This window comes from Podarcis tiliguerta, assembly GCF_965153285.1.
Source record: "Podarcis tiliguerta genome assembly, chromosome: 12".
In the NCBI taxonomy this organism is placed as follows: Eukaryota; Metazoa; Chordata; class Lepidosauria; order Squamata; family Lacertidae; genus Podarcis; species Podarcis tiliguerta.
In genome coordinates, this window is record NC_139545.1 from 48,844,707 (window position 1) to 48,916,067 (window position 71,361).

Consider the following 71,361-nt stretch of genomic DNA (forward strand, 5'->3'; position numbering starts at 1 on the left):
CCAAAGAATGTTCGCAAACTGGAACACTCACTTCCGGGTTTGCGGCATTTGGGAGCCAAAATGTTTGAGTACCGAGGCATTCAGGATCCAAGGTACGACTGTATTTGAAAAGGAATTAAGCCATGATGGAATAAAAATTAAAACCATGATGGAAATAAAAAGGATAAAAACAGCACAGCACTATTAAAAGCCCTTTCCTTAAAAGCAGCCAGTTGCCCAAAGCCTGCTGGGAATAAAACAGTCTTCACCTGCCAGTGGAAAGACAACAAGGAGAGAACTAGATGAGTTCTCTTTCATTGCATGGAAAATGTTCTCTGTGCATTGCAGAACTCGGCATTATCCTGGGGTTTAAAAGTTTTGTCAGTGCTAGAGCCCAGCAACAGAGCTTTATTATGTGAAATAATAAAGAGGGGGATAACCCCTCGAGCATGTACAGAGTGCCTTCTTGCCACTGAGTAACACCTGCCAGGTTCTGTGCATCCGAGATAAGAGTTTCTGAGGCAGAGCACATGGCTTCCAGGAGAAAACCAAACTGCCATTTTATAAAAATGTAAAATAAGCAAGGTTGGGAATGACATTTTCATCTTCAGCTACTAAAAAGAAGATGCAGAGAGAGAGAGAGCGCTGAAGTGAAGGGTACCTCAGCAAGAAATGATGCTTCTGTCTCAAGAAGATATTGCCAAGAAGGATCCTAAACTTCCACCTCTTAAAAAATAATAAACTGCCATCTTCTGACTTTATTGGATATCTCCTCCTGCCTCAGATTCTTTAGTGCTAGATAATAACTTCTGATAAAACTTCCTGTTTCGCTGAGAAAATTGCATTTGTCTCTGTACTTTATATTTTATTTCTTGTCTATCAAGGCACTTCAAGCTACTCGGTCCCTTTTCACTGACTTTTTATTTCTCTAATGGTTTTGTTACGTATCCAACCTATCTGCCCGGGAACTCTCTTATCTTCTACTTTTTTTTATTTTTCCTCTTCAGTTATGAAAAGGTCATGTTCTCCCTTCATAAAGAACACAATAGCCAAAATAAGTGTGCACGTAATGCCCCCTTTGCATTATTCATGCCTCTTCTGACATGCAGAATCTGGATTTTTCAGGGACCAGGAACTGGGGTCTCAAACGGCAAGTGGCAAAAGGGGGGGAAGCAGCATGGGAAGTAGCGTTCAGAGATCAGTAAGATCGGGGTGTGGTGCAGATAATATAAAGGAGCTGGGCATGTTTAGCCTGGAGAAGAGGAGGTTAAGGGGTGATATGATAGCCATGTTCAAATATATGAAGGGATGTCACATGGAGGAGGGAGAAAGGTTGTTTTCTGCTGCTCCAGAGAAGCGGACACGGAGCAATGGATCCAAACTACAAGAAAGAGGATTCCACCTAAACATTAGGAAGAACTACCTGACAGTAAGAGCTGTTCGGCAGTAGAATTTGCTGCCAAGGAGTGTGGCGGAGTCTCCTTCTTTGGAGGTCTTTAAGCAGAGGCTTGACAACCACATGTCAGGAGTGCTCTGATGGTGTTTCCTGCTTGGCAGGGGGTTGGACTCGATGGCCCTTGTGGTCTCTTCCAACTCTATGATTCTAAAGGAAAGGTTTTTAAGACACTGAGGGCATAACAGCACTACAAACACTGCATGACAGGTTGATTGGCATGGCTTCTCCAAAGGAATCCTGGGTAATTGTTGGTGAACGTGTTAGATAGCTACCGTATTTTTCACTCTATAAGAAGCACCGGACCACAAGACGCACCTAGTTTTTAGAGGGGGGAAATCAAGAAAAAAAATTATTATTTCCCCCCCCCCAGCCCCAAAGAGCAAAGAAGCCAAGACAGCGAGTGCGATCCATCCCGCTAGCTGTCTTGGCTTCTGCCATAGCCACACGCAGCCTCTCCCGGCCAGGAGAGGCTGCGCGAAGCTATGGCAATTCCCCCACCTCCCGCAAAAGCCCACAGGAGCCGCACACCCTTTAAGGAGTGTGCAGCTCCTGTGGGCTTTTATACGAGGAGGGAGAAGGGACTGACTCTTGGGGGCTTTGGGGGGCTTTTCCTGCCTGCCTCCCCCCTGCATTTGCTCCATAAGACACACACACATTTCCCCTTACTTTTTAGGAGGGAAAAGGTGTGTCTTATGGAGCGAAAAATACGGTAGATAGAACTACAGTTTCCAGAGTTCCTGGGGAGAGGCTGGAGGTTTATCATAGAATGGTAGAGTTGGAAGGGACCAGGAGGGTCATCTAGTCTAACCCCCTGCAATGCAGAAATCTTTTGCCCAACATGGGGCTCGAACCCACAACCCTAAGATCGAGAGTCCCATGGTCTACCAAATGAGCTATCCCAATGATAAAGAGAGAAAGTTGCCATTTTCTGCTCTGTTTTCTAAACCTTCACCCAACACTGTCTGGACGTCCCCCGTCGTTTTTGTGGAGAACGATGACGTGATCTAGAAACTTTCTTTTTGTCTTTTAAACAAATACTTTCTCACAAGGTTACCATTTGTTTTTCTGAGCTGTTATTCTGCCAGTTGGAGTTGGAGAAGCATGTGTGAAAAAGAGAAAGGTTTGCTTTTGCTCTTGAGCTTTTGGGGGTTTGTTTTTGTTCTAAAAATAGTTCTTCATTCAGGTTCTTAGTTCACAAGGAAAAAATAAAAACTTCACACAATAGAACTGCGGGGCAAAACACAGGCATAAGTAAAGTTGGGATTAGTATGCACATAAGTGGTGATTATGATTTCCATTGTCCTTGAGCATTTGTTTTAGTGTTCTGTATTCTTTTTAGAGTTGCAAAACAGATGCCACTCTGAAACCCATTCATAGAAGCCAGGCCTCTGCAGGCGACAGTCCTCAGACCTCTTTTCAATGTCAGGGCTTATCCCAAGGAAACATGAAATTCTGATCCAGGACAGAGCGTCTCTGAGCAACGGCACGAACTATGCATGATCAAGCATATTTACATCCTATTGATCTTAATGGAATGAATGCTAAGAGTGCTGGACTTTGGCTGGGTCATTTAATACTTCGTTTATCTTAGGGTTTTTAGGATCTTAATTTTTCCCTTCATTGAAACAACCAGGGTACACAAGGTTATTCAAAATTATTTGTGCCGAAACATTTACTACTTTATTTGAAAAAGACAAAGATTGTTGTATTACTTATTATTTCAATTTCAAACAATTCGGCAATGTCAACTTTTGTGCTTTTCGTTTTTTCTACAAGACACCTGTTTTTGAAATGTGAAGTTAGCAGGGGTTTTGGAGGCGGAGGCTGCATACATGCAGTCTTGACATAGAAAATAACATCCATCATGAAAACAGACACAACTTATTAAAATGCACAGTGCTGCCTGCTAGAGATGCAATGCCTTTAAAACAAATATTGTACAGTCCTGAAGGCTTCAGAGATGTACTGCATGATTATTCATTCCTTGGCTTAAAGTTAATTGGGTGAAAGAGAAAATGTTACATTGTTGAATGAGCCTCTAATGCCAGAAAGGGGGTTCCGATGGGCACAGCGGCTTGGCTTTATTTTCTTGTTGTTCATTTTCAGCCTGCCAGATGGAATGTTCCTCAGCCTTTTATGGCTTCTATATCCATTTTATTAGCCATATGTTTTGATTGATCTTGTTATTCCTGACAAGAAATCAATTGAAGAGGGGGAGGGGAGGAATACTATGCCGGAATAGATCTCTTCCTTGATGGAACAGAACAGACTTACAAAAACAAAAGAAAAAACAGTACAGTACAACAGGCAATGCTTTCTAGGTCTTACCAAGACACATCTAGTGATGCAGGCCGCATTCACCCCAAACATTTAAAGCACTATGATACCACTTTAAATGCTCACAGCTTCCCCCAATTCTTTATGGGAGCTGTAGTGCTTTAAGAGTGCTGAGAGCTGATATGGAACCCCTATTTGATTGGCTGGCTAAACCAGGTGAGGGTAGCCGATGGGTCTCAAACCCTCAGTGAGTTACGGACTTCCCCTGCATGTGAAAACAGGCTCTGGAGGATTGAATGGATGAGACCAAGGACTCAGCCAGATTGGTAAAGAAAATGCATTGTATATGCATTATAACAGTGTAACACCAGATGGCACTGTGGAGTTCCATTTTTGCCAACCCGATTTGTCATACAAAGTTTACAGCACGTTTTCCTGGGGGGGGGGGAATTGATGTGCCTCATAGGCACCCACAAAGCAGGGCACCCACAAAGTCAATGAGAAAAGCCAGCAGGTGTCAGTGCTGCCTCAGAGAGAAGCAGTTTGGCTCCACAGCCAGCCAATGAGGCACCAGGGGAAGGGCGAACGCAGAGGCAGAGTCTTTCTGTAGAAAAGGGTGTCTCGCTAGCTGTGGAGAGGAGAAGGAAGAGGAGCCACCTGTAAGGAGCAGCATGAGTATTTGCAAGGGCCAGACCCTGAACGCAGTGAGGAGTTGCAGAACCAGGCCCTTGCTGTGTTTGTCTTGGGGGGGTCAGGTGTGGCCTGGCAGATGTGGCCAGATCAGGAAATGTGCCACACCTGGAGACAAGCCCAATATGAGGATATAAGGCCAGCATTTCGCCCTGGTTCTGTGCCACAGCAATGTGGTTTATTCCCTGCTGTTGCCAGTTCCTGCTCCTTCCTTCCGTTCTTTCATTCTAGCCTCATTGAGTTTCCTAGGGTAGAATGTGCATATAATGTGACTATATCCATGACAATTGCATACAAAAAAATGCATGGCATTTGGGGGAAGTGCTTTGCAAAAATGTGCAAATGAGACAAAATTCGCACTAAAGTGCTTATGAACTTTCAGGAGGACTTTTCTGAAAAATTGCAGGTTCTTGTGGAAATGTGGAGAACTGAATTTACAATCTGAAAAATGAGGAACTGAGGGAAATCACCATGGACAGTTTCACACAGTCCCTACTAGTAAGCCACCTAGAGATGAATCCTGAAAGACAATATGTAAATTGTTGTTCAGGAAAAGAGTGTTGTCGGGATAATCTTATCTGACCCTACTTTGACTGCCTTGAGCAAAGTGGAAAAGAAATCTGATGCACAACGAAAGCTGAGAATTAGAATTCAGGTCCACTGGTGGAAGTCCAGAGCATCCAATCACTTTCAAGACGTAGTAGCCTATGATGGATTCATTGAGCAACATACTTGGTTCAGCAAGCAGTAATCTGAGTTACGGCCATGAATTTGGGCCAACAGACAATCAATGTTCCTTTCTCCATGTATTTATTTGTAAGGGAATGATTTATGTACTTGGGGGGAGAGTGGATTCAATCCCTTTGTACTCAGTATCCCTTGCAGTGTGTCAGAATTGCCTTCTGCTTAATATATAGCTCCTCTCAATTTCAGGACTTACTGACATCCCGTAAAATGACACTTCATTAAGAATCAACCAGGAATAATCCATCCAGAACTATTTTTTTATCGATAAAATTTGAGAGGAGAAATATCAGGGTCACTTATCACTTTCCACATAGGGAAGGGACAATGAAATCTTTATTGGAAAAATCTAGCTGGCAGGAATGTGTTCAATCTTGTCAGGGATAGCACAGCCACCGAAATATATTGCCTGAGCTTTACAGCGGTTACTCTAACCAAACATGCCATGTCAGCAAACTTACAAAGCTTAAAATGACTTTCGTGTCAAAGTATCGCCGGGGTTTTCATTTCTCCATATTTTTGCCAGCCAAAAAATAAAATAAATTTCAATGAAGCACTTTGTATATGGACTTTGAAAAGTCGCCCTGATGTATCGCAGACCTTGTCATGCAACTTAGGCCAAGATCAAGATTTATGAATCACCAAGACCTAAAGATTTTACACACAGAGAGAGAGAGACACACACACACACACACAATGTAAAGAATTCGTCTTTCAAAATTCATATCACATTAGCCACTCAGAACCAGACTATGAGCCAAGCAGGACCCATTCATTCTCATTCTCCCTCTCTCTCTCTCTCTCAAAAATACATACTCCTCCATGTATAAGTGTGGATCTGCTCAGAGTATAACTGTATCTATTCCATTTATACTTTGGGCACATCTACACAATACATTTAAAGCACATTCACCGCACATTTAAAGCATATGACTTCCCTCAAAGAATCCCAGGAGATGTATTTTCCCCCAAAGTGCTACAATTCCTAGCACCCTTAACAAATACAGTTCCTAGGATTCTTCGGGGGAAGTTGTTGTTGTTGTTTAGTCATTTAGTCGTGTCCGACTCTTTGTGACCCCATGGACCAGAGCACGCCAGGCACTCCTGTCTTCCACTGCCTCCCGTAGTTTGGTCAAACTCATGGTGGTAGCTTCGAGAACACTGTCCAACCATCTCATCCTCTGCCGTCCCCTTCTCCTTGTGCCCTCCATCTTTCCCAACATCAGGGTCTTTTCCAGGGAGTCTTCTCTTCTCATGAGGTGGCCAAAGTATTGGAGCCTCAGCTTCACGATCTGTCCTTCCAGTGAGCACTCAGGGCTGATTTCCTTCAGAATGGATCGGTTTGATCTTCTTGGGGGAAGTAATGTGCTTTAAATGTATGGTGTAGATCCACCTTTTTTTACCTTTTTAGAATACCACTGAAAATGTTATATGTAGAGTAGGTAGAGGGTAGCCTCCCTTCGAAGCACTCTGGATTAAAGTTATATGCCCAACAAATGCTCTGCAGCATATGTGCATCACACGCCCATGAACACAATACATTGATTTGTCCATCAAGCCCAGAACTGTATACTCCTGACTGGCACAGCTCTCCAACATCTCAGGAAGAGGTATTTTCTGCTATCTGGTCTTCTTTTAACTGGAGATGCCCAAAATTAAACCTAGGACAACATCTGCTCCATGACTGAGCTCCACTCCCATTTCTTATACAGTCATTCCATTTTCTCCAGAGATCCTTGGGATCTATAGTTCTACTCTGGAGTTGGAGTTGCCTTGTGGAAAACATCTTGGCACTCTCACCAAACTACAAATCCTAAAGTTACAAAAATGCATCTCTTGGGGGGGAAATGTGCAGAACAACAATGAATAGATTAGGGATAACAGAAATGTGTTACACAAAGAGAAATTCACATCAAAATGCAAAATTTCCATAAGTAAATAAATCACAAATTACTAAAGAAATGTGGAGAACTGAATTTAAAATTGGAAAACTTTAAAAACTGAGAGAATAAAAAATGACAGATTTTTAAAACACTGTGGAAAAACCTCCAGACAGCCGCACCGCATATTCCACAACAATCTCCCATAAACATGCATGTGATTTTGCTGCAGTTTTGGAAGCCGGCAATGCTACAGATGCTATTTGAGTCTTCTCTCGCCTCCCCCCCCCCTTTTTTTAACAGTGCTAGACTCAATATGTCTTTTGCACAATGAAAGAGCTCCCTCTAAAGTGCTTTCTGTTAAATAAAGATCCATCGAACACCAACCCAGAAATAACGCTTCGCAGGGCCATTGAGCCTCAAAGTTTAATTTGAAACTCTGCTCGTTAAGGGCGCAGCTCAGAGCCTATTTTCCAGACAAAGCCCCACTGTTCGTTATTAAAGCATTGCCACCGGTATCTCCTGCCAGGACCTTTTGCAGGAGCTGTTAGTCCTGGCAGAATAAACTAAAATATGACTGGAGGCCCACACAAATTTTAAATGAATTTTCATTTGTAATAACTCTTTTGTCTATCTCCTATCCTATTCACTTCTCACCCAAATATTCTTCTCATTCATGCACCCCATTCACACAAACACACACACAAACACCTCTATATCTGCCTGTCTCTCTCTCACACACAAACACACATGAATAAGGCAACAATCACTAGGACAGTGCTGTCTCCTTCCTTATCACAACTGAATTCATCCAAACCCCCAGCTCTAAAGTGCTGACAATCTAACTTTTCAGCCATTGAAATCCTTTTAAGCATTCTGTAACACCTCAGCTGAGGAAGGTATCTTTTCAAAGAATTGTAGAATCAGAAAACTGCAGAGTTGGAAAAGTCTCCTGTGGGTCATCTAGTTCCACCCCCTGCAATGCAGGAATCTCAATTAAAGTGTTAACGGAGAAATCTGAGGGCTCCCTTGGACAAAAAACAAGGACACCAGCCAGGAATACCAGAGCAAAACAGCAGCCAGTAGGCTTGGTCTTTACAGAAGACTGTCACGACAGGACTCCCACCTGCCACAAGGTGAAACAAGATGAAAGTCCCGAACAAAAGAGAAGCCAAACTTTTATTAGTTGCTAATCCCCATGTTACACCCCCCAAAACTACATCACTAATATATCATGGTTACATCATGAAGGGGGAGGTTTGGTGGCAGTAATCTGAGCATCCTGGACCCTGCCCCATGGTTCCCCTTGCCCTTCACGAAACACCCATCAAGTGTAACAAAAGAGATACAGTGGTGGTAATAATAACAACAACAACAACAACAACAACAACAACTATTATTATTATTATTATTATTATTATTATTATTTATACCCCACACATCTGGCTGAGTTTCCCCAGCCACTCTGGGCGGCTCCCAATCAAGTGTTAAAAACAGTACAGCGCTAAATATTAAAAACTTCCCTGAGCCTTAAGATGTCTTCTGAATGTCAGGTAGTTGTTTATCTCTTTGACATCTGATGGGAGGGCGTTCCACAGGGCGGGCGCCACTACCGAGAAGGCCCTCTGCCTGGTTCCCTGTAGCCTCACTTCTCACAATGAGGGAACCGCCAGAAGTCCCTCAGCGCTGGATCTCAGTGTCAGGGCTGAACGATGGGGGTGGAGACGCTCCTTCAGGTATACAGGACCGAAGCCGTTTAGGGCTTTAAAGGTCAGCATCAACACTTTGAATCATGCTCGGAAACATACTGGGAGCCAATGGAGATCTCTCAGAACCGGTGTTATATGGTCCTGGCAGCCACTCCCAGTCACCAGTCTACCTGCCACATTCTGGATTAATTGCAGTTTCCGGGTCACCTTCAAAGGTAGCCCCACGTAGAGCGCGTTGCAGTAGTCCAAGCGGGAGATAACTAGAGCATGCACCACTCTGGCGAGACAGTCCGCGGGCAGGTAGGGTCTTAGCCTGCGTACCAGGTGGAGCTGGTAGACAGCTGCCCTGGACACAGAGTTAACCTGCGCCTCCATGGGCAGCTGTGAGTCCAAAATGACTCCCAGGCTGCACATCTGGTCCTTCAGGGGCACAGTTACCCCATTCAGGACCAGAGAATCCCCCACACACACGCGCTCCCTGCCCCAAAAACAGTACTTCTGTCTTGTCAGGATTCAACCTCAATCTGTTAGCCGCCATCCATCCTCCAACTGCCTCCTGGCACTCGGGTTAAGAACTTAATTTGTTCTGGAGGTCCGTTCTTAACCTGAAACTGTTCTTAACCTGAGACACCACTTTAGCTAATGGGGCCTCCTGCTGCTGCCGCGCTGCCGGAGCACAATTTCTGTTCTCATCCTGCAGCAAAGTTCTTAACCTGAGATCCTATTTCTGGGTTAGCGGTGTCTGTAACCTGAAGCGTATGTAACCTGAAGCGTATGTAACCCGAGGTAACACTGTATTTACATTTCCCTGTTTCCCAGCCAAGTTAATCACACCCTTTTGTCTTAATCTGGGTTTGTTATTTCTGGAATGACTACCTGTCTGGCACTCAGGTATCAGGATGCCAGGAATTATCACTCAGGCAGAGGGGCTGCTGAGTAGCTGAGCTCACATGTCTATATGAATTTCTGAAGTTTTCCCAGTGAGCCAGTGCGTAGATACATTTATCAGTGAATTGTTACATTTGGTATTGTGCAGCAGAGGCCCTTTGAGTAGATAGGAAGAAACTGTGATGAAGTGTTTTATGGGGACAAATCACAAAAGTCACAAAAGTGATTGTGCTGATTTTGGTAGTGGGCTGCATGTGCATGATATCTGCTGGAGGAGCACACCCCCCCCCAACCTATAGATAAATTCCTGCAACGAAAGCATCTATAACAGCTGGCCACCCAACCTCTGCTTAAAACTTCCAGCGAAGTTGGGGTCCCAGCTCTACAAGTCTATATGATTCTATGAAAGCAGCTGGGAAGTTCACCCACAAGACATCAATTCACACTGGGCTTTGAATTTTTATACGCCTCTTCTCTAAAAGCCAAGCCCCACAGAAAAGCTCGCTGGTGCCGAAAGAGAGGCTTGAAAGATCTGTTGCATCACAGTGCAGTTGGATTTTGGAGATTAATTGCAAAGACGTTTCATTCATCTACATTTTAATTAATGTGCATTGTTATCGGGATCTAAGGCTTGCTGAGGAATCATATGCACAGCGCAAAAAGCATTTTGGAAGACCATAATGGCCTAGCATCCCCTTCGTGCTTGGGAAGATAAAAGCTTCACTTTCATATAGGCTTCCTAATAGTCTCATCAACTGCAACTAACCGATTTTCTATTAAGGCCAAAAGGCAGCCATTAATACAGAAAATCATCTTCTATCACTTTTACCCTCTATAAGAAGTAATGTATAGATGCAATAAGAAAGTTAATTGGTTTCCTGTGGCTTGGGATGTACACAAACGCAGGAGAAGAAAGACCCCCATTTCTATTTCTAATTAAAATTTATGAATAGGGCCATTGTGGAAATGGATTTCTGGCTTCCTGGGGCCGTGCCTGCTCATTCTGCACAAACACGCATGTGCCCGCTGCCATCACTCTTCTTTTATCACATGAAACTGTGGGTTTGCGTGTTATTTCACACATCTACCCAACAGAGAATGAGGGACGTGGAGGGAGCTTTTTTTGGAAGAAAGTTCTCAGGGACATGTTGTCCTGCACAACACACCCAGCCAAGGAAGGCAAAGGGCCGATAGTTAATTCTTCATTGACAAAAGCACACATATATAGCAGTTCCTCAGGTGCACAGGGTATACACACTCACACTTTTCTAGCATCTACATGCATTCAACCTGAGACGCCTCCTGCATGGAAGTCGTCACTGCACTTCCCTCTTCAGACCCCTCCTGGATCTTGGAGGCAGCAGGTCAGGGGGCAGTGTGGATTCAACTGACTTGCCCCTCACCTGAAAAACCTTTTCCTCTGCTTTCTACGCATCCTGCGTCCCCTCCTCTATCTCTGACTGCTCAGACCCTTCCCCTCACCCTGGCTAGTGCCTCGCGGGGGGGCACCAAACCCCATTAAATCACTGGCCTCCTTCTCTCCTGGGTCGGCCTCCATCAATCACTCGTCAGAGCCCTGCCAGGTCCGTGACACATGGGCTTAACAAATGGTAACCTCCCTTGGCCCAAAGGCTCCAGGTCTTTGGTGCAGGAGAGAGTTCAGAAAGTTTCTTTGTCCTCCTCCTATCGTCCTGTCAGTGGCTTGTTTGCTCTTAAGACCTGAGCCAATCGTTGAAAATCAAAACTGTAAGGCAAGAAAAAGCTCTGCGTGGATAAGGGATGGAGAAACGTGCAAGGAAATTTCTGAGGGCTGCACAGCCAGAGGGCAAAACAGCAGGCCAACAGATGTGAGGCTTACCATTGTGGATTCAGCTGCATTCCAGTCACACAGAAGTCGGACATTTCTAAACACCTTTCCCTCTTCATTTGAGAGAGCAGAAGGCATTGTCCCAGGTCCCAGGGATATGTCCTAGCCAAGCAAAAGCACTGAAGGAAGCTTTGAAGCAGGGCTGGCAAGAAGTGTGACCTACGTTTGAGGACCACATTTGGCCGGCAATCTTGATGTTCCGTGCGCCTGCTGAAGATGCAACCCTGACAGCCCATTCACACATGCAAAGCCATTACCAGATGCTGCAGTCATCAAGTGAAGACTGCATGTGTGAACCAGTGAAAACCCACACCATACATTTAAAACACCTCCAACGCACTTTTAAAGCACCTTGCTTCCACAAAGAATCCTAGGGACTATAGTTTTCCCCTCACAGAGCTACAGTTCCCAGACCCGTTAATAAACTACAGTGCCTAGGATTCTTTGAGGGAAGTCGCAGACTTTAAATATGCATTGAACATTCTTTAAGTGTTTGCTGTGGGTCTGCCCTCATCAGTCTCAATAATCTCCCATATAAGCAATTTGTTTTTGCTTGTCTGCCTAATGAAAGCTTTCCCCACCTCAAGGCTAATAGCAGCAGCAGGCAGATTTTAATTGGGATCACAGTGCAGGAAAGGATTTAACCACCCGTCCCCACAGGCCACAGTCCCACTCCTGCAGCTCTTATTTAGAAACGGCAGGGGGAAGGGGGTGGATTTGACATGGTACAGGCAATTCTATCTATAACGTTACACCTTGTTGTTGTTGTTTAGTCATTCACTCGTGTCCGACTCTTCGTGACCCCATGGACCAGAGCACACCAGGCACTCCTGTCTTCCACTGCCTCCCACAGTTTGGTCAAACTCATTTTGGTAGCTTTGAGGACACTGTCCAACCATCTCGTCCTCTGCCGTCCCCTTCTCCTTGTGCCCTCCATCTTTCCCAACATCAGGGTCTTTTCCAGGGAGTCTTCTCTTCTCATGAAGTGGCAAAAGTACTGGAGCCTCAGCTTCAGGATCTGTCCTTCCAGTGAGCACTCAGGGCTGATTTCCTTCAGAATGGATAGGTTTGATCTTCTTGCAGTTCATGGAACTCTCAAGAGTCTCCTCCAGCACCATAATTCAAAAGCATCAATTCTTCACCTAGGCCACATTTAAAGCACTACAATACCACTTCCCTCAAGAATTCTGTGAGCTGTAGTTTGTTACTGATGCAGAGAGCTATTAGGAAACTATTTGCCTCCCTGAGCTACAGTTCCCTGGGGAGAGGGACTTATTGTTGAACCACTCTAAGAACTGTAGCTCTGTGAGGGGAACAGGCAGCTAGCAGCGCCCTGAACAAACTACAGTTCCCAGAATTCTTTGAGGGAAGCCAGGGGTATTTAAAGTGGCATCATAGTACTTAAAATGTATGGGGTGAACAGGGTCATAGTGTGGGCCTCCTTGACGGGGGTCATGCTGAGACTGCTGGCTAAGAAGACACCCAACTTTCCAAAGCTGCTCAGCAAGGTTCACTGGGCAATTATTAGCATGAACAAGTCAGCTTCATCTTAAGTGACACTTTGCTAACCAAGAGGCGATTTTGTTTGAAATTAAAATAAACATGGGGATTTGGGGAGGAGAAATGTAGAGCACCGTGTTGCGTCTCCAAAGGTGTACATAAAACAATTTCACGCAAGGACAGCCAAGCACAGCAGAAATGGGCACAGCTAAGGGAAACTGGATTACTAAGATGTACTAAAGGGACAGCTACAGCCTTTCCTTCTAGCCTTGGTGGCAGCTCCTTCACACACATTTGCCCTAGTTTCCCGTTCCTGCAACAGGCTTCTCAGATCTAATGCCAGTATAAAGTTTAATCAATTAGGATTTGTTATGCATCAGTTATCAAAAACTGTACAAGCTTATTGTGGGAGATTAGCAGCCAAACCGAACAAGTGCATATTCTTGCTAGTTATCATGAGAAGGGGCCAATACCACAGAGCTGTATTGCTGAGAGGCAAATACTCAGACCATAGAAATGCCATTGGTAGAGTGGGCTCTGTATGATGTCATTTCCCTTCCTCTCCTGGAGAGGAAGAAGCATATCGTGTGTTCCACTCTTTCCCTTCCTGTGTCCAGGGTTGGATACAGACCTGCCTCCGCTTGCTCCAGCTTGAAGCTGGTTATACTGTAAATGTGTGTTGCCTGCATGGTTTTCGCTGCTGCCATTGCTATGAATCAGTGCAAGATAATAAGTAAATTATATTTTTAAGCTTACTTCCCAAGCTGTTGCCAAGCAGAGTATGAAAGGGAGAGCCAGCTTACCACAGTGCTGAACTTGCTCAAAACAAGTCTAACTCCTATGCTTTAAATTTTGCTGCCAAGGATGGGATTTTGAAACTTTGTTCTACCCACACATGTGGGCGTCAGGAGGGATAAATTGCAATTAATATATCCTCTCGTACCCATTAAATCCATCACACACTTATTACACACATACAAAATCTAAGGATATTGTTTTTTTAAAACTGCCATTAAAAGTTTTCACCTGTTTTATCATATCACTGCCTGTTTGTAGCTACTGTAAAATATCTCATAGCAGACCTGTGTCTGGAGCTTAAGTTGACATTCATTCATTCATTCATTCATTCATTCGGTGAATGAATAGGTACCATATGTACTCTGAAATCTGGACAGGGATGTAGGATCTACCTTTATTTTTAACAGAACTCTTTAACTGCTCCACACCAGTCAACTAACAGAAACCCAGCAGCGCTACACATCCTTACGCAGCTGTTCATAATGGAAGTTCCCTGCACCGCTGAGACAGTAATGGCACTGCTGGCTCCATTATAACATCTTTTAGCAGGGAAATTCAGCGGAGGTGAGGCAGCCCCTCTCTTCCCCCTGGAGCTCCCTGTCCATGCATTGTTAGAACAGATAGTGCTGGACTGATGTGGATAGCAAGACACATACAAAAACCCTCCAAACCTCTCCTCTTATACCTCGAACGAGAAGGCACAGCTCAGTCATGGGACATATGTGCTTGAGGCATACGATCCCAAGTTAAAAAGAGAAACCGCCTGTAAAGGGCCTTTTTTAAGAAGTGTATTGGGTTAACAAAATTCATTTCTCTGGAGAGTTAGCTGCTATTCAAAGCAGACCATTGTATTCTGTCAGACAGGCCAATGGTCTGAGAAGGCAGCTTCCTCTATGTTCAGTTTGACTGGCAAAAGACCAGTCAAAATATTGTAATTAGCATAATGACTAGTATCAATGTTGATGCATTCTTAAGAAGCCTTTAAAAGATCAAAGCAGGGAATATTTTAAAGCTTTAGTGGGTCATACTTTTATAATGTATTATGATTTGAATCTGACTCTGCTGTGATGAGAGGCAGTTTGGCACTGTGGGCAGCCAGGGTCAACTTAATGTCCTTCTGATTAAAAGCCGTCTTTCTTGGGAAGAAAGCACAGGGCACCTCCTGATCGCCACTGAAACGCAAACTGCTTAGCGGTGAACTGCGTGTTCAACGCGAACCATTTGCAAGCCCCACACAATTAATCGCAGCTCATCAGGGCACGGGCAGAATAATTACAGTATAGGCAGCACCAAACCCATTTAAGAACTTATTCCACGGGGCTGTAATTATAGCCTGTCCCTAATCCTTTAATTGCCACCAGCATTTGATGTGTTGCGGGCGAGACCACAGGATAAATGGGGGTGGAAGGGTTTCAGCATAGTCCAAGGCACCAAGCAGAGCAAGTAGTTGCCTGGTAAAAAGAACGTATGACAGCCAAACTAGACAAAATGTGTATTTGCCTATAACATGGGTGCTGGTGGTCTCTTTTTATAAAATGCAAACAGCAACCACTGAGGATGGCAGTCAATAATTATCAGGGGTTAACCCTTTCCTCCCTGGTACAGTCCTGATTAAAATTGCTCCTCTGTAGCTGCCATTTGCAAGGGGAGGGAAATCCCTGCCTCCCATTGCTATCAATAGGAGTTTGCATGGCAAGATTATCTTTCTCCAATCCCCACTAACATGCTGCAGCCCTTTGTGCAATAGCCCAAATGGTCCCCAATGCTCAATAGGAGTTTTTGGGTGGCAGGCATGGGAAGCTCCAGTGGTGGGACATGCTTTGTGCAAGCGCAAAGCTGGCACTGGAAATGGACGCGTTCCCCCTCTTGTAATATTGTTATTTCTGCAGGTATGGCTAGCGTGGTACTGCTTGTAAGATGCATTGGAATGGGGCTTCCATAGCCAGAGGCACCATAACTCTGTATAAGAGAAGCTGGGGGCATACCATGGAGAAGGGCTTTTGCTTTCATACCCTATTTGTGGGGGTATGAAGAGGCATTTTGTCTGACTGTAGCTGGAAACAGAATACAGTGGTACCTCTGGTTAAGAACTTAATTCATTCTGGAGGTCCGTTGTATTTTAATATTTTGTTGGAAGGCGCCCAGAGTGGCTGGGAAAACCCAGCCAGATGGGCAGGGTATAAATAATAAATTATTATTTATTATAACCCGAAACTGTTCTTTACCTGAGGTACCACTTTAGCCACCGTGCAATTTCTGTTCTCATCCTGTAGCAAAGTTCTTAACCCGAGGTACTATTTCTGGGTTAGTTGAGTCTGTAACCTGAAGCATCTGTAACCCGAGGTACCACTGTACTGGGCTACTGGGCTTTGTCTGGCACAACAGGGGAGCACATATATATTCAAAAGCAAAAGATGACAACTGGAGCACAAACAGTATGTGTACAGTATTTCAGTGCCTATCTTTATTATCCTTCTGAGGCAGAAAAGGGAGGATATTCCCAATGGATACTTAAAGCCCAGCACACCTTCATACATTTTGCCGTATGATTGTCCAGGTATCTTTAGGTGATTTCCCATAAATGCTGACTGAAATAGAGACTGCAGGGCAACTTCTATGTCCTCTTCAGATTCTTGCCAATTCCCCATCCGGTCACAATAGACTCCACAAGCAATTTCCACGGAAATACACCTTTTATGGAGGGGGAAATAAACTGTGATATATATATATTACTGCAATTGAGTTACACTCTTGGGACTCAGCTATACAGCCACAAATAAAATGTTTTAAGTGTGTTTTAAGTGCAATATACAATGTGACACTAAATGGCGATGGGGAGCCTTATGGAAAATTCAATGTATTTTTTAAAAAAAATTGAAAAAGCATTTTCAGAATGGTTTTTATGTGCGTGTAGATTCCACCTTGCTTTAAGTACTGAAGAGCAGAACTGCAAGTTTGCACAAAAGTGAAATCTAGAAAAAAAATCAGAGTAAAGTACTGATTTTTGGATTTTGAAGCTCTGCTAGATGATACTACTTTCTAGCTTGGTAATAATGCTGCATTGTTAATACAACTGAAAAACAGTGCTGGTCTTTGTGTCATACACCAAGTATCCTTTTAAAATGACTCTTCCTTGCCTGTTATCTCCACATCCTGTATTTTTCATTTGGTTCTTTTTTCACAGTTGGGCTTTCTTAGGTATTCTACTGGAGATTATTTTAGGCTATCCTCTAAAATAATAGCTCTACGCAGGGCTGCCCTTGAAGCTGTCCCAGAAACTCCAGCAGGTGCAGAATGCTGCAGCGAGGCTCCTCACGGGGTCTCTGCCATGGAAGCATATTCACCCAGTGCTTTTCAAGCTGCACTGGCTCCCGGTGGAGTACAGGGTCAGATTTAAGGTGCTGGTTTTGACCTTTAAAGCCCTTCACGGCCTAGGACCCTCGTACCTACGGGACTGCCTCTCCCGGTATGCCCCACGGAGAGCCTCAAGGTCCATAAATAGCAACACCCTAGTGGTCCCGGGCCCTAAGGAAGTTAGATTGGCTTCAGCCAGAGCCAGGGCTTTTTGAACTCTGGCTCCGGCTTGGTGGAACGCTCTGCCTCATGAGACCAGGGCCCTGCAAGATCTGATTTCTTTCCGCAGGGCCTGTAAGACAGAGTTGTTCCACCTGGCCTTTGGCTTGGAGCCAATTTGATTCCCTCCCCCTCTTTCTTTTTTCTTTTCCTTTCTCCTCCTGCAACGAGGCTACATTTTAATATTTTAATGTTTCAATATTTTAATGTTGTATTTTAATTTTGTTTTTAAGTTGTATTCATTCAACTTATTTTTATTATTGCTTGTTAGCCGCCCTGAGCCCGGCCTTGGCTGGGGAGGGTGGGGTATAAATAAAAATTATTATTATTAAAATGTTTGCAGTTTTCCTCAGTTTTGTGTCACCAGCTAATTTGCTAAGTGTTATAACCCCTCCCCTTAGCAAGCTCACTAATGAAGATACCGATACTTAAGAACTCCACCCTGACCAGACTATTGCTGATTACTTCTTTCCAGTTTGGTGTCAAGCTTTTACTACCTATTGAAAATATATTTTCAACCAAATGTACATGTAGATTGTTGTTTTTATGTAGTCTACCTTTCCCAAACTGTGCTACAAGAGTATCAAAGAGTTTTTTTTTATTATTAAGTATTTTCTTGTTTTACAGAAGTGTAATGCCTCGTTGTTTTGTTTTGTTTTGTTTTTTCCCCGTGTAACATTTTTACAAATCCATTTCATTTGTTGAGGCATTAGGGGGAGAAGAAGAAAAAAAAGAAAGAAAGAAAAAAGAAGGGGGGGTGAAGAGAGGGAAGATGGATGGGGGTGGGGTCGGGTGGCGGTGTTTCTATTATGTTTAATGTATGTAGAGTTTGGTGTCAGCGTTGCTTGTGTTGTTCACTTGTGTTCCTTTGGTGGTGAGAGAGGTTGAGGTTGGCCTAGGGTGTGATTGTTTGTTTGTGATTGGCTGTGGTGATCTTTGTTTTCGTGTGTGAGTGGGGTGGGTGGGTGTTTTGGATCAGGTTAGCCATATTGATTTGTATGCTGTTGGTGGATTATTGTCATTGTCCTTTTGGGCTGTGTATGTGATAAAGGGGGAGGCGTCTTCTTCTGTTTGTCCCCGTGTCAGTTTCAGTTTATTGGTTAATTTTTCTAGTAGGGCTGTTTCCCATACTATTTGGTACCATTGGTCCATGCTTACTCCTGACAGGTCTCTCCAGTGTCTGGCTATGATGCTTCTGGCTGCTGAGAGTAGGTGGGTTATGAGTTCTTTGTGGTGCAAATGGGCATTGTTGTCTTGGAAGATGTTTAGTAGGGCCAATTCTGGGGTGATGTCTATTACTTGCTTAGTCATTTTAGATATTTCTTATCAAAGAGTTTTTTGAAGTTTTTGACTGCTTTGCTTTGCTCCCACAAAACTCCTCTTCCCTTCCCTTGCCCTTCCACAAAGCCCTTAACAAAAATGCATTAAAACAAATTCTGGTCAAGAAGAAAAATCGACATCACTGGTCACAGCCATACCAGACTGTATTACTTCATTTCACAGCAACTCCGACATTATGTAATGCTTTTCAATTAAGCAGAAGATTATACATTCCTGCTTCCATCCCTTTCCCTAGTGGTTTTGAGTAAGCTTTTCACTCTGGCATCTTCAGACCGTCGTTTGGCAGAACTGTGTTTTTTTTCCAGATGAGAGAGAACAGCATGATCATAAAGAATGAATTATTTACAGGAAGATCAGCACTTCAAGTCACGTCAAGGCTTTGCTAATTGTATTTAATTGAAAGTTCCATGGCGAGACATGTGCACAATGTTCTTCAGATTTATAACAAGGAAACCCAAGACATTTACTAGCGAGACAACCCAATGGATAGGCTGGTGGGATGGAAAGCCAACCACCTCTAATTAACAATTTAAAAAAAAAATCCAGCTCAAATTTGTTGACAATAAACTATTCGGTGTTCGGGAGTTTGCATTCTTTTAGGATTGTACATTAGACACAATGGGTTAGATCCTGACCGAGTTGGTTGCACCTAGTGCCTACTGAAATCAATGCAACTTTCTACATTGATTTCCATGGGAACTCAGTACAATGAAGTCAGGATCTCATCAAGAATATATCCGTTGGATGTGTTAACCGAGGGCACCAATTCACCTGAGATTTGATGGGCAAATGCAGGTAATCTCTTCTAACATAGGACAGGATTTCAAAGCTCCAACCACTTGGACTTCATAACTTTTCCTGAATTCTTATGGCTGTCACTGAATGTCTTCAGCCCATGTTTTATGAAGAAAACCTTTGTTACGGGAATTATACAAGTATTATTTCCCTGCTTCTTGCATATGACCAGAGAAAGACCCAAGGAGGAGCTCTAGAAGTTTACCACCTTTTGCATAATTCCCACATTTGTGCATAAATTTACAATAAAAGGCAGTGGGGAGAGCAGGCTTATTTACAGTCATTTGCACTCAGTGGTTCCTTCTGCCCACACAACCCAATTTTCCCTGATCCCTGTACCTACTGCAGACCTTTTTGCCATATCCAGAACTATTCTAGAGGGTCCCCTAACCCTCAGCATCAACTTTTTGGGGGTGGCGATTAAGTGGGTAGGAGGGACCAGCAAAAATAGGGGGGGGGGCTCCTTGCAAGAGTGAAATATGCTTTCTGCTACTAATTACAACCCACTATGTCAAAGTGCCAACCTGAGGTTCTGTATTTACTTCAATATAGCAGCGCCAACCAACTAAATCTTCTACATTCTTCTACTGCTACTGTTGGTACACGATATATTATGAGTGGGACTGATCTATTTACAGTCATAAAGCTTATATCTGCGACCCCCGGGCGTGCTCTTTCCCAAACGTATAGGGACAAACTAGCCCATTCTTGAGCAAATGGGGAATTTCCCAGAAACGGAACCTTCAACAAGAAGCAATTTAACCACGAGAACAGTTATCTGTGTGACCATGTTCACAGCTTTTATTTGATCAGTAGCCAACTACTACTCACTAGTCCCCAAATTAAAAAAAAAGAAAACACGAATTAAATAAATAGCAGTAATAAATCTCATACATTACTTTCGGAGGCTTAAAAATCCATCTCACTCACATAAAAAGCAGTACCATTTTCAAAAACACACTTACATACTCAGAGAGAGCCCTACTGGGTTGGCTTCTTGCTTCACCAAGGCACTCTATGCCTCAACCAGAAAGTGGCAGCATTCCCACAATCCTCATGCATCGCTAGTTCTTTGTGCTCACTCAGAAAACCCACCCAATAATTGTTGTAAAATACAAAATTCTCCGAAATAAAACATTTGTATTGCAAGGTTACAGTACTTTTAATTTTTCTACAAACTAAGGCCCCATTTTACAATCTCATCGGTTCAGGGAAGACCATGAAGTCTCAAGAGGACCCACGGAAATTGAAGGGGTAATTTTCAAGCATTTAATCTCCTCCTTATATATTGGGCTGCAGGGCTGAGATCAATGCAGGAAACTTTTGAGCACTCTTCCCTGTTCCAGAAGTTTTAAAGCAATTTTGGCTTCTTCTTTTTTCTTGGCCTCTGTTTATCCCTGCAATTCCTGTTTCCACCATCTCCAAACAGGAGCTGCCCCTTAGGTCTAGAAGCTAATGCTGAGGAGAGTCTCAAATCGTCAGCATACGTGTGACTTTTGTTCAAAATGTTCTGGGTTGTCCATTTCATTGCAATGCATGATTCCACTGCACACGGTAGGACTGAAGTCTTCCTCCCCAAGGCAAGCGAACATTGACACTTGTGTTCTAATATTTACACAAAGTGCTTTCTTCTCCTCGCCAGCAAAAGGATCTCCATTAGACACAAGAGCAGGCACCACCACACGACGCGAATTAAGACATAACTCCAAAGACAGGATTGTGGCGGCAAATACCAGGACCGTATTCCTCATAATCTTTCTTGGTGTGACATACTTCAAAGAACTCTGACTGAGAAAACAAACAGAGAAAACGAGGTGCATATGAAGAAGCAAACAAACCAAGATTAATAACAAAGCATACAACAAAGCAAGTACGAAACAAGTGTGGTAAGTGCAAAAGAAGGTTAATCAATGTACAGTGGAACCTCGGTTTTGGAGCGTCTCGGAAGCCGGATGGTTCGGAACCCGAACGCCGAAAACTCAGAAGTGAATGCTTCCATTTCCAAACATGCCTTGGAAGTCGGACGGCTTCTGAGGCACGTTTCTCCATTTTCTCCATTTAAATTGCTGACCGCCCATTGTATCTCGGTTGTCGAACGTTTCGGAAGTCGAACCTCTTCCGGAACGGATTACGTTCAACAACCAAGGTTCCACTGTACTCTTATTCCCCTCTTGGATATTGGATTGGAAACAGTGATAGTAGCAGAGAGATTGGACTGCGGAAACAACAGTGGCCAATTGTCTTGCTTTCAGGCATACATATACACAAACACTCCAAAATGCATTGCTACCCTCAACAGTAATTATTATTACTTAATAATACAATACAATTCAGGAGAGGTCAAAGCATACCTTCCTACAATTCACCACAAATTATGCCATAATGAGTAAATATGAATGTAAAATTTCAGATCTAGCCTGCAAAATTAAACAAAACAGAAAATAAAAAGTGGTGCCCTCCAAACGTTTTTGGAGTAAAACTCCCACAACCCTTGACTATTGGTCATGCTAGCTAGAGCTGATGGGACTTGAAGTCAAACAACATTTGGAGGAAACCATGTTGGCTACCCCTGAAACAGAAGACAGTAGAGCTCCATATGATAATGCAAAATAAAACAATACCCAGCAATGGAAAGAACACCAAACGAAAGTTAATCTTCTAATAATTCTCCTTTATCTAAGGAGAATTATGCCACCGTGCATGGGATTGGAGGAGATGGCCTCCAATTATTTTCCAGTAATGTTATTCTATGACAAAGTGTTTTCATAAGAGACATACTGTTGATGCAAGCATTGATCCTCCAAACCAGACTGCATAGCGCTGCATATGGTGACTTATCACTTGAACTTCAACAGGTTTGGGCTGTAAAAGCAAACACAACCAGCAGTTCAGTATATCATCAAAACACAGCATGACCTTGATTAACTGAACCTGGTCAGAGCAGCAACTGTACCTTGATCCCAGATAGTTGCTATGAGAGAAGGGAAGGAGAATTCTGAATGTCCAGCTATGCAGAGACAAACAGATGTACTGAGGCTGGTACAGATTACTTATCCAGCATTCATGCAGCTTGCCCTGTCTGGGGCCCACACCTGTTGCAAGTCCCCAGTGCTTCAAACAGCTTCTACCTCCTCTCCTGCATAGTTGGCACATGCCAGATCCAAGCACCTCAAAACACATTCTCAGCTCCCCACCCACGCACCCCACCTTCTTGCAAAAGGATGCTATAATCACAGCATTGTCATCTACAGTCCAGAGGGAAATGGACAAGGAAATGCAGAAGTATATCCCTGCTTCTATCATTTCTACACTGTGGTTCCATTTTGCAGGTCTAAATTTTCATATCAGCACCTCCAACTGCTGAAGAGACCTAGTTCAGTTATGAACCAGCAACACCTTGCAGTTGTGGCAAAATGGAAACTCTAGAGAACAGATATTGGAGGAATGAGCTAAAATGCTTGGGGGGGGGCAAAGAAGCAAAGCTATATCTGGCACTGCTGAATATATATGATGGTCAGAAACAAGATCCTCCATATATAAAAAAAATTATGTTTCTCCTGGTGATGGCGAATAATTGGTGGTATAAGAGAGGAAGTATAATGGAATGGCGTAGTTATATGAGGCATGTTGATTTCTTAGAGAAATTAACAAAGTGCAAACACTAAGGAGGATGACTTTACAGGTAATTGGTATGGCTTTTTGCAGCAGGCTTGAAATTCTTCGAATATAGCACTTGTTTTGGTCACCCATGGCACACTGTGGAGAGACCCGTGAGGATGAGTGGACTATTAGTTATTGGATATGGGGACTATTTTTGTATTTCTTTGTATTATTGTATTTATCATGTTATTGTTCTGTTTTTGTTGTTCAAACAATAAAAATGTTTCCAGAAAAGAAAAGAAAAGAAAAGAAAAGAAAAGAAAAGAAAAGAAAAGAAAATTCTAGAGGCCTTCTGAATGTTGCGATTCCTTTGGATTGGGAAAAATCCAGAAACAGTCAGAAGCAGTGCTCATCACATCACCTCCTCAAGTGCTAGAGCCAGTTAAAGCCATCTCCCCTTTGCTGCAGCATCTCAGGTCTGGGCTTTGGCTTCACTAGATGCTTTTAGTACTCTAGTAAAAATGTCATCTGATTTAAAGGCCTCATTAACAGAGCTACATGTGCACTTGCTTTGCTCGTTCAGGCATTTAATAGACAGTAAAACCCGTTTACCTTTATCCGACCACCACTGAGCTCTTCGCTGGTTTTCAGTCGAGCATCTACGACCCTCTTCAAGTCTCTCTGCAGCCGGCGCCCAAAATCCCTGAACATCGTGGATCCTCCTGAAAGAACCACATTCTATAGGGCAAAGAAATGGAACAGTTTTTGCCCTTTAGGCTATATGACCCAGGAGCAGCGCTGAGCACATGGCAATTCTGAGATAAAGCGCCATGTGCACTGCCACTGGAGGAAGAACAGGACACAAATATGCTAAAGCCACGTTACATTTGGTCATTCGGAAAACTGATCATGCCAGTGACCATAAGCTACTGTGTAGCCATAAGCAGACAACCAGCTTACCAAGCTAGCAACTATAAAATGCTGCAAGTTTACAATGCGCTCAAGGCTGTTTTGGGGTTATGTAAATCTGCCCTTAGCCTTAACAACACAGAGAGACTTTGAAAATAAACACGAAGAAAGGGATTGCAATCCTGAAAGACCTAAGACAGACCTGCCCTGCCTGAATAGGCACAGAAAAACATGCAGGGTCAACTAAAAGCAGCAACATTAATGCAACAGCATAGGTGGCTTTTAAAGGTATATAGCAGGACTGAAGGGGTGGTTCAAACTGGCCCATCTAGTCCAGCATCCTGTGCTCACGTTGACCAACCCACCAGCAGGACAGAAGCACAAGAGCAATCTCCCCTCCTGAAGTTTCCAGCAACTGGTATACAAAAGAAATTCCACCTCCAAGGTCCCTGGAGGCAGAGCATAGCCTCTATCACGGCTTGTAGTCATTGACAGAATTACCCTCAAGTAATTGGTATAATCCTTTTTTAAAAGCCATCCAAGTCGGTGGCCATTACTGCCTCTTGTTGGCTTATCTCATACATGGGGTGATTTGGGCTCAGGAACGGCCTCGGTCCTGTATACCTGAAGGAGCGTCTCCACCCCCATCTTTCAGCCTGGACACTGAGGTCCAGCTCTGAGGGCCTTCTGGCAGTTCCCTCGCTGCAAGAACTGAGGTTACAGGGAACCAGGCAGAGGGCCTTCTCAGTAGTGGCGCCTGCCCTGTGGAACGCCCTCCCAGCAGATGTCAAGGCAATAAACAACTATTTTACTTTTAAAAGACAACTGAAGGCAGCCCTGCTTAGGGAAGTTTTTAATGTTTTATGCTGTATTGTTTTTAATATTCGGTTGGAAGCCGCCCAGAGTGGCTAACCTAGCCAGATGGGCGGGGTATAAATAATAAATTATTATTATTACGAAGGAAATTAACCTCTTCCTCCATGCCCAGTTCTTCCAAAACTTTGTTTATGTATCTTGAAGTCTTGTATCTCCTGCATGCTTTCCTTATTCTTAAAATACATATGACTGGGGGAGAGAGGAAGGCACTTGGGTCTCCCGTAGCAACAACCTGTATCTTCTTGGACAGACTCTGACTTTTGAGTGCCATGAGTCTTAGTGGCATTTTTTTTTAAGTGCTCTAAAAAGTACAGAATGTATAAGTATTGTGACCTAATGATGAGAGTCTGTCTGCACCTGAATCTTCATTATTCCTCACTCTCCCCCTTGTGCTGACCCACTTTCATATAAGCAAAAGAAGTTGAGCTACCCTGCTATCATTTCAGCACCTTGCATGCTGCAATCTATATTCTGCAGTTTTCACTGTGCTGCACAAGAACATTCAAGTAAGTATAGTCCTACCATGAACCAAGGGCAGCTTCTGAAAATAAACTCCAGTTGTAATGAAAAGAAATACCATATTTAATTATTAGGCAGTGCAGCCAGGTATGTCATGTTGATCAGACAGTGCCACCTATCTATCACGGTCAGTTTTTAAGCTAACATCTTTGAACAGCCTTAATGGTTTGAAGGCATTTCTTTAATCAGCCTTCACAGCTTAGGACCTTTGTTTTTATCCAGCAGACAGTAGGGCTTTGTGATAAATCGCTGTATCATTGAATACCGGTACTGAAATAACAACATGGTAAGTGTTTCAATAAGGCAATATACCAGTGACTAGTAAATCACTTAAACTACTTTTAAAAATAGCTGAAAATATATTAAATATATTATATGGAAGTTTATTTAAAGTTTTTATTAAATCTACTACTTCCTTGCATTTTAAGGCCTTCCATCGCCGCAGGGAGCCTCGTCAAGGTCCTCGGCTGCTGCGGGGAAGCGCGGCACACCCTCCACTGCTGCGGGGAGGTATGGCGGGACACTCTGTTGCCGCTGGGAGACTCAGCAAGGCCCTCTGCTGCCACAGATATATATCACAATATTGATATTGTGATATTTAAAGGTAAAGGGACTCCTGACCATTAGGTCCAGTCGTGCCCGACTCTGGGGTTCATCTCGCTTTATTGGCTGAGGGAGCTGGCGTACAGCTTCCGGGTCATGTGGCCAGCATGACTAAGCCGCTTCTGGAGAACCAGAGCAGCGCACGGAAACACCGTTTACCTTCCCATTGGAATGGTACCTATTTATCTACTTGCACTTTGATGCGCTTTCGAACAGCTAGGTTGGCAGGAGCAGGGACCAAGCAACGGGAGCTCACCCTGTCGTGGGGATGCGAACCGCGACCTTCTGATCAGCAAGTCCTAGGCTCTGTGGTTTAACCCACAGTGCCACCCACGTCCCCATTGTGATATTTAGCTGGTGGTATATCGTAATGTTGAAAACCAGGTATCGCCCAGCCCTAGCAGACTGCCTTTTGTCCAGGAAGACAATAGAGCTATTTAAGTCCCTTCCTGAGAAAGTTAGTTCAGGCACAGGGATCTGTTGTATGTCTTCCACTGTGAAGACAGATTGGAAGAATTCAGCTTCTCTGAAATCTTCTTTTCCTCCTTTTGATTCCCTTTCCAAATTCCAAATTTCCAAATTGATTTCCATCACATTTGGACTTTAGAAAAGGAAAACTTCCCAAAACAGAGGAACTTGGTGAAAAAGTGAAGTTGGCAAAAAGAATAGGAATAAGATCAAATCTCTCCAGAATGGTGTTGGGTGAGTGAGTGTCAAAACAACAACAATAGAAGCTCAGCTAGCATGCATACTGCAGCTCAAGAAAGTTACCACTGAGAGCAAGAGGATGCCAGCATGGCTAATGGGCAGAGTGAAGAAAGCTAGTTGAGGAAAAAAGGCTTCCATCTTCCGAACAAAAAGGAACATAAAACTCTGGCAAAAAAAAAGGAAGCAGACAATACAGCATTTAAATTAGAAGAGCACACCACGAAAAAAATAAGGCCACCACTAACAAAATGTTTTAATACATAATGAGAAGCTTGAATTCTGCTAGGGAGGTGGCTGTACTTTTGGACAAAAAGGGAATCAAAAGGAGGAAAAGGAGATTTCAGAGAAGCTGAATTCTTCCAATCTGTCTTCACAGTGGAAGACATACAACAGATCCCTGTGCCTGAACTAACTTTCTCAGGAAGGGAATCGGAGGAACTGAGGCAAACGGTTATGACAAGAGACAAAGTTCTAGGCCTTACTGACAAATTGAAATTTGAAAAATCACTGCATCCAAATGGCATCCACTTGAGAGCTTTTAAGGAACTCAAAGGTAAAAATTGCTGATCTTCTAACAAAAAGAAACCCAGACACCAACGCTGAGCAGGCCCATCGCACATGTCCCATCTGCTGTATTTCAAGCAGTGCAAAGTTACAGAGCATAGATACACCCATGGTGTGTTTCAAAATTGTATCAGTCACCAACTATAATAGTATTTGATCACTTAAATTTCATTTTTAGAAACAATGGATTTTCATCCATATGTTTCCTTTAATGTTCAACCTCCCTTGTTCTATTACAATCAGCTACAATTCCAAAATAAAATACTATTTAAATTGTGCAATTTTAATTTTATTTTTAAAAGATAAGAAAGTACCCAAAATGAGGGTGATTAGAACCCTGTACGATTGGGGAGAGCTGGAACACTCTGAAATGCAGAACGGAGGTGATCATCTTTGATTACTGCCTCACATGGCCAGCCATGTTGAAAAGAGCACAATTTTGTCAGCTGAGTGTAAGAGAACATTGACTGATGCTCAGAAAGCAGCATAACAGGGGGAAATATGGAGCACTCCGGGGAAGATCTAAGTAATTTAATCCCAGTTGGAAAAGATTTAAGAAAGAGAAACCAACGGAAAGACAGAAATTAATAAAAGCAGACTTCAGCTAGGCTCCCTGCTATGGAGAGTGCAGTGGGACTCCCAAAAACAGTGTTTAGCATTTAAATTACTAACATACCCTAGAAATACAAAAAGGAAGGAGCCAGCAGGGATGGAGCAGCACTCTTTGTTATTACCAGAGTGCTAACAATCAATTTCTTCTCAGAGAATCCACATGACAATAAGGCTCCCATTTTCCTTCAGTTCTTTTCTCTCAGGGTTGCCTCCCAGCTTATTTTCCTTCAATTCTTTAGACACATCTAGGGAAGTAGCCAAATAACACCCAGAAACTGGCATCATTAATGCATGAATAGCCAGACAAGCTAAGGGCTGCATCTTCAACCTACACATAATTAGCTTATACAATCCACAAACATCAATGGGGTTAGGTACAGGAGAGAATTCACAAACAAAAGCTGGCTACCAGATTAGGTGGCTTTCAAAACCTATTACAGAAAAATTCACGGAGGGGAGAGGGATCCATCTACAGTCATTACTGAAGCAGAATCTCCACAGACGGTGTATGTCTGAAGTGTCTGCTATTTACTAAGTTTCTCGAAAGGTATGTTTACATGGCAAATGCCAGATCTTGCCACACTAAGGACATTCTGATGAAAGTCATCAGTCTAGTATTATCATGCTAATGAATAGCTTGAGAACCAGCCTGTGGAAGTCAAACCTATCAAAAGCACTCATTCTCACTTTATGTCTACACAAACCTTCAGGAACTTTTCACCAACGTTCTTACCTATTTTAAGGGAAATAAATGCAGGAAGTGCCTCTCAAAGTTCAAGTTTTCCCCAATTCCCACCCCTGGCTGCATTTGGATGATTATACAGTGGTACCTCGCAAGACGAATGCCTCGCAAGACGAAAAACTCGCAAGACGAAAGAGTTTTTTGTTTTTTGAGTTGCTTTGCAAGACGAATTTCCCTATGGGCTTGCTTCGCAAAACGAAAACGTCTTGCGCCTTTTTCTTAAAACCGTCAATGCATTCCTATGGGAAACCGTCAATGCATTTCCTATGGGAAACCGTGCTTCGCAAGACGAAAAATTCACAAGACGAAAAAACTCGCAGAACGAATTAATTTCGTCTTGCGAGGCACCACTGTATTGCAGCTTAATAAGCCCAAATATGCATTCCCTGCTCTCCTCTTCCTGCAGGGCACATCAACAGAATGAGTTCTCCAAGGAACCATAATTTTCTGTTTTATCCAAACAGAAAACTATGGTTATCACCTTTGGAATAAGTCAGGATCTGCGAGATGATTTCTCCCGCCATGTGATCTTTAGATGATGAGTGGTATACGAACGTAATAAACAATAATAACACAATCAACTTCTAGGGATTGCAGTTGGTTAATATTACTTGTACTGCCAATCTATCACACCAGCAAGACATGACCACTGCTCTTAGATATTAAAGGATTAAGGGCTTCTGTCACTTATAAAACTGCTTTCACTCTTTGTTCATTCGTTTTGGGATTTGTACACATAATACGCTTTACAGAGGCTCCTCTGAATCTATGTCAGAGGTGGCTCAACCTGTTAGGATATTTCCGTTCCACCTTAAAAGGGTGCAGGATGTTTGTGTCACAGCCTGCGTATTTTCCTGTTTCACAGGATGTTTATGTTGTGTCTTTGTTTTCGTTTCTCTCTCTGCCGGAGACACTGAAGCAGGCAGTCATGTTTTTCTTTGTTCTGACCAACGCTAAATAAACTTGTAAATAATGCTCTCCTGAGTGCATCTTTCGCTGTGTGCTTTATCTGCTGATAGAGCATGCACGGCTCTGGAATGTGGCAAGCTATTTCTGGAGCTCGTGTCGCTAATTGCTGATACTGCGTGTCTACGGGAGATCAATGGACGTCCGGAGACGACGTGGAGTCATGATGGACTTTGTCTCCCTGGCAGTATCCCAACACAACCATGGTCCTCCAGATGGTGCTGGATTAGAGTTCCCTCCCATGACTGATGACCACTGGCCATACTGGATGGGGCTGATGGCGTCCAACAATATCTGGGAGACCAAATGAACATGCATTAAGTTACCCCCTCCCCCAAAAAAGACAAGCCCCCCCAAACTGTACCTTATATAAAGGGCGCCGAACATCAATGGGGCAGTTCTGTACAACGTCATCGACGACATTTGAAATGGATTCCATAAAGTCTGGATTGGCAAACTAAAAGAAATGTAAGTAGAAACACAGGTGATGGGGTCATTATATGCACACACAAGCAAGGCTGCGGTGAAAAGGCTAAAGAGACATAGTTTAGAGGACTTTGTTAGCCCATTGCAACGAGAAACGTCTCAGAGTGCTGTGCCACAATGAAGACTGACAAGGTCCTTTTGCAGACAACGGCCTACTTCATCAGATCCACCCAAAAGACAGCTCAAGTTGACATTGGTAATAGCACCTCCTTACTACTTAAACCTCACACGTGCAGCCACAGTAGTAATTAATACCATTTGTCTACCACCAGTTTGTCCCACAGATAATCAGTGGGTGTTAACTTTCTTTCTTTTTTTCATTTTCATTCACTTTGTTTGTATGTCGTTTTCCACACATGAAAAAATCATGCTCAAAGCAGCTTTCAACAAAGAAAGCAGGAATGCATTAAAAAAACCCAACTCAGTACAAAAACAATTTTGTAATAACACAGGGGAGCAACAAGTAACTTCTGTAATACATTGGCATCAGTGCAGCCACCACAAACTTATCTGCAACAGTTATAAGTTAACATAATATGTTAATATCATATCATGGAAGAAGTGCTTCTTCCATGGCTTATACAACACTTAATACCCATTCCTAGTTGTTCTCAGTATAGAGACTGCAGGAGATTAAGGGCTAACTCCCTCGTGTTACCAGTGTTACATGGTAAGTTCCCCTAAACTAGAAAGCAAAGAGAACTGTTAATAACAGCTGTGTGTGTACATTTAATTCTAATGCATCTTACTATGATTCAGCCACAAGGTGGTGCTCTCTCACAAGAAGTGCCATTACATTCCTTCCTAATATGACTAGTAGAATTATTACTTTTAATATTATTGTTGTTGTATAGAGTCTTAGAGGAGGGGCAGTACCTCTGGCGGGGGATACATCATGCTCCTTCTGGGGTAGTCTGTCCACCTGTGGCTCTTAGACGCTGTCAGCATGTGACAGTGGACACACACTGGAAACACCTTTTGACTGGCCGGTTAAACCAGGTAAGGGTAGCTGATGGGCCTCAAACCCTCAGTGAATCAGGGGCCTCCCCTGCATGCAAAGACACACTCCGGTGGATTGAGCAGACAAGACCAATAGTGGGTCTAACAGACAAGAAGGCAGGTTTCTGCACATACTATAGAGGGACGTGAGGGGCAGATGGGGCTCGTCAACCTGGGAAGGGAGTCCATCTAGGAGAAGGAAAGCTCTGATCATAACCTCTTACGCCTTGCAGGGTATCTTCAGGAAAAGAAAAGGATAAGGAGTTGACCCTACACAAATCCGGAGTGGAGTCCCTAAGGTGCTTGGATGGCGCCTTGTACGCCTCCTTCCAGCAACTCCTGCAGTCAAGATGGTGCCAAACGCATTGCTTTCTCTGAGAGGAGGGTCTTGTCATCTGGGCAGCCCAGGACCTCCATACACACTGCCCTGGCGTGTGTCCCAGAGAGCTCACTCCAGTGCCACAGTGGCCTGTCTTCACCCCCTGAGGCACACTCCATTGTCTCTCGAGAAAGATGGATGCCAACAACATGCACTACTACAGCAGACTCTTACCTCTGGATGAAAGAAGATTTCTGGCCCAAGGAACCTTTCATAACCAACATCTATGATAAATTTATTTTTGTTGATTGAATTGATGCCTGTATATTGCTTTATCCACTTGCGTGGATCTGTATCATACTTGGCAAATTCCTTCACTATGTCTGGACAAATATAACAGTACTTTTCCTATGAAGAAATACAAAGATGAAGAAACACAATTATTTTATTGAATTAAAGGGATAGGCCATCTGAGTGCAATAAGGTCTCATTCCCAATTAAGTGTACATCTGTGGCCTTAGGCATGCAATTGAGAAGAGACAAAGCAGCATCCAAATCAGTAGGAATCTGTCTTAAAAATGCTACAATCAACTGCTTGTGAGCAAATGGCCCTCTGTGCTTATAAAGAAGCACTCTCCTCTCTGGCTGATCTGCAGCCGAAGAGAGAGAATATTCCTTGCAAAACAGCTATATGGGAAACACCTGTGGGAGGGTTTGCCATCTGAACCAAAATTCAGGGTCTGAACCCCTTGACACCCATAATAAGCACAAGTAAAAAAAGTAGAACTGCAGCATATCAGACTGCCTGTTTACTCAAAATATGATCTTTCTATGTCGCCAGGAACATCAGCTCCTGCAGGCAATTATGGCCAGAAGCAATTCCCATGCGTAGCCAATGCAGAGACAAACATAGCTCACACGAATTGCTTGCAGGCATGCCTGCAATCATCTCATGTGATTGGATAGCCAAGGGGCTTATGCCACTGAAGTTGGTGCCCTTCCCTATGCCTGGCAAGCGGGACAGATCTAGCTGGCTGGCTTTGCTCTGGTTGTCAATATGCACTATCTATCCCTTTCTGTTATAAGGAAGAAGAGGACCAGAACTCTGAGGACACCTTGTTGAAACAGAACATATAGAACCATTGCCTCAGAGGAAGAAATGATTGCCAAATAAAAAGTTTGGGGCTTTTGAAATTAGTTTAATAAAAGTCTCGACTCTGCACCAGTTTTGAGTTTCACCTCTTCTTGCTTTCACAGTCACCGCTACCCTAGTTTCCCTTTCACAACATATTTTCCCCATCAACCCCCTCCTTTATAGGACACAAAGGGACAAGAGTATGTGCAAGATTACAGGAGATTATCCTTCTTACTTCCTTTCCCCAGGTCCCAAAAACTGTAACTAGCTGTCTATGCATGGCACCGCTGTGCTGCAACAATCACAGAACACAGCCACTAGTAATAAACAACTGAGAAAAGATGGGGCAGGGGGAATAACAAAGTTGTTATATTTCAATGATTCACTGGCAATCTGTTTCTGGACAGGCTGGTTAGTTTCACAAAAGTGTTTACCTTTATGGCTTTAGCTGTCTCCAATGATTGTTCGGGTGGAATTCCCACCTCCCTCTCCCTTAGGAGCTGTTGAATGAAATATGTAATATCTCTACCTGCAATGGGGATGTGTTTGATGCAACTGCCAATTACATAACCTTCTGCCTATAGAAGGAGAAAAAGGAGTTATGAGTAGTAGATCCATAGCAACATGTTCAAACAGTTGCTGCTATCTAGCGTTTATAGCTCAAGAGAAACCATACCTATAGCACAATCCTATACATAAGTCGATTAGACATAAGCCCAATTTAGTTCATTGGGACTGACTCCCAAGTAAGTTGGTATCAAGCAACTACAACCTCTCTTGCAGTTCCTACAACATCTCTTGCAGGTGACTAACTTTTTTCTCCCTCAACTTGGATTGCACTGGGCCCACAGCAAACCAGTCCCTGAGATGCCACCTGCTACAATAAGCCACCATTTGGCACTGCTGTCGCCTAAAGCATAATAGTCAGGCATGCAAAATATGTACTCATGAGAAATGCTTAAGACAACCCATTTGCCAAGTGCATAGTATAAAATGGGGTGGAAATAAGAAGGGCCCTGGTTCAAGCAAAACAGTTGTGTGAACCAGTTCTTACTTTCATGCTCTAAATGGAAGTTTAGCTTCTTCAGGGTCCCAAAAGAATTAAGCTGCAGTGACAGAAGCACAGTTGAAAGCATACCCTAAGGGAGAAGCAGCTATTTTAATCAACCTGGGCAGGGATCCAAAAAGCTACTTTTCATGCACCCAAAGGTTTGCATGGTCCCAGTGGGGATTTTGCCCTTTTCTTTCATCCACGTCACCACCTTGCCATACTGCACTAGAAATTACTGCAAAGCACTCTTCTTCATGAGCCTGCCTTTGAAAAGCGTTCAGAAACTACAGCTGGGGCAAAACGAGATGCCCTTTTTGGGCTTCCACAGATGGAGCCCTCTTTGAAGAGCACATTAGTCAAGCTTTGCATAATGTCCTGCTCATTTCCAGCTGCAATTCAAAATGCCAGTTATTACCTACGAAGCCCTGAACAGTTTGGGACTAGGATAGTTGAAGGATCACATCCTACCACATGAATCTGCCCCACCACTGCGTTCAACATTCAAGGCCCTTCTCAATGCTTGACACCTTCAAAGGCATGTGGGGGACACAGGACAAGGCTTTTTTGGTTGCAATATCCAGACAATGAAACCCCCACCCTAAGGGAGGGTTTTATTTCTCCAAGCATTTGGCATGTGTTGAAAATTTTTCCCCCACCTTTCTGTGTTGGCTTTGGTTTAATGTGCTGTCTGCTGTTTTATTTGTCATCTTTATTGTATCTTAGATTTTATGGTACGTGCTATTTAATTTTAAGTGGAAGCTACACTGAGGACTCTTCCAAAGCAGGATATAAATCTTTTAAATACAATACCACTTGTATTGCATTTTAAACACATACTACTTGTAAATCTGAATGGACTTTCAAAGTGGTTTACAATAAAACAAGAGTTTTTTGTTCAAGAAACAGGAATCAAAATTTCATTTGGGTTCTTTGACTTAATGTATAGATTCTGAGATCCTGGACAATTTAGTTTTTCCTACACAACACCGTTTTTATATGTCCTTATTTTCAAAAGGCAAGCAAGATCTTCACATGCTTCACTTAAAAGCATGGTCTTATTTGAGATCAAATCAGTGTGTGTCTACCACATTCTGATACTAAATGTTAAACGTGTTGATTTAATAAATTCCCTTCCTTATTATTTCAGAAATTCACATAATAATATGCCTGTGCTTTTCAGCTGTGGTAAGAAAAGCACATAATATTGAATATACATGATGCAGAACACATATACTACTTACCACTGGAATGACATGGGTCACACCATCACCACTGTCAACAACAGTTCCAGTTAAAGTACGTTCCCCAACTTGCCGTGAAGTCCAAGATGCAGCTAAAGCCAACACGGCCTGCACAGGGTAAAAGATTACAACCGCAACCATTCAGCAGCCATAAAACCACCACCCAAGTTTCCAGCCAAATTGAGAACTAACAGATTAAAAACTAGAAACCTAAGAGCTGCTAGGAACTTGAGCTATGAAACAGGAAGCCTTCCGTTCAAATCCAGCTTAAGCCAAGAGTTAGCCTGAGGGTCAAACCAGCCGCCATGATAATTGCATGAATGCAATTCACATGTGCTTTTTTGTTATGTAAATAGAGTGAAAGCCTGAACAGCTAAAACTACTATTTGAGGTTCAAGGAAAGCTTGTATTGGCGGCAACAGTGGCTTCATTCAAGATGCAAGTAGCAACTTTCAAGAGGCCAGTTTCTTCCACTGTGGTGGGGTGGGAAGAGAAGTGACGTCATAAAGAGATGATAAAATGATAGAACCATAGAGTTAGAAAGGACCCCATGGATTATCTAGTCCAGGCTTCCTCAACCTTGGCCCTCCAGATGTTTCGAGACTACAATTCCCATCATCCCTGACCACTGGTCCTGCTAGCTAGGGATCATGGGAGTTGTAGGCCAAAACATCTGGAGGGCTAAGGCTGAGGAAGCCTGATCTAGTCCAACTCCCAGCAATGCAGGATATGAACCCATACAGTGATCAAACCCGTGATCTTGGTATTATCAGCACCACACTCTAACCAACTGAGCTAACCAGCAACTTTCCCTCCTTAGCCCCTCTGCCACAGTCCAACATCTGCCCAGGATTCCCCATAGGTGCTATTAACATAACAAACTAACAAAAAAACAAGCATGTGGGGCAGCAGTGGCCCATGCGGCAGTGAAGGTGAGGTACCCCAGATCTCCTGGCTTCCGAACACAGCATGAGGGGAAGGGACAAGGCACAGGGAGCTCAGCATTGTGTGGTGCACCAGAGCTAATCCAGCACTTATATATCTGCCCAGCACCAAGCTCCCTGCACCTTGCATTTCCCTTTCTGGTAAGCACTAGTGCCACGCTGTGTTCAGAAGCCACAAGGACACTGGTGTTGTGGTGGAGCCACAACACAGGCTGCTACTGATGTGGGAAAACATACGGGGATAATAATGCCAGTGTTAAACAGCCTGTTAAAGGGATTGCCAAGACAGCAATATGTTAAGAACTTTAAACATTGGGAAGGAGTTAAGTCTTATCTAAAAGAAATAAAATCTCCATCTGCTATATAAAGCATGCAGAAAGGTTGCCTGCTGGGCCACCTGGGAGAGGAGGGGGGAGAGAGAGAGAGAGAGAGAGAGAGAGAGAGAGAGAGAGAGAGAGAGAGACTTCATATTATGCCACTTCTAAGAAAAGTCTGTCCCAGTACCATTAGATGTAGCTTATTGAAATGAAAAGTTTAGAGCTTAAAGTGTTTTTATCAATCACTTTCCACAAACATAAGTAAAACAAGAACATCTAGATTGAGTTGTAGCAAAATCAGAGGTAAATAGCAGGAACATAGGTAAAGGTAAAGGGGTCCCTGACCATAAGGTCCAGTCGTGACCGACTCTGGAGTTGCGGCGCTCATCTCGCTTTATTGGCCATGGGAGCCGGCATTTGTCCGCAGACAGCTTCCGGGTCATGTGGCCAGCATGACTAAGCCGCTTCTGGTGAACCAGAGCAGCACACGGAAACGCCGTTTACCTTCCCGCCGGAGCAGTACCTATTTATCTACTTGCACTTTGTGCTTTCGAACTGCTAGGTTGGCAGGAGCTGGGACCAAACAACAGGAGCTCACCCCGTCGCGGGGATTCGAACCGCCAACCTTCTGATTGGCAAGCCCTAGGCTCCATGGTTTAACCCACAGCACCACCCGCATCCCTAGCAGGAACATAGCATGCATTAAAATCCACATAAAAAGGTAGTTCATGTACAAAACAGATACAGGAATGCTCTATTGGTCCTGTTCACCTTCAGTTTAACAAATGATCTGTTTGCTCCCTTCTCTCCCTCACTAGCTATCCTTTAGCTGGCACTCTTCCTAGCCACATTAGATGGAGAGGTGAGGCCACAGGATCCACTCCACTGGTTCAGCTGAGAGACCCATCAAACCACATTTGGCTCCTCCTCTCCCCTCAAGTGTTTCCATTTAAGCTGATCATTATAAAAACATCATAATTTTAAGAACTGGTGCTTGAGTTTGCTTGCTCATCTTCCCTCCTCATTCCTTTGATTTTCCATCCTTTAAATTGCAAACCTACAGGCTGCAAATATATCGTTTCTCACTTATTGTTTGTAAGGTGCTTTTTGTAAGAAGCCTTTTTGGCTGAACAATAGATAAAAAAGCACTAAATAAATAAATATGGATTTCATCACATCTAACAAAGGTTTTCACCTCCAAATTAAAGCAACCGTCACACTCTAAAAACCCTTAATTTAGGTAATACGCGCAGAGATGTCCATACTTTATTCTGCGAAGATATTGTTCACTGTTAGAGAGATTCGCTGTTTACCTGAACCGCAATGTAAAGTCCTGGCACGTTAAAAGATTCAAACATGATTTCCGCGAGGTATTCTCTGTTCTCAGGAGTATTCAGTGGTGGCTCAGTCTGTTTTTAAAAGATATTATTAAGTTATAAAAGCATAACTGGAATTGACACTGTGTGTGTGTGTGTGTGTGTGTGTGTGTGTGTGTTTAGCAGCCCTGTTTTTATAAAGATATGTGAATCTAAGACAGCCTTCCCCAACCTGGTGCCTTCTAGATGTTTGTACTGCAATGCTATTCAGCCCCATCAGAGACAATGCAGTCCAAAACATCCACAGGGGAGAAGATGAGGAATACTGACATAAGAGAACATGGGACTAACTATTCCCCAGTTTTTAAAAAAGTTGTAAAACATACATTTAAGAATGGCAAACCTTTGGCCTGTTCCTCTTACCATCAAGAAGTAGTGATCTTCTGGTTCAGCTCGAAGATATTTAAAAATAACCTGCTCCATGAATCTTTCCATAAGATCCCAGTCTTCCACAATACCATGTCGTATAGGCCACTGAAGCAAAGGTAAATGGAAAAATATCACACTACTGAAAAGCATGTCCCTTTTGCATAACATGAGTAGGTTTATATTCTGTTGTCTCGATCCAGCAGACACGCTGTACACAAGGAACTCATCATGAGCAGGGCCCAATTGGCTTCCAAATAAGAAAAACAAGTCATGCCTGACACTGAAATGCTGAAGGGAAGAGTCCCTTTGCATGCCATGTTCTGTGTACACATCATCATTCAATGGCTTTCAGTTGGCAAATAATATGAAACTGTCAAGGCAGTGTGTGCTCTGACCTTGTCAGGCCCTACATACACCAAGTGAGAGTGCTCTCAAAGTCCTTTGCAACACCTTAACTCAGACAGCAGTCATAAAGGCAACAGTACCAGGACAGGAGATGCAGCATGGGAAGGGAAGAACCCTTGCAATGCTTGGCCTCTGCCCGATCAGGAGAAAGCCAACATAAACTTGAAGAAAACATGTAGACACAGTGCCATGGCTTATGGAGTCACATATGCAAGGAGCTTGCAGTCTAGGCTGCAACAGCGGGAGAGAGAAGAGAGAAGTAAAGAGAAAGGCAAGGGTAACAGGGGACAAATACATATGTACACATAACCTTGATTGAAATGAAAAGGAAGTAAGGACTAAGGGTTAAGCTAAAGACTTCACAGGTTTTAAAGAGAGATTTGAAGGAAAGAGGCACCAAGTACTAGGAAGGGCTTCAAGCATATAGGGCAGCAAAAGAGGAAGAGTGGAGGTAATTAAAGGAGCAAGATACTTTTGCGTGGTAAAGGATAATCAAATCAGAACTCTCAAATACCCAATTCTTCTCTGTGCATTGGTCATACCCTCTGTGCATTGGTCATACACTCTGAGGTTGCTACATCTTAACAACACATCCATAAAAGAAGTATTGTGGAATCAGATTGGTTAAAAACATGTGTCCTCACTGAACTGAACTGAGCTACATCTTGCAACAGCCTGCAGAGCTACATCTTGCAAGAGCAAAGATCAGCCTACCCCACAGCTTCTTTCTTCCTTTCTTTTCTTTCTTTCTTTTGTTTGAAGGGTGCTTCATTTTTTACTCCAGCCTTACCTTTGTAGCATAGGTAGGTTTATCTACGGCTTCATCTCCAATGAAAAAGTCTAGATCATCAATTCCTTGGGTAAGCCTCCTCTGTGCTTGGTCACCAACTTTTGCCGATTCTCTTATTGCAATACCTACATTAAAAGAATTACAAGACGCCATCCCATTAACACCACCCTTTTCTAAACTCTAAAATCCTAGCCAAATATGTACAATTTCACAGCCAGGTGGCATCTGCAATTCAGCATATAAATGGACTGGAAGATTATTCAAGTTGTATCCATGGTGTCAGGTAAAGAGGAAGTCCCTTGTCTGCTAAGGCAGATCCCTGGCAGCAACACAATGGAGATAGGCAGGAAACAGGACTTGTCATAGCAACCAGAAACTGGTCTAATGGGGGCTGGACCTGGCAAAGAAGGAAAGCAAGCTTTTCTCTTCAGTTATCCACTAGCCAAGCACAGTAGTGTAGTAAATACCATTTCTCAAAAAAGAGCAAAATGTACTCCACCCAAAGAAAGCTGAGCTAGAGAGCTGAAAAGCAGTCGCCTCTCTTCATCAATTAGCACATATTTTATAATGAAGCGTAAAAATTACTTACATGATGGGATAATGAATTGTGGTTCTGTATTCCCTGCATAACCCAGTTTTGTATACCTAAAACAAGAAAGTGAACCAGTCTTCAAATGCGTATTGTGGAACAACAAAGCTGCTGTTATACAAATGTGCTACACAAAGTACTGTATAATTAGTGACTCACACAACACTTAGTGTTTGGACTAGCCTTGTGTTTTAACAACTCGCTTGGTAGCCAAAGGTGATGAGGTATATTCCCTGAAAGTCTGTAAGTTGGCTGGCAAAGCAAGGATAGGTCCCTTCAACCAGGTAAAAACCAGTAACCATTTCACCAGGCTACAGTTTTAACCCTGTTCTTCAAGAGACAATCTGAGGACCCCATCAAGGACCGCTATGCCTCTCATAAAATGCTAGTAAAATTGAATTGCCATGTCATGAAATAATGCATGTCTAAAAAGTGTGTCACCAACATGAAAAGTTTGGAAAGCTCTGGTCTATGGTGTACTCAGGGCAGCATCAGGGCCAACTTGAGGGCCAGGGAAGGGGAGCTGCTGTTGTCTATAGAAACTCTCTCTCCATGGTCTCTGTCAAGTTGTAGGGGGATCTGCACTGTGTGTTTCTGACACTGGGCAATCAGGACAGATTAGAGATTCTGCTGGTTTACCACCCACCTCGCTGCCCAGCAGTCTCCCAACCTGAGCTGACAGAGCTGGTCTTGGAGGCATCACTGAGGACTCACAGACTGCTGGTTTGGGGGGACTTCAACATCCATGCTGAAGCGACTGGTCCTGGGGTGGCTTAGGACTTCATGGCTCCCATGATAACCATGGGGCTGTCCTGACATGTCTCTTGCTCAATGCAAGGCACACACTAGAGTGACTTGTTTTCTCAACAGGGCAGGAAGAGGGTGATCTGAAAGTGGGGGAATCATGCCAATTCTGGCCCAATTGCACTGGCTGCCAATTCATTTCCAGGCCCAATTGAAAATGCTGGTTTTGACTTATACAGCCTTAAATGCCTCAGGAACACAACCCCTCAAGGACTGCCTCTCCTCATATGAACCGACCCAGACCTTGCCATCATCATCTGAGGCCCTCCTTCACATGCCTCCTCCATGCAAGGTCTGGAAGGTGACATGAGAATGGGTCTTTTCTGCAGTGGCCCCCTGCTTGTAGAATGCCCTCCCAAGGTTGCCAGGCAATCATTCCTCTTCTTCCAGGCCTTTGGTTAATTAAACAATTATGTCGAGCGGGCATTATTTTTTTCTTTTTATATTCTAAACCACCTTGTGATCTTCAGATGAAAGGCAGCATAGAAAATGAATAAATAACAATAATAATATATCTCCACTTTTGAGAAGTTGTCTTAATTTACAGCAGAGTCCTGAGCATGCTTTCCTAGAAATAAGTCCCACCAATTTCAGTGGGAATTGTTCCCCAGGCATGTATGTTTTGGGGCACACCCTTAATCCAAATGCAGCAAGGCCTCAACAGTACAAAGTTATAAGACTCCCAAGGAGACCTTACACTGCTGAAACTAACAGTTAATATGAAATGCAGTTTGACTTCAACATCAAGGCACATGTCATTCCAAACAATCTTAATATAGATCATTCTGACCATGTGAAATCAGGGGCATGTAAACTGATCGCTAGGGAAACTTGTCAGAGAGAGAGATGATTTATACAACTGAAAGAGGAGCAGAACCTGGCAGACAATTCGTTTAGGCAGAAGAAATGCAGTAAAATAAAAAAAATTCAAATCATGACCTGGGAATGAGATACAGGATAAGTGATTATTAATCAAAGGATCAAGCAATTGCTAAAATCATTTTGGGTTCTACTAATTAAACACATGCATGTGCTCTTAGCATACACCCATGCCTGCAATCTAAAGGGTCCGCATCTGGACTGCTTAGTTGGGGTGTCTAGAGGGCACTATCTTATTATATCCAGTGCTAGCTAATATGTATATGAAGCCACTGGGAGTGGCCATTAGGAATTTTTGGGCCAGGAGCCATCCATATGCTGATAACACTCAGCTTTATTTCTCTGTAACATCTTGAGTCGGGAGAGGCCGTGAAGTCCCTGGACAGGTGCCTGGAAGCATTGGCAGGATAGATTTGGGAAAACAAGCTGAGCTTGAATGCTGGTAAAATGGAGCCACTATGGGTGAGTGGTTTCCATGTCTGAGACACTGGTCAACTCTCTACCCTGGGTGGGATTACACTCCCCCTGAAGGGCTAGGTTTACACTCCGGGTGTGCTTCTGGATCAATCTTTATCACTGGAGGCCCAAGAAGCCTCGGTGGCTAGAAACACCTTTTACCAGTGCACCCGATACAACTATAGCTGCTCCTGGACCAGGAAAGCTTGGCTACAGTAGTTCATGCACTGGTTACTGCAAGCCCCAAACTTTGCATGGCAAATCTTTCAAAAGGAGCAATGTTTAAAAAGTAGCTTGTGTTGTGTCCTCTAAAAGCCAAGTGCTCTATGGGCACATCCAAGCCCTGAGGGGGCACTAAAAATAGTACAGATCCAAGCCTTTTTCTCCTAGACTTTTGCAGCCTGGTTAGAGTCGTTTATTGGTCATGTTACTTAAAAAGGAAAGTCTAAAAATAAATGCAATGGCCCGTGAGGGAGGGGCATTGGAAGAGGCATTGCTGTTTAGAAGCATGGTGCTGAATTTCCAGAGGGGCAGTTGTGTTAGCCTGCTATAACACGAAACAGCAGAGAGTCCTGCAGCACCTTTAAGTCTAACAAATTTATCATGGCATAAGTTTCAATGGACTTCAATGCATGAAGTGCTCCCTAGAGTTGCAGGTATAGTGGTTGTAGTAGGTTGTAAACAATAAGGTCAGAAGGAAATTAAATGCAGAAAAACAACAATTAGGTTAACAGTGGCCATCATAAAAACAGTTGTTGTTGATAACACAGGCATCCTGGCATTGGAAATCCAATTTACTGTACACCTAAATTATTTTTTCTCGATTCCATCATTATCATCAAACCTTTATTGGCATCACTTCTTGATTCCATATGGATACTGAAGATACAGTCAAAATTAATCATCTTCACAATGTTTTGTGGGCTTCCTACTCTCCTGGCAACAGATGGAGACTGACACAGACTCCAGCCTTACTTGCTCAACTAGGACTTGCTTATCTGTGACTGTGACATCAATCAAATGTCTTGGCAAGAAAGCACTGGTCAACTGCTATACAATTCCTACCATATGGCACATGTGCACTTCCTAAGAGAGTTCTATCCAGTGTTACTCAAATTCAGAACAGACCAACTAAAATGAATAGATATGTTTAACTTACATCCATTAATTATCAAGGATCTACTCCAAGTAGAAATTTGTTGGCTACAACCCAGGAATCCTGCAATCCAGGAACTCTAGGTGATCAGCCAGCACTTGCCAGAAAACCTGGAAAGTGGCAGGTCTCCAGCATGCCAGCCAGACTTAAGAGGGGTTTGCCTCCTTGGCAAAGCCTGGCCAATCATACACTTGCAAAATGTGAAGTGTGTGTGGAATAAATTGGGCAGGGCTTTCAGGAGGGTGTTGGCAGAATTTGTAGTTGTGGGATTTGGGGATGCATGTGCAAGAGAGGACTTCAAAAAGAAGGGTTGTAACTTGGGTAAATATTACTCCAAACACAGGAAGAACTACATTGTTGCTCATCTGGTGACCATATACCAAAAAAACCACACCTTTTAACAGTTGTACAGAGAGGTGGTAATTTAAGAAGATCCTCATCTGCAGCGCTAGAAAGTGACAAGCTGCACATGTCCAAGTGCTACAAATAAGACCCATACTAAGTCAAAAATTCCCCTACCCAGTGACTACTGGAATTATCACCCCTCCACCTGTTGCTTCCATGGGTCAGTTCCAGACTAAAGTAGCTGCAGTGAGTTCACCTTCACCTTAATATCAATGTAACAACTGCTTCATGATCAATTTAAGTGCCATTTATTTTAATTAGAACCAAGTGTGACTAACAAAGATCCAGCCCTATGGTTTTAACCTTCCCCCACCATTACTTTTCTTTTAAACCAATATGGGTTTAAAAACTTGATTTTTTCCCCTTTTACAAGAAAGCTGCAAGAGTTTTTGTAAATCAAAGATTTATACAACCTGTAGCACACAACTGCAGGTATGCACATGCATTTCAAAAAGTATTCAATGAATAGATAATTGCAGGCTTATAACACTGATAAATTTCAAGGTTATATAGACCAAACCACAATGTGAGAATCAAATACTTTAGCATGTACGACCAAAAGCTTCTGTAGTCACCAATTCTTCTACAGGAGGTTAAGCAAGAAAACAGAGGGTGGGGGACTGTGTGGGGTACAAGGGCTTTACATTCTGGCTTAAGAGATGGGTTTTGAAATGAATTTGTGATTTAACCCTGTCATTTGCATAAGGGAACAGGTGAGGAGAGAGGGAAGGATAACATCATCACACTGTACATATAAAACACTTTCTGCTTCCTACAAGGAACTCCTTCAACAAATTCCAAAACCTGACCAAGTGGTGGGGAGCCTCAACATGCCAGCATATTCTCAACATCTTCTGAATATACAATAAGTCATATCAAAATATATGAAATATGAGGTTGGAGGAAGAGTTTAAGAGGTAGGAAAGCTGGCAAAATAATATAACTGGGAGAAAATCCACAAGGGACCAGAGGAACAAAAGGGATGACAGTAGGGCAGAAACCCAACAGAGGCAATCGTTTTAAATATGCTAAATTGTGGGTATGGCAGGCAGAGAATCCATGGACTGCGTGCTGAGCTAAGGGTGCCTCAAAAGCATGATGAAGGTCAATCCAGGTAATACACCATTAAACGAGAGAACAAAATGAAAGGTGGTTGGTTGCTTTGGAGATAGCCCTGGTTCAGGGGAGGGTGTGCTGTTTGTGTAAAACAAGGATGGCACAAATTAGCGAGGCGGGGGTGGGGAGAAGTATTATGGGTTCATTTTGGACACTTTGAAAGCACTGGCAATGGAGGACAAGAGAGCAGGAAGGGCAGAACAGAGAACAGAGAATCCTTAGGATTTCAGACTCCTGGCACCTCTGTTCATAAGAAGGAAACCTAGACAGAAGCTTGCTTCTTAAAGCTGCGGAGATGAAGGGGCATTTCTAGAGGAGATAAAGCAAAGCAGCTATTATTCTTTTTAAATTTATATACTGCTTATGTGCCGAAATGACTTATTAATAGAGGGCACCGAAGGCATCAAGGATAGAAGGGAGAGCGAAGGGACCCTGGGGTGCAACCCTTCACTAATCTCTTTCGGCTAACTGTTTTCAAGGAATAAATAGGCCATTAAAACTTGACACTATAGCGGCAGGAAGGGGAGAAGAGGTACCAAGAGAAATCTCACATCCTTTGGGGAAGGGAAGATGCCGGAGGAGGTTAGCCTAACAGCAAGCATCCCTGAGTGGGTGGAAGAGAAAGACGAAAAGGCAAAGCTGGTTGTGGCAAGGATGGAATTTGGGCTGGGGGGTTGACAATGAGAACACGTACCCCCACCCTGGGGAGAAGGGGGTCAAATACTAAGCCGTATCAGTATTTGGGGTAGGGTGGGGTGGGAAGATGCTGGCAGGGAGAGGCTGCCATGGGCAACCCCGAGATGGAAAGAGGAGATCGAGAGGAGAGGCAGCGAGTCTTTTTAGGGGTGAAATAAAACATGCTAAGGAAAGGGGGCTATATATGAAAGGGCCTTGCTGGTGGAAGGAGGGGGCTGGCTCCTCTGGGGGAGAAGGCGCCCCAGTTCTCCGAAAGAAGGTGCCCATTCTGGGGCGAAGGAGAGGAGGGTTTGGGGCCGCCGCGCAACGCCTGAGGCCGGCGCCCGCCTTCACTCACCCGGTGCCGCCGTCCACGACGCACGGCGGCAGGTGGCTCCCCATTTTCGGGGAGGCGGAGGGGCCTGGGAAAGCCGCCCACCACCAGCAGCAGCACCAGCAGCCGCCGCCGCCACAGCAACGCTCCGCAGCCGACGAGCCTGACAGCGGCGACCGCAGCAGCAGCAGCAGCACGCTTGCGCCAAGGCCCACGCTTCTCCCGCCGCCACCCCCCACCCCGCTCCTCCGCACCCGCCGCGGCGGTTTTAAGCGAGGCGACGCAAAAGCCACCCGTCGCCGCCGCCTCCCCCGGCGGCCATTTTGGGATGTGGCCCAGGCTAGGCCTTTGCCCTTGGTGTCAGCGGTCGCCTAGCAACAGGCGCGGCTGAGGCTGGAGGGAGAGGAGAGGAGAGGAGAGGGCCGGTGTGCCCGGGGAGAAGCCCAGGGGCGAACAGCGGGGAATGTGCCTCGTGTTGTTGTTATTCTTGTTTATAAATAAAGTGACATTAAAAACGAGAATATATATAGTATGACCCGTAATACTGGCTGTTCCCATCGATCTGGGCAACCAAACCAACTGCCATCTTCCCGCTTTTCTCTCTCCACCAATGCCTTTCTCCTCTTGTGTCATGGCTTTTAGATTGCAAGCCCGAAAGCAGGGCCTACCTTGTAATAAGAAATTCTAAGGTCTCAAATATATAATAAATATTCATAAATGCACATATGTAAATATATAAACCATGTGTCTGAAACAGTACAGGATAGCAATCCTGAGGCCATTTTAACTCTCCCAATGACCTCAAATATTCCTCTGCAGTAAGGGAGGCATTATCTTTTCACTTACAAATCCTGTCTTAAGGGCGTATTTGTGTGTGAATAGGGTGAGCCTGTGACTTGGATTCAGGAACTAAAGAATTAATCATCACAAGAAAATGGCCAGGCTGCCCAGGTAATGCAATCAGCAACTATTATCAGGTATCCTGGCAGACAGGATTTCTGCGGTACATACATCTGCGCCTCCTATGATGTATGTATGATGATTTTGGGGTGGTCTTTGGCTAAGGGGGTTGGGCAATGTCAAAAGTCCTTAAAGGTTCCCATAGTGCTTTTTTTCAAGGGGATGCAGGGGGACACATACCCCTAAACAATTTGTGAATCTAAGTTCGGCCTCATTGAGGGGCAGTATTTCAATATAAGTAGGAAAATAAGAGGTCCCCTATATTTTTTTAAGAAAAAAAAAAGCACCGCGTTCCTGCACACTTTTGTTCAGGGTCTGTCCTTCCTTGGAAGGAGGGGAGGGAACTCTGCTTTGTGATCCTGCCTCCATCCATTTGCCAAGCCCCAATTTTTATATCAATCTTCTTCTTTTTTGTAAGCTGCTCTAAGAGCCTTTTTTGTGGGGGTTGGAGCTGGATATGCTTATTTTAAGAAATAAACAGGAGCAGGGAAGGAGAGTTGGGGTCTGGAGGCTTTGGGGCTTTTTCCTCAGGGTTTGTTCTTGCACAAGGAGAGAAGGATCAAGGGAGCGTGACTGCTCGTTCTTCTTGACCATACTTGACCCTATTACATGAGAGTTACCTTCTGAGGCACCACACGTGCCAGTGATACCATATATACTTGAAGCGCAAGTGGAAAAGACAGCAAACACTCTGTTCCGCCCCCACCCCCACTCCACCCCTCTTTATGATGTTTTTGAGTCATTTCCATGTTTGGCGCAATGCACATGTGCGTGGATGCACACATATTTAATGTGCACAATTGGGGGTTCTTTCCTAAGTAAGGTGGTTCATTTTCTAATGAACCTCCAATTCGAAAACACTTTTAATTCCAAACACACTATCACTTCAAATTCAAATTCTGTCTGATAAGGAATTACCTGGGGCAAATTCCCATGAAAGGTGGTATAAATGCAATTTAATCTAACCTAATCTATCCATCTTTCAGTGTTGTGAAACAAGGTGGAAATGTTTATATAAGAGAAATTATGAAGAAAACACAATGAGGATTCAGAGAAATGAAGTCCTTAGGCAGGTAACAAAGGTACATAATGCTGCCAGATTAAAAGGCTGGCAGCTATTGTTAAGATTTATCAGAAGCATCTCCATGATGCATCTTTTTAACATATATTTCCATGATGTTCTTGTTAAGACCTGAAAAGTCTGAAAAAGTGTTGAAGGTGTAGATTTGTGCATGAATACATCCTGCAAGCAGCAACGTCAAATCCTACCATCAGAATAAATTAAATAATGCCCTGGAATTATCTTTCTTAAATCATTTCATTTGTGAAAGCTGTGCAGGAGTAGGAATGTTTGGAAAAGATGGAGAAGGGACATTCAGGCAACAGTAAGGGGACGCGGGTGGTGCTGTGGGTCAAACCACAGAGCCTAGGACTTGCCAATCAGAAGGTCAGGAGCTCGAATCCCCGTGACGGGGTGAGCTCCCACTGCTCGGTCCCTGCTCCTGCCAACCTAGCAGTTCGAACGCATGTCAGAGTGCAAGTAGATAAATAGGTACCGCTCCTGTGGGAAGGTAAACGGCGTTTCCATGCGCTGCTCTGGTTCGCCAGAAGCGGCTTAATCATGCTGGCCACATGACCCGGAAGCTGGACGCCGGCTCCCTCGGCCAATAAAGCGAGATGAGCGCCACAACCCCAGAGTCGGTCACGATTGGACTTAATGGTCAGGGGTCCCTTTACCTTTTTAAGGGGTGTGTGGAGAAAATGGCCACAATAACTTTAAAGAGACCAGCAAATTTCTGTTCTCCAGAGCCAAGCTGCAAACTGAACTATGGGAACTCATAAAGCTTACCTGCTTCCCCAATCTTTTCCACACCCACCCAATGCCTAAAACAAAGCTTTCCAAACTTTTCATGCTAGGGACACACTTTTTAGACATGCCTCATTTCAAGACACAGCAATTCAGTTTTACTAGCAAACCGGAGGTTAAACTAACCCCTTTCCAGCCCCAGGAGGAGTGCGGGGAGTGTTTGCGCAACACAGCTACACATTGCAGCGGACACACTAACGTGTCATGACACACAGTTTGAAAAGCTCTGCCCTAAGAGATTCCTGCAAACACCCACACAGAGTGCAAACTAACTTTGGGGAAACTTATCTGTCCTTTCCCACACTCCAGCTTACTCTTAGACCACATAATTGGGTGATAGAGGTTGAAGAGGAGGGAATGTTTTCTTCTCTTATTGTTTGTCTTTGCTGCTGCTCCTTTGTTGTCTGTCTCCAGTTTAATGTTTGGAGATGCGGAGGTTGGCAGGAGAACCGTAGTTTCCCCACTATTTTGGAAAATTCCCAAGTGAATCATCTAAGAAGAGCTTTAGATAGCTCACTCATCTCTGGTACTCAGTTTGAGCCAGGAAGCTAGTGCTCTGGGGTGCTCACTCACATCTGCACCACACATCCAGAAAATTCAGTGGGGAACAGATTAATATTAATAATAATTTATAACTTCACAAATATACATGCACATCCAGATATGCATCAACTGCACATCTGGAACTACCTTACTAGATTGAGACAAAGGCACGTAACCCAATCCCAGTAATGCCACAATCTCTGCATTCATATTTTTCCTTAAATATAATGCAGAGCTATTTACATACTCCTCTTTGGACGCGGGTGGCGCTGTCGGTTAAACCACAGAGCCTAGGACTTGCCGATCAGAAGGTCGGTGGTTCAAATCCCCGCAACGGGTTAAGCTCCCATTGCTCGGTCCCTGCTCCTGCCAACCTAGCAGTTCAAAAGCACGTTAAAAGTGCAAGTAGATAAATAGGTACCGCTGCGGCGGGAAGGTAAACGGCGTTTCCGTGCGCTGCTCTGGTTTGCCAGAAGCGGCATAGTCATGCTGGCCACATTACCCGGAAGCTGTACGCCAGCTCCCTCAGCCAATAAAGCGAGATGAGCGCCGCAACCCCAGAGTCAGCCACGACTGGACCTAATGGTCAAGGGTCCCTTTACCTTTGAATCTTTCATAATGCAGTTAGTAAGAGAGCTAGCAGATGGCTACATTTGACCCATAGGTATGTCCAGCGCTGGTGACAGCATTTTATCTAATTTTCTCTGAATTTATAAAATAAATGTAGGGCAGTCAAGTATACTTTATCTTACTAGTGGACGAAAATAAGCAAGTTCATGTCCCCCGCCCCTTTAAGGAAATGTATCAAGCTCTGGAATCTTGGGGAAGAGGGAGGACTTCTCCCTTTTACACAAATTTAGCATTAAAGTTTCTAGACTTTTGTAATCCCAGTGGACCATATGCCACAATATAATATACATTTGATTATTTTCTTTTTGATCTTAACATTTGTAAGCCATAAATAATAGATTGCAAATGGAATTCTGGGAGTGAATTCATTTTAAGCTGAGCACTAAACTATTTGCAAATGTACTTAGGCAACAGTCCAAGAGAAACATTAAAAAATGTCAATCGGCTATTGGGAAGCAAAGTGTCACCATATGTTAGATTAGGAAATATAAATTATAAGTAATATCTGTCAGATCTACTAAGAGTAAAAGTAAGGAAAGATGTTATTAGGGGCTTAGGAAAACCTCTGTTCAAACAAGACCAGACTTTCAACTGAGGATGGCTTCACATGCTGTGTTTCATACACAGAAAGCACTTCTGTGTAGGATAATAAATCATGAAATATGAATGGGGATTGTGTGATGAATGTGACAGATAAACCCCAAAGCAACAAGCCAGCAGTGTTTGTAGAAAACAGACACCCAAGCTTTTGAAAGGTAATGAGTAAACTGCATTATTTCAAGAGCTCATCAGAGTAGCCACATCAGACTCTTGACCTGGAAATCCCAGCTGAGAGGGGTGGGTATAGCATAGTGTCTCAAGGATTCTGGCAACCCTGTAACTCTGGTTGTGAAAAGAGGCTGCTAAATAGGTTAAGCTTAGCCTGCTAGATTCCCTTTTCCTGGGAGGACTGTATTTTGCATAATTAAATATATGGTCACATACAGGTGGTTTGTTGCCATAGGGCAATGGTGGCCAGGTGGCGTCTTCCAGATGTTGGTGTTGATTGACTTCAGCTCCCATCACTCCTGACAACTGACCACTCTCCCACAGGAGGTAATGATGGCGAGCGACTAGGCTGGCTTTAAGAGAGAATTAGACAAATTAATAGGATAAAGCTATCAGCAGATACTAGCCGCGATTGCCCTGTTCTTCCTGCCTTTGGCCTGATCCAGTGCTGTTCTCATGTTTACTATCTGGAGTTCACCATGTTGGCTATTCCTGCAACAGACGCTAATCAGGTTTAAGGTGCTGGTTTTAACCTTTAAAGCCCTATACAGCCTAGACAATCGTACCTATGGGACTGCCTCTCTTGGTATGTCCCATGGAGGACCTTACGGTCTTCAAACAAAAACAGCTTGGAGGTCCCGGGCCACAGAGAGGTTAGGCTGGCCTCAACCAGATCCAGGGCTTTTTCGGCTGTGGCTCCGATCTGGTGGAACGATCTGTCACAAGAGACTAGGGCCCTGTAGGACTTGACATCCTTCCGCAGGGCCTGCAAGACAGAGCTGTTCCACTAGGCCTTTGGCCAAGGCACAGCCTGACCCCCTCCTTTGGTAATTCTTCACAGAACTCTAGCCCAATGGTTGCCATCAATTTGATTTGAACTGATTTTATAATGAATTGATTTTAGAATGTTGTATTCTTTTACTGTTGTTAGCCGCTCTGAGCCTGGCTTTGGCTGGGGAGGGCAGGATATAAATAAAAAATTATTATTATTATTATTATTGGTCAGAGAACCTTCTGAAAGGGGACTGGTCTTTCTTTCCCCCTCCCCAGGCTGGAGGTGGCGTCATCAAGGATCTGCATGTGTGAAAGAGGACGATAGACTGGTAGTGCTGGAAATTAGTCTGAAAGAGACACAGAGGCGAGAGTCCACTGCTGTGGTTCGGGAAGGGCCGTAGCTCAGTGACAGACCATACGCCTTATGCCCAGGTAGGACTGGGAGAGAGTGCTGCCTGCCTGCAATCCTGGCTAGCTGCTTCCTGTCAGTGTACTGTATACAATACTGAGCTAGATGAATCAATGGTCTAGTTCTCTATAAGGCAGCTTCCTATGTCTCCACCCCCATCGTTCTGCCTGGACACTGAGGTCCAGTGCCAAGGGCCTTCTGGTGGTTCCCTCGCTGCGAGAAGCCAAGTTACAGGGAACCAGGCAGAGGGCCTTCTCAGTAGTGGCTCACCCTGTGGAACGCCCTCCCACCAGATGTCAAAGAGAAAAACAACTACCAGACTTTTAGAAGACATCTGAAGGCAGCCCTTTTTAGGGAAGCTTTTAATGTTTAATAGACTATTGTATTTCAAAATTTTGTTGGAAGCCACCCAGAGTGGCTGGGGAAACCCCACCAGATGGGCGGGGTATAAGTTATTATTATTATTATTATTATTATTATTATTAGCCCTCTGGAAAGCTAAATGGGGAGCAGGATCTGCTGCAGTATTCACGCTGTTAACCCCATGCTTATGTTAACCCCCTGTATATACTTATGTGTAAATGAAACTTGGCATCCCATAAATGCCTCAAGTCTCCAGTGACCTCTTTCCAGGAAAACCAACCCAGAGTGCATGCTGGAACCCCTGAAACTTCTCAACGTAATGTGTGACATTATGTAGGATATGGTTATGGTTGTATTCCATGCGAAGGGAGCAGAACAATCCAAAAATATGACACTGTGCAAGAAATGTTAGCTCAGCCCAAGAAGTTCACAAATATTTTTGACGATTGCAATAAGCCAAACTCCCTTAGTTTTTGCAAACAAGGGAAGTAGAATTTTCACCTTCACATCTTGCTTCACATACAAAAGAGTTTCCCATCGCAGTTGATTTCTCATTAATTGGTGGCACCTGTTATAAGAAAAGAGATCAAACAGAGCTCACATGGAGATGATGATGAAGCAGCAGCAACCATAAAGTCCAGTGCAATTGATTTTCTGCCTTATGTAAATCTAGGGAGGAAAGTGTTGTCGGATCTAACTGTCATTTTTGAGCTACTATCGTCCATTATAAAATGAAGGGTTGCTTTTTTGAACGGAGAATGGCTGAGTTTAATGTGGCGTTTTATCTTTTGTTTGTTTTGATCCATCAATATATTAATGGGCTTTGAACACCGAATGCATTTTAACACATTAGCCATTACAAAGCTAAGCCTTCTTCCATAAGTTATACAGAAACTCACAGGTAAACTTTTGAAATTATGAAATCAAAGGAGAGCCTACAACACCAACATGCAAGTCCTTCTTCCTCTTGTTCTTGCAGTTTGATTCTATTTAGAGCTTTTACAAATGCTATCTTGTTTAGTCTCTTAACAGGCTCTGTTATCCTTCTCACAGTAGACAAAGCTAAGATGAACTTTGGGAGCAAAAAGATGAAGGGGAGAAAAATTTACCAGCCAACTGAGAAAAAAAATATTTCAGGATGCACCATAAGGCAGGGGGAGGGACATTTACGCATCTCAGCTTCAATCTATAATACTGTATAGTGTTCAGAATTTAAAATATGTATTTACAGCGAAACCCTAATTGTGTGCACTCAAAAGTAAGCCCTGTCAAATTCAGTGAGGCTTACTCTCAGGTAGGTGGGGCTAGGCAGCCTTATTTAAGATATTGTTGCACACCACCCCAGCCCATTATTATTATTATTATTATTATTATTATTAGTTGCCTCAACCATTCTGGGCATCTTCCAGCATATATAAAAACATAATAAACATTAAACATTTAAAAGCTTCCCTACACAGGTCTGCCTTCAGGTGTCTTCTAAAGATTCCAGCTTACCCAAGATTCATGTTTCCTTCTGGAAAATGAGGAGCAGTGGATACACTGGATACAGTGGATATTGTTTTATGATACAGTATATGGTATATTTACATATATATATATACAACCTGAGCCTACAATGGAGGGGCTCATAGCATTGAAACTGCAAGAGGGTCATACTTCTCCCATAGCCGCAGCAGCCTTGGATTAAAAAAAGACACGAGCCACGGTTCTGCCTCTCTCCAGCTTGCCGTGTTTTACAGACTACCCCCATTGAACTCCAGCCCACATCATCTCCAACTGCAATCTTAAACTCCCCACTTTGCGTTCTCTCTGCTATCTCAGAGCTCAGGGAGGGGCTCCACCCATTTGCCGGCTGGCACAGAGTCTCTGCTTTGATGATGGCCCATCTCCCTGTGTTTGTTCTTTGTTAATGGCTCTCTCAGGCGATCTGCTGAACACGAGAATCTATTAAGAGTCTGACTTCCAGTTTAATTCTCCACATGCTGATTAAATTCTAACACCTACCAAATCCAGGGTTTATGGGTGCCTGACACCCACAAACTCATTTTAAAAAATTGTATTACTTGCATCCTGCTTTTCAGTCAAACCTCACAAAGCAGTTTATGAAGAAATATTAAAACAACTCACATTGATTAAAACTATATAATAAAACAGCCAAGACAACCTAGGTGGGGGAATGGACTATTTGAAACTTGGGCTGTGTAAATACTATGCCTTTAAAGTTCCTTCCCGCAAATAATTCTGCGCAGTACATACCCCTCATAGAGTTGCAATTCCCCGCAACCCTTCACAAACTACAGTGCCCAGAAATCTTTGAGGGAAGGAATGTGTTTTTAAAGATATAGTGTGTACACACCTTAGATTTCTCATCTGGACGACATGTTCCTTAGGTGGTGGTGATCGTGGGAGGGAGAAGCCATCTCACCTGGAACCATCTTTCTCTCTTTCCCTTCAAGGCAAAATGGTTCTCAGAAAGCCCTACACTGGCAGTTGCAGGATGGAGAGGCCATCTTCCTCATGTTAACAGGTCCTCCTAGAACATTGTATTAAGTGGCAAACACATTCCAGCATTAGGTCCAATCTTAATATATCCCAGAGGGTATGGGGCAACCCAGTCAGATGGGCAGGGTACAAATAAAATAATATTAAAGTTAGTAAACATGTAAACATGGGCCAAGGGACGCGGGTGGCGCTGTGGGTTAAAGCCTCAGCGCCTAGGGCTTGCCGATCGAAAGGTCGGCGGTTTGAATCTCCGCGGCGGGGTGCGCTCCCGCTGTTCGGTCCCAGCGCCTGTCAACCTAGCAGTTCGAAAGCACGTTAAAAGTGCAAGTAGATAAATAGGGACCGCTTACTAGCGGGAAGGTAAACGGCGTTTCTGTGTGCGGCTCTGGCTCGCCAGAGCAGCGATGTCACGCTGGCCACGTGACCCGGAAGTGTCTCCGGACAGCGCTGGCCCCCGGCCTCTTTGAGTGAGATGGGCGCACAACCCTAGAGTCTGTCAAGACTGGCCCGTACGGGCAGGGGTACCTTTACTTTTACCTTTAAACATGGGCCACTTCCTCCATGATGTAGAGGTAAAAAAATGTATGAAAGGGTAGATCGTATACCATGTATTCAGACCAGCCTTTGGTGGAGAAAAATAGGCATTCCTGTGCATAGGACTGCAGCAATAAGGTAAAAGAACTAAGCCACACTCAACACAGTGAATGTAGATACAGTGGTACCTCGGGTTACCTCGGGTTGTTTTTCTGACCTGCTGGCAACAGTTAATGCAGGCAGATGGCCATGCCCCTAGTAGGCTGTAGTGCATGGCTGATGCACAGTGGTACCTCAGGTTACATACACTTCAGGTTACATACACTTCAGGTTACAGACTCCGCTAACCCAGAAATACTACCTCAGGTTAAGAACTTTGCTTCAGGATGAGAACAGAAATCAGGCTCCGGTGGTGCGGCGGCAGCAGGAGGCCCCATTAGCTAAAGTGGTGCTTCAAGTTAAGAACAGTTTCAGGTTAAGTACAGACCTCCGGAACGAATTAAGTACTTAACCTGAGGTACCACTGTACACACAGGTCCACACAACAAGGCATTTCATACTAGGGCAGTGAGCATGTGAAAATAAATGCCCATTGGTTCATGTGGGGGCATTTGTTCCCTTTCTCCCCAGCTCCTGCAGGTATCGCCAGCTGGCTTCCACTTTGGATTTGCCCCATTGAAGGTAAACAGATCAGAAGGTGGTGCGAGTTCAAGGGCTGCTACCTCAGGGAGCTAGAATAGTCTCATGCCATATAAATCCGGGTGGGCAAATGTGTCGAACCAAAGTTGAATGTTCCAGAAGCTTTGCGAATGCCATCTTGGAAGTCAAGATAACCCCACAATTAATTGGTAGCAATGAGCTCATATGTGCTTATATTCACTTGCTTAGAGATAAGCTAAGAGATAAGCTAATTGGCGTGCTTTGATGTTATCCGTGTGGGCTTGGGGTGCTGGGATCTGAGCCCAGAAAGGGGAGCTATCTGTAAGGTTTGGGTATTTGCCACCTGTGCCCTCATCTACTCAGGTGTAATGACAGGTGCTGCTTTGTGTATAAAGAATGGATGCACGTTTGCTTGGGCACGGACAAGCCATCTCCTTGCTGCAGTGCCCATCCCTTGTCAGCAAAGACTAGGCAACCTGGCAGGCTTCTTTAATATGTCTATAATAAAACTGGCCATTCTGCTGTTTTTGGCATCCTTCTTTGGTATCCCTGCACCCAACCACTCCCACACGCCCTCCTTTTGGGTCTACGGTTTGGATCAGCAGACTTCAGACGTGTCAGATGTGCTTTGTTTAGTTTTTTACTAGAACCGCAGAGCCAGGTGCAAAAGACATATTGTTGAGAATTAAAGAATAGGGTGTTTCTGAGCACACTAGAAGCCTAGGCATTTGTTTGCAGTAGCAGAACTGAAGTGCTTTCACACAAAAGTCCATTCCTGGGCGGCAAACACATGACTTTCCTCAAAAAACCCTGGGCACTGTTTAGCTTATTAAAGGTGCTGGGAATTGTAGTTCTGTGAAGGGTAAACTACATTCCCAGGCTTCTTTGTGGGGCATTCATGCGCTCTCAAATACCTCATTTCACTGAAATAATTTCAGTAGCCTGAAAAGTCGTTTCTGCCATTAAAGAATTGTGAGTCATGCATTTACGGTATTTCATGCTATGAAAGGCATACTTACCCAGAAGTGTTAAAGGAGCTCCCTTGTTGCTGCCTGTAGTGCAAAGCTTCGCTTTCATCAGGCTTCTCATCACAAACGACCCACATTTGCTGTGTGTGACTCATGGAAACAAGTGTCCCTCTTGGCCCGAGCTTGCGGGGAATGACATGTAATCTTAGTTAGCAAATGAGCAGGGGGAAAATTCACAGGCAGCTTCTTCTGCCCTCAGGCTGCTATTCAACTTTAAACATTCCCTTCTTAAAGCACAGCCCACATATGCCTTCCTTATGCAGCATAAACTGGCCTGCAGGGGTGCTGACTTGAGCTTACTAAACATACTACTCATTTCCTAGTATGAAGGACAACATGGCGAGTGGAGGAGGGAAGAGATGCGAACACCTATCAAGGATGCGGAGAGCATTATTACGATTTAAGTTGTACAGAATGCAACCTGCAGGTGCTGTTACAACACAGGCAGCGCTGACAGTCAGGTTGTGTATCCACAGCAGGGACCAGAAGAGGAATGACTGCTGGGAGGAGCACAGACAGAAGAAACTCCATGGTGCATCTGCAGCAGTTCAGCCATTCATCTGCCCCAGCTGCAACAAAACATGTCTCTCCTGTATCAGTCTCTACAGCCACAGCAGGTGCTGTCTCCTGAGATAGATGGATGTCAACATGCCAAGAGCTGTGGGGACCGCCCTAGACTTTGCGCATAGGAGGGTGCCAATCTGAACTTTTCTGGAAATTACTGTAGATCATGGCATGAGTAAAAAGATTGGCATAACTTAATATGACAGGTGGCGCTAAAGGGACGCGGGTGGCGCTGTGGTGTAAACCACTGAGCCTTGGGCTTGCCGATTGGAAGGTCGGTGGTTCAAATCCCTGAGACGGGCTGAGCTCCCGTTGTTCAGTCCCAGCTCCTGCCAACCTAGCAGTTCGAAAACACGTCAAAGTGCAAGTAGATAAATAGGTACCGCTCCGGCGGGAAGGTAAATGGCGTTTCCGTGCACTGCTCTGGTTCGCCAGAAGCGGCTTAGTCATGCTGGCCACATGACCCGGAAAAACTGTCTGCGGACAAACGTCTGCTCCCTCGGCCAGTAAAGTGAGATGAGCGCCGCAACCCCCGAGTCATTCGTGACTGGACTTAACTGTCAGGGGTCCTTCACCTTTACCTTTAATATGACAGGAGAGACCTTACATTATGAACTTCCTTGAACCCTGGTATCTGCTGTAAAACCAGGCCTGAGATCTGCTATCAGGGATTGTCTAGCATCTTCAAAAAGCATTCATTTCCTAGGGTGGTGAAGGCCAGGGCAAGCTGATTGTGCTTTATTTATTTAGTTAAAGCATTTGCTCCCGTTCGTCAGCCAAAAAGGCTCCCAGAGCAGCTTACATACAATCAAAACAAGACAGTCCCTACCCGCAGGCTCACAATCTAAAAACAAAAACAAAAACATGACACACAAGGGGAAAAGGATAATAAAAATCAAAACTCAGGCACCAGTTTCTAAACAGTTATTCCCGTAATGACCAGCTGGCACAGTTCAGGAGCAGGAAGTGCCTGATGGAGCTGGGCCTCCAGCAAAGCTAATGAAATGTACCTTCTGCTTCCTATCTCTCCCACTGAGAAGATAGGCAGCCTGATGGAATGGCTGGCCCCAGATGTCAGTTCAGGGAAGAGCAGGCCTAATGGAGAGACGTACTTTCCCATCGGTGAAGTCAAAATCTCTGCATCGATACATATAGCTGCAAACAGGCTCTGCATATCTTTGTTGGGATAACATGAATATAATATACCTGTGTTTGGGGGGATATGGAGGTTACTCCAACCCAGGTTTAAGTAACGAATGGCTTAGAACTCATGACTGTTCTAATATTGGGTGATTTTCATCCTCTTGCAAACACCCCATGAGAAAGGCTGCTGTTGATAGTTAAAGAAGTGCTCTTTTTCTTACATGGTTTAAAGAGCAAAAGACATTTACAATGCCAGTTAATTATAACTGGCATCTGGGTGAGCAGCCATAGAAATAGGATATTGCTACTCTTCTCGACTTTTCCCATATCTGCACTAAGAGATCTTAGGCAAACAAGCTGCTTCAATTTGCCATCTTTCTTTTACGCTTTATGGTTGATTAGTCTGAGCTGTTTTGGCTGGTTTCCACTGTGCCATTCTTCATGCATTATGTTTTGACTGCGGCTTGTAGTTTTATCTTTCTAGCAATCCAATCTCGTCTCAGTCACATCATAGTGCAGATGGACAGCATAACAAGGCCTTACATTGATTCAGACTCTTGTCCATCTAGTCTTTTCTGTTCCTGATGCTTGAAATCCTTTTACTGGAGGTCCACTCTGGGGCGTGGGGGAAATTTGAACCTGGAACATTTCTGCATGAAATGCATGTACTCTACCTACTGCTTTATAACATCTCCTTTCTATCGCATCTTAAAACAAAGTAGGTTCCAGAGGAGCTGCAGTACTGCACAGAATGGAGGGGAAATCCCAAATTATACAAACACTTCACATTACATGGAGAGAACTTGCCTAAATTAGATTAAATATACACTTTTGCCCTTTCCTTTCCAAATTTTCCATTTAGTAATGATGGCTAGAAACTTCTTCTTTAAAGAATGGATACTTGTGATTTTACAGATTCAGCTGCATGCCAGGTTCTGTATTATTCACAGCTTGGAAAGAGCTCTAGCTGAGGGGTCAGCAACCTTTTTTAGCAAGGGGCCGGTCCACCATCCCTCAGACCATGAGGTGGGCCGGACTATATTTTGGGGGGGAAATAAACGAACAAATTCCTATGCGCCACAAATAATCCAGAGATACATTTTAAATAAAAGGACACATTCTACTCATGTAAAAACATGCTGATTCCCAGACCGTCTGTGGCCCAGATTGAGAAGGCATTTGGGCCGGATCCGGGCCCCGGGCCTTAGTTTGCCTACCCCTGCTCTACCTCAATGCTGGAGAACATGTTGTCACACATGGAGGCTGCCATATTCAATCTCTGGCTTCTCTGGTAGGGCTAAGACTTGTCTTGGACACCATGGACAGCCCCTGCCAGGCAGTTTAAAAAATACTGAGCTAGGCAGATCCAGTACAATAGTTTCCTGTGTTTCTAAATTTCTACCCCACCATCCCCATGCACCTTGCTCTCTCCTTCTTTAGAGAAGAGCTGTAGCTCAGTGGTAGAGCATTTGCCTTGCATGCAGAAAGTCCTAAGTTTCTATCCCCTGCATCTCCAGGTACCAGCCACCTAGCAGCGGATATGGATGCTACAGATAATTCTAACTGCTAGTCAAATCTGTCTGCTTTGAGCGCCTCCCATCTGAGTAACAGCAGGGATCATCATTCCATATGGGTTACCTCTGTTAGTGTTAAGGGTCATCTAACCATGGTGGGGAATGGAGATGTTGCTTAGCAACTAGGCAGAGTGGCATGATGTTCCTGAAGGTAACATGCACTCTGACTGGCTGTGTAGTTCTGAAGGAATCTTCTCCTCTGTATGTTTGGTTGAATGGCTCCCTGATACGTACAAGGCCTTAAGTAAGAATGACAAAAAACTTTCTCCTCAAATTACAGTTTTCATTCAGTTTCAGCAGAGTGTTTTCAGGATTTTCTTTCCTCTTTGGATTCTGTCTGCTTTATTTAAGATACTTTGCTAATTGAAGGGTGGGGCTGAAGATGCAGAATCTGAGGTAAAGTTATTCCCATCACTGTCCCAGGAATGGCTACTCCTGATCAATTGGTCTTCTATCAAAGGCATAGGAGCAGGTTCAGTAAAACAGGAAATCCTATTAATCACACCCAGGACTCCCTCTCAAAAATAAAACCTTATATATACCTAATACCCCATGTTAAAAATTGCAGGTGGAAATCTGATTGTACAGGTGTTTATTTCAGGGGAAATTGCACAAACAGTCACACACAGAGAGAAATTGGAAATATCTCCTTCCATGTACAATAGTCCATGGAATGATTGCTTTGGTTCTTGCAGTGCCTCTGCTAGACAAAGGTAATTGTATCTTTGTTCAATTACCTTAGTAATTTAATGTATGCTCTCTCTTGGGATATTAAGAGGATTAATTCGCTCTTATTTGCAAAGTGCTTAAGGATCCTGCCACGGAATGCACCATGAATGCAATTAAAAGGAAAGTGTGTCTTTATAAGCAGCAAGAGAAATACGAAATATGATTGATCCTCCCTCCCCCCCCCCCCCAAGTTCTGGTCAGGCTCTTGCCTTGCTGCTATTCAACATTTCAGGGGTTTTACTTGTTCACACTAAGGCTCGCCTTGTAACAAGTTTTAATTCTAAACATTTGAATACAGTATGCCCACAACTTACATGGGGATTATGTTCCAGGGATCACGCCTAAAGCCAAGTCTCAACCCATTGGGTTCAATGGTGAGTGAGATTGCCATAAGTCATTTTTCGGGTGATGGTGGCTCCCCACCCCCTTTTTTTGCCACACACCTAAAAAAGAATGCACAAAAATTAAATGTGCATAAATTGTGGGCTTACTGTATGCCCCTAAAATTGAAATCTTACACGTATTTACTCACTTATCCCATTATGTTCAACGGGTTTTACACCTCACGTAAGTTTGCTTAAAATGGTTTTTGGCCAAAATCCTAATGTCTAATCCAAAGTACAGTAAATCCTACTGAATCCAGTGGATCTTAAAGATAAAGGGACCCCTGACCATTAGGTCCAGTCATGACCGACTCTGGGGTTGCGGCGCTCATCTCGCTTTATTGGCCGAGGGAGCCGGAGTACAGCTTCCGGGTCATGTGGCCAGCATGACTAAGCCGCTTCTGGCGAACCAGAGCAGCGCACGGAAACGCCGTTTACCTTCCCGCCGGAGCGGTACCTATTTATCTACTTGCACTTTGACATGCTTTTGAACTGCTAGGCTGGCAGGAGCAGGGACTGAGCAACGGGAGCTCACCCCGTCGCAGGGATTCGAACCGCCGACCTTCTGATCGGCAAGTCCTAGGTTCTCTGGTGGATCTTACTCCCGGGTAAGTAAGTGGAGGCTAAGACTTGTTCGTATGAGGAAGCCCCACCGAACATAGAGTGATTTCCGAGCAAACACGCGAAGGAGTTCACTGTCAGGCTACTGAATTCAGGTTGCTCGTGAGGTAAGCGCGCCCCGAACTGCTGGGCACGAGCAACCAGCGTGCCCGCTCTGCAGGGCAGGAGGTTGCGCACCAAGCAAGACTCCCGCTTGAAATGTAAAACATGAAATCGAAACCCTTCGGTCGCATTGCAAAAAGAAAGAAAGAAAGAAGCCTCCACTCAGGAGCGCTTCCATACGCGCAGCGGGAGATGCTCCAAACTGGAAAGCGTCGGAATAACAAGCTGTCAGTCAGAGACGCGCCGGAATTGCGCATGCGCGAGGCAGAGCATCAGCGAAGGACGCCCCGCAATGAAGTTTCCTTCCTTTTCGCCCCCCCCCCCAGATCCGAGAAGAGCGCGTGCGCGGCAGTTCCGGCGACGCCTGCGCGCCGGAATGCGAGGCCGTTGGCGCCTCCCTCCTTTTACGGTTATGAGCTGCCGTTGCTGCGGGTTTCCCTCCGCGAGCGATGACTGACGGGCTCGGGAAGGCGGAGTCGGGCGCCCAGGTGAGGCAGAGAATGACGCACGCGCACGCCCCCTCCCCTCGCGCTAAGGGGAGCGGGGGGAGGGTCTCTCCCATGCCTCTAGCGGGTGGGGAAGACTGACAGAACCCCAGCATCCTGTTTCCAGCAGGGGTCAGCTATGGACGCTGTCGGGAAGTCCTCAGGCTGGGCTCCAGCCACACACACACACACACACACACACACAGTGGAACACAGTCTCTGAAGGTGAAAAATACAAAGAAAACAGAAAAAAGCTGCCAACGATACATTTTTAAAACCTTCAGGAACCTTCTCCACAGGATGGTTGATGGTGGGTTACCTTGTGGAGGTGTGCAGCTGGAATAGGCCTTGACACTTGGGAATTTCCTAACCCATCTTTCACCTCTCACACAGCGGCTTATATGAGCCCCTCACACGGTTTTTGTTTCTTACTTGTTTTTCCACCTGCATTTCAATGACGCTTTCCTTTCTAAAACCAAAGGGTGGTATAAAAATACTTTAAATAAACTGAGGATAAAGCAACAAACAAAAGTTCGTACGTGTTCACCTAGCAGCTGCCTTTGGCTTGCCATGCCTCTGCTTCATAAACTGAGATGTGGGCCTGTTTCTCTTGGCCACGCTTTTCTCCTCGCCTGCGTGAGCCAGGAAGCAAGACTTCAGTTAAGTGTTGTTTGCCATTATGTCTCAAAAGGAAAGCACTGGTTAACGGCTTCCAAACAACCCTGGATATAAAAGCCCTAGTTTAGTGTTCCTTGCTTGGACGTCGTTAACCAGGAGTAATGGGAAACCATAGTTAACTGAAGACCTGTTTCCCTGTCTGCAGCTTGCAGCAGGGAGGAGCAGAACACATGCCTTGCAGGCCCTGGAGTTCATATCTTGGCTTATTAAGGTGATTGACAGCCATCCAAACACAGCCAGAATCTCCTACAGACTGTCTCCAACCAACCTCACAATCAGCAGCAAGCCGGCCCGGTAGACTTCTCTGGGAAGTGGTTCCATAAAATAAGGTCCTGGATATAGTATATCCATGTTTTCCTCTCTTTGTGTCTTATGTCATAGCAACATGACAAACAGATTTTGAGGCCAGGAAAAACTCCACCAGCCTAATTAAGTAGTCAGGGGAAAATATCGTAATGACAGGTGAATATGGAAAATGTGAAGCATTTGCCCTGTCAATGCTGTAATGGGCAAATTTCTGCCAGTCATTTAACTTCTACAATCGCTTCCAAGGGGTGGGGAGGAAGATGGCAGGGCCAGGTTTACAAGATGCTGTTGAGTCAGTGACAGCACTATGCAAACCTAACTTGACACACACCCTGGTTTCAGGATGGCAGTTGTGAGCTCTGGTCCCTGGTGGCTGTACCAAAACTTGGGGAGGAGCCATGACTCAGTGGTAGAACATTTGCTTTGTAATAATAATAATAATAATAATTTATTATTTATACCCCGCCCATCTGGCTGGGTTTCCCCAGCTACTCTGGCGGCTTCCAAAAGAATATTAAAATACTGTGATACATCAAACATTAAAAGCTTCCCTAAACAGGGCTGCCTTCAGATGTCTTCTAAAAGTCTGGTAGTTGTTGTTCTCTTTGACATCTGGTAGGAGGGCGTTCCACAGGGAGGGCGCCACTACCGAGAAGGCCCTCTGCCTGGTTCCCTGTAACTTGGCTTCTCGCAGTGAGGGAACCGCCAGAAGGCTCTCGGTGTATGCAGATTCAATCCTTGGCATCTCCAGGCAGGACTGTCTGCAGTCCTGGATAGCTGCTGCCAGTCATCGTAGGCAGTACAGAGCTAGACAGACCCGTAGTCTGATCTAGTGTGAGGCAGTTCCCTGTGTTTACAAATGATAAAGAGATTTGACTCCTCTTCTTTTTTACATATAGAACTCTACAATTCTATTGTTTGTAGATTTATTATATGTCTGAAGTGCATTTGCTCCATAAATGTGACACTGTTACTAATTTATTTAGGGTATTCCATATCCTACTTGAAAGCCCCAAATGGTTCTCAGAGTGGCGGAGAAAAAGTTTGTACAGTACAACTGCATCCAAAAAGATTAGCACATATAATAAGAAATAACATGGCGCCAGGTTTTTTCAGACTTTTTTTGCCCTCATTCTTGGACTTCCCACTGAGGAATTCTAAGGCGAGTGGGTTGAGCCGCTTGACTTCACTGTCCACGATGAAGCCAAGTACTCCTTTGGCCATTGGCAGTTCCCAGACAACAGTTCCCAGCAAGGACCTCTGAGGCAAGGAAATGGAGCTGAACAGCTGGACATCACTCAGCCCAAGATGGAGCCAAGTCTTACTGATAGATGCCAGCTTCAGAATACAGTAAAACCAACCCCACTATGAGCCTTGGGAACTGCTGTCTTCAGTACAGAGTGGCTCCTGGGGGTACAGAAATTGGCAGTCTCCGTTTTCCAAAAGTTTATATAACCATCAAATGATTATTAAGAAGAGTACTTCATTTCCGTTACATCCGAGTTCCATTTTGACCATTTGTCCATGTCTCTAGTGTGCTGTAGGGGTTAGGCGTGTTGGACTACAAAAGCCTTACTTTGGTCCGGTTGCTATCTTAGCCTAGGCCACCTCACAGGGCTGTTGTGAAAATATAATGATGGAGGGGAGAAGGAATGCTGTGAAGTCCTTTCAGCAACAATGGGATTAAATAAAAGCTGGGGGTGTTCTTGCAGTGGAATTTGTTAGGTTCGTAAAAATTTCAAACTCTCTTTGGAATGGATAAAAAATACAGTATTTAATAGTCCATTGTAGGGATTAATATTTAATATCCTAACAGTTTGGCTTAAGACGGTTAGCACAGAGGCTGGCTTTTGTTGGCTTTTTCTTTCTGTAAAACCGTTACCTGACTCCCCTGGGATGTTGCCCATCGTACACAGCATGATGCTAAATGGCTGCAGTTGTTTTGCTTTAAAACCTAGAAAGTAAACATACATCAGAAGCACAGGTGCATTAGTACTTAAATTATCATAATAATTTGCATGTGCTGTTCTCCAGAAAGCACCTGCTGTTATATGAGAAAAATATGTGAACCTTTATTATAATATAATCGTATTTAGCCTGTAACAAACAGTGAGTAGGATACTTCTTGAGAGTGGCTAGCAAAGGGGAAGGAGGTAGAACAGCAGCCATGGAGTTGCATAGGAAGCTGTCTTGCACTAGATCAGACAAGTTAAGTATTATCTACTCTGACTGGTGGTGGCTCCCCAGGGCCTCCTTCACATTACCTGCTTCCAGATCCTTTTCATTGGAGATTCCAGGGACTGAACCAGGGACCTTCTACATGCCAAGTGTCTGCGCTGTCACTAACTAAAGCCCCTCCTTCAGATATTCTGTGCAGAATGTATTGGCTGTGAACTCAGATGTAATGGTTTCCATATAGGTATGTAGTTTATAGGTACTCCTGGATCCATTACTGTTGCTTGTGACCTTGGTGGCACAGATGGCCTTCTATCAGTTTCAGCTGGTGGCCTAGCTACACCCCTATCTGGTCAGGGATAGCCTAACCTTTGTGGCCCATGCTCTGGTAACCTCTAGGTTGGATTACTGCAATACATTATACACGGGGCTGCCTCTGAAGACCTTTCAGAAACTTCAGCTGGTGCAAAATTTGATGGCCAGGTTGCTCACCAGAACAAGATGGTTTGAGCATATAACCCCAGTCCTGGGCCAACTGCACTGGCTGCCAGTTAGTTTTCAGGCTCAATTCAAAGTGCTTAGGACCTGAGGACCTTAAGGACTGCCTGTCCCCATATGAACCAAGTCAGACCCAGTGCTTGTCATCCAAGGCCCTTCTCTGTGCCCTCCCCCTGAAAGCTTCAAAGGGTGACAACATGAGAATGGGCCTTTTCTATGGTGACTTCCCATCTGTGGACTGCTCTCCCCAGAGAGGCTCGCATGGTGCCATCATTAGATGCCTTTAGGCACCAGGCAAAAACATTCCTCCTTACCCAGGCCTTTGGCCATTAAATAATCTATAGCTTCTTAAATATTATGGAGGGGACTGCTATCATGATTATTTAATTATTATGCTCTGTATTATGTTTTCATGTTGTGCAGTATACTGTCCTGGGATCTTTGTATAAATGAAATAAAAAATAATGAATAATAATGAAGTGACTGTAACCTTTGTCCCTTAAATCTCTTAGACACTGTGAGGACCCCCTCACACATACTGTACATCTCCAAATGTATAGTTTACAGATAAAAAGAAGAATGAGTTGCTCTAGTCTCTTACACAGACCATATGAAGAAGAAGAGTTTGGATTTGATATCCCACCTTTCACTCCCCTTCAGGAGTCTCAAAGCGGCTAACATTCTCCTTTCCCTTCAGTCTGCTTTTTTTTTAAAAAAAAATTAATTCCTGTTAAAATCATAATTGTAATTAAAAGTACTAACTCATCATAAAACTAGCAAAGTATCAGTCACAATTTAGGGGAAATTAATCCAGCCCCACCTCAAAGGCATTTTGATATATTAAAAAAATGAAGTCTTGAATTAAAAAAAACCTAATACACTAAATAAAATGTCATTCTCTACCTTTGTGCTGGCTAAGACACAAACAGATACAGCTTGGGTTGAATGCATTTATCAGGAGGTTTGTCATATTCAGACACTGGCCCCTACACAATATCCTCCAAAATCAAAATGTAGTTTTTGCGGTTCTTGTGTAACTGTGATGTTTCCACTTCCACACTTATCTTTGTGTCTCATATGAAGTATATTTGCTTGTGCATTTTAACTTTAGTTAAGCATTCTATATTCGTTTTATCAATCCTAGATTCTCTCTGTGTGTGGGAGATACACTGGAATATGTCTTAATTATTTGCAATATTACTGCTTTAAAGGTCTTCAATACCTACCTTGTGCAGAAGATGGCATGAGGAGCAGAACTTATATGATAAAATTGCAGATTGACTATCAAAATTAATGCACATTAAAGAGTGAAATCACCTTGGATGCAAGACTATTAGGGCAGAATATTACCCTGTATATAGTGCCTAGTCATGGTGACTATGTTTTGTGTGTGTCTTTCTCCTCGTACCCCAGGACATTTGTGGTATTGATACAAAACACACCATTAAATTGAGAGACTTGTCCATCTAACACAAAAATCCATATTGCATTAGGCTCCCTGGCTGTGCTGTCCATGAATTTCTTGGTAAATGTCATGACGCTTGCAGACCAAAATAAATGGCCTGTTTGTATCTAGAAAGCTTCAGCAGAAGACAAATGGGCAAATAAAGAAGAAAGATAGTTTGACCTTTTCTTGACTGCCTACATGCATGTGTTTTGATCTAGCCTGCATTTGGAACCAAAGCTGCTTTAGTTGCCCCAGTTGGATTATCATTTCCCTTGACCGAAAAGGACTGGACAGTACAATTCTCTTAGTCTTTCTATATCACTCAAATTTAGGCACAGCCAACAACCAGATAAGGTGAGACCACAATCTTTTCTGTCGGGGAGTAGTAATGGAGGAAGATGTTTTATGGAAGTCGTCAGGTTAACAGTTCCTCTACCTTGCTGTTAAGTTTATCTCTCTGAAGTTACAGAGGTATTGGCACACTGAGGACCCTCAAATATATTTTTTCCCCAGGTGGTCCAGATGGAAGAGGACAAACAAGCAGCAACTCACTCTAGGCAGGATGGAATTAGATTGTTTAGGGATCCTGGGTGTTTAGGAAAGAAAGTTGTCCAGTATTTATCTGCATCTTCATCCTTGATGAATCCTGTTCAGTGCTTAGGAGCATTGCCTGATACTCTTTTTAGAAAATGTGTTGGTGGCAGTGGATTGAACCATTGTTTTGCCAGCTTTGTTTAATATGTAGACTAACATTTGCTGGACTGGGGGAATCTAGCAACCACCATTCATGCCTTCGTTACACTGAAGGTCCAGTGTATAATAATGCCTTTTATGCAGGACATTTGCTGTCAAAATGCCTGGAAGCTAACAGCTGGTGCAGAATGTGGCAGCCACTTTCTTGATAGGAGTTGGGGGGGGGCACATACATGCTGCATACTGAACAAAATGCATTCCCTGAAAATTGTTTGTTAAACAAGCATTTGTATAATGAGTCCACATTTCCATGGATTCCTATGGGAGTATTTCTAATATGTACTGTATTTTTCGCTCTATAGGATGTACTTTTCCCCCTCCAAAAAAGAAGGGGAAATGTGTGTGCGTCCTATGGAGCGAATGCAGGCTTTCGCTGAAGCCTAGAGAGCGAAAGTGGTCGGTGCGCACCGACCCATCTCGCTCTCCAGGCTTCAGGAAGCTATCCGCAAGCCTTCAGAGCGCAGCTGGGCTCCAAAGGCTTGCGGATAGCAGCCTGCAGCCTGAAGCACGGGGAGCGCAGTGCCAATTCCCGCTGTGCTCCCCGGGCTTCAGGCAGCTATCTGCAAACCTTCGGAGCGCTTCTTGGCTTCTGCCAAAGCCGCGCGCGGCCTCTCCTGGCTGGAGAGGTTGTGCGTGGCTAAAGAGGAAGCCAAGACAGCCAGCGGGATGGATCCAGCTGTCTGTCTTGGCTTCTTTCTCTTTGGGGCTAGGGGGGAAATATATTTTTTTTCTTTATTTCCCTCCCTAAAAACTAGGTGCGCCCTATGGTCCGGTGCGCCCTATGGAGCGAAAAACACAGTAATTTGTACTATCTATCCTGCTCCCTTTCTCCAAGCTCTCTCCCCGCTCCTTGCATGCATGGTTTCTGCCCAAAAATGACTACTGCTAACCAGCAAACCACAAACAAGGAAGTGGACAAACTTGGATATCTGAACCTGCAGCATGTATAGCAAGGTTTGGACATCATTCTTTTCATTTGGATAACTGAATTTTAGCATAATGAGCAGGCAGATAGCAGGCCCTGTGTGTACATGCTGGTCTGTGCTCTGTTGAATTTCAGATTCAATTCAAGGTGCTGGCTTTGAACTATGTAGCCTGGCTGGGCCCAATCTGCATTTGACAGCCCCACTCCCTATACGAGGCTTTCCATCTTCTGTAATCAAGAGAATCCTGGCAATAGCCATCTTTAATCAGGAAGCTAAGATCAGTGGGGAAATGCAGCAGGGCTTTCTTAGTGACCTCAACACTATGGCACTCACTGTTGCAACTCAAGAGTCCTACCTCAGCACTAGCCTGCAAACTTTTAAAAATCACTGTGGTCATATTTAGGAGGAATTTGCAATTCTGTATTTGTTTTATGTCTGGTTTAATATCTCTCTTACTCTACCACTTATAATTGATCCATTATATGCTAATACAATATAATAGAATGTTGCTTTTGGAGTATTAAGATTTTATTGCTGGATTTCAGATTGTAACAGAGTTTCTTTTATAAGTTGCTTTAAATAATTTTGGTGAAAATACATAGAAATCAACCAAGTTTTATTGAACTGACTTCACTGAGGATACAGTGTATTTTGTTTATGCATGCTTTTCTGCCCACAGGTTTTTATTTGGATCCTATAGGTGGTGCCATGTCTAGAAATTGAGATATACTTTTAATTGCACATGCAGCAGTGCAGTTAAAACCAGCTGCTGGGAAGCCATTGAACACTTTTGTTCACAATCAATACATTTAGCTTGTTGACTCATTAATTTCAGTAAAGTTGACTTTCTCTTTGTTTCAAAGCTGCTTGCACGACTTGAAGGCAGAAGTTCTCTGAAGACGCTTGAACCTTGTCTGTTTGCTGATGAAGGATATCCTATTCATGGTAAATACATACACATCCTTTAAAATATTCACAGTAATAATTGTCTGGCATATTGGAAGATAAATGGTAAACAAACAAGCCAATTAAAATTTATGCTCCCCATTTTCTTTTTATCTTAGCTTTGGAAGGGAAGGTTTTTCTCTCTTGCTGCCTGAGAACAAATTGGTTGGCATGAGTGTGTGTTACACACATCAAGAAAAGAAAATATATTCACTTGCTTTCCAGAGGTGTAGCTGTATTGGTTTGTTGTATTACAATAAAATAATCAAATCCAGTGGGGCTTCCTTCTAAATAGACCTGCATAGGATTGGGAATTTGATTGTACTGAAAAGTTGCACATGATTTCAGGTAGAGGTGTGTGTGTTACAGCTGAATGCTGAGCCATTTGAAAGGTATCTTGAACAGCAAATGCCTTCCTAGCTTAAACATTTGCTTCTTCGTTATTAAACAGGAGATATTGTTGAATTCCATGGTCCAGAAGGAACAGGAAAAACAGAAATGCTCTATCATCTTATTGCCCGCTGCATTCTTCCAAAATCTGGTGGTGGCTTGGATGTTGGTGTGCTTTTTATTGATACAGACTTCCATTTTGACCTGTTGCGTTTAGTGACTATTCTGGAGCACAGATTGCCCCAAGGCACAGAAGAGATGATAAAGCAGTGTCTGGGGAGGTTTTTCCTTGTTAATTGCAGCAGCAGCCCTCAGCTGCTTCTTACTCTTTTCTCTTTGGAAAACATGTTTTGCTCTCACCCTTCCCTGTGCCTCTTGATTATTGACAGTATATCAGCCTTTTATTGGATTGACAGAGTCAATGGAGGGGAGAACCTTAGCCAGCAGGAAGCAAACCTAAAGAGATGTGCGCAGTTCCTGGGGAAGCTTGTAAGAGAGCACCACTTAGTTTTGTTTGCAACAAGTCAAACAATCATGCAGAAATCACTGAACACATCTGAAAGTTCAGGAAAACACCACAGTGAAGCAGATATGGACTACCGGCCTTACCTCTGTCAGTCGTGGCAACGACTGATAACTCATCGAATCTTTTTCTCCAAACAGTGCCATTCAGGCACCACAAAAGGATTTTCAATTACCGCTTGCCATGTAAGAAATAACAGTGTTGTAAAACGCCCATTTAGCATTACAGAATGTGGGATCCAGTTTTGACAGTGGACTGTTTTTTAAAAGTAGACTACAATTTGACACTACAGTCAAGTTAGTTTTTTTAAAACTTGTGCCTTTTTTAAAAAAAGGTTTATTTTTTATGCCAATATTTTCTAAAATGTAAATAATAAAGATTCAGGATTGTCAGACTTTGTGTCATGCAGTATTGAAGCCTTTTAAAAGAGACCTGCCATTCCAAAAAAGATCATTTTTCCATAATGTCTATTAGCTGCTTTTGAAATGGAAGCTTTTTTGAAACTGCACAGTTGAGCTTGATTCTTTGTTATATAAGTGCATTAGCTGACACTCGGCACTGCACACATTTGAATTTAATAGGAAGAACATAAGACAAGCTTGTTGGATCAGGCCAGTGGCCCATCTAGTCCAGCAT

The 71,361-nt window shown here is 43.8% G+C and overlaps 2 protein-coding genes and 1 long non-coding RNA gene across 7 annotated transcripts; 1 reads left to right on the plus strand and 2 right to left on the minus strand.

Annotated features, from left to right (window-relative positions):
- Nucleotides 1-20,276: 20,276 nt before the first annotated feature.
- ACTR3B (actin related protein 3B) lies at nt 20,277-45,895 on the minus strand. Of its 2 annotated transcripts, none has more exons than XM_083406680.1 (12): nt 45,467-45,895; nt 39,618-39,673; nt 39,029-39,153; nt 37,828-37,938; nt 37,402-37,497; nt 34,828-34,935; nt 32,970-33,113; nt 31,635-31,808; nt 29,961-30,053; nt 23,710-23,835; nt 22,276-22,359; nt 20,277-21,285 (listed from the first exon to the last, which is right to left on the minus strand). In XM_083406680.1, the coding sequence occupies exons 1-12, from the start codon at nt 45,508-45,510 to the stop codon at nt 21,190-21,192; spliced, it is 1,257 nt and encodes a 418-aa protein (XP_083262806.1). In that variant the 5' UTR covers nt 45,511-45,895; the 3' UTR covers nt 20,277-21,189. The 2 variants fall into 2 exon arrangements, with proteins under 2 accessions (XP_083262806.1, XP_083262807.1); XM_083406681.1 differs by having other exon boundaries at nt 20,277-21,281; nt 45,467-45,769.
- An 8,295-nt stretch (nt 45,896-54,190) lies between these two features.
- Nucleotides 54,191-61,890, minus strand: LOC310661120. Of its 3 annotated transcripts, none has more exons than XR_014503740.1 (3): nt 61,780-61,890; nt 56,475-56,605; nt 54,191-54,292 (listed from the first exon to the last, which is right to left on the minus strand). It is a non-coding gene; the product is annotated as an uncharacterized lncRNA (long non-coding RNA). The 3 variants fall into 3 exon arrangements; XR_014503741.1 differs by lacking the exon at nt 61,780-61,890 and adding an exon at nt 61,530-61,772; XR_014503742.1 differs by lacking the exon at nt 61,780-61,890 and adding an exon at nt 60,808-61,150.
- Nucleotides 61,891-61,934: 44 nt separating this feature from the next.
- XRCC2 (X-ray repair cross complementing 2) lies at nt 61,935-71,117 on the plus strand. 2 transcript variants are annotated; one of them, XM_083406763.1, is made up of 3 exons: nt 61,935-62,087; nt 69,731-69,812; nt 70,264-71,117. In XM_083406763.1, the coding sequence occupies exons 1-3, from the start codon at nt 62,049-62,051 to the stop codon at nt 70,971-70,973; spliced, it is 831 nt and encodes a 276-aa protein (XP_083262889.1). In that variant the 5' UTR covers nt 61,935-62,048; the 3' UTR covers nt 70,974-71,117. The 2 variants fall into 2 exon arrangements, with proteins under 2 accessions (XP_083262889.1, XP_083262890.1); XM_083406764.1 differs by lacking the exon at nt 61,935-62,087 and adding an exon at nt 68,810-68,895.
- Nucleotides 71,118-71,361: the final 244 nt, after the last annotated feature.

Excerpts from the sequence above, each read along its gene's own strand:
- ACTR3B (XM_083406681.1), bottom strand. The coding sequence starts at position 45,510 with ATGGGGAGCCACCTGCCGCCGTGCGTCGTGGACGGCGGCACCGG. Across the intron at positions 30,054-31,634 it reads AAATCTTCTTTCATCCAGAG|TTTGCCAATCCAGACTTTAT; the intron begins GTAAGAGTCTGC and ends CATTTCTTTTAG. Across the intron at positions 21,282-22,275 it reads GATCAATGCTTGCATCAACA|AGTTCTTTGAAGTATGTCAC; the intron begins GTATGTCTCTTA and ends TTTCTCAGTCAG.
- XRCC2 (XM_083406763.1), top strand. The coding sequence starts at position 62,049 with ATGACTGACGGGCTCGGGAAGGCGGAGTCGGGCGCCCAG. Across the intron at positions 62,088-69,730 it reads AGGCGGAGTCGGGCGCCCAG|CTGCTTGCACGACTTGAAGG; the intron begins GTGAGGCAGAGA and ends TTTGTTTCAAAG. Across the intron at positions 69,813-70,263 it reads TGAAGGATATCCTATTCATG|GAGATATTGTTGAATTCCAT; the intron begins GTAAATACATAC and ends GTTATTAAACAG.